Source organism: Peromyscus leucopus, chromosome X (genome assembly GCF_004664715.2).
Source record: "Peromyscus leucopus breed LL Stock chromosome X, UCI_PerLeu_2.1, whole genome shotgun sequence".
Taxonomy (NCBI): Eukaryota; Metazoa; Chordata; class Mammalia; order Rodentia; family Cricetidae; genus Peromyscus; species Peromyscus leucopus.
Window position 1 is genome coordinate 74,068,963 of NC_051083.1, and position 72,089 is coordinate 74,141,051.

Genomic DNA, 72,089 nt, shown 5'->3' on the forward strand with positions numbered 1-72,089 from the left:
ATACGTGTTATGCCAAACTGTGAAGGTACTAGGTAAACCCAAAAGGTGGACAAGAAAGTTGGGAAGAAAATAAAGCAATAAAGAAAGATAGAGAGAAACAAAGAGGAGAAAGAATGAAATGATAAAAAACGAAGGGAAAAAGAAGAGCAGAATGTAAAAAGGGAGAGAGTAATGCTGTATGATCATATGCAAAAGTGTAATGGTTAATATTGATTGTCAACTTGGCAGAATCTAGAATTACTTAGCCAACAAATCTCTGAGCATGGATTTGGGCATGGATAGTTTTTAGTGTGTTGTGATACCAACTACATTGTTTATTTTTATTTTTATTTTTTTTTCAGAATTCTTTTTGTTTTCTGGGGTATTTTGCACATTTATATATATTCAAGGATTTTCATTTTTGTTTTGTTAAGAATTATCATTGATGTTTTGATGAGAATTGTTTAGAATCTGTGTATTTTCAGTTATATGCCCTTTTCTATAAAGTAAGTTCTGTTAATCAATGAACATGAAAGATTTTCATTGCCTGATATCTTTTCTTTCTTCTGTGTTTTATAACTTTTATCATTGGAGACTTCAATATCCTGATATTTTTTCCTATTTTATTTCTTAACATTTCTTTTACTTTACAAAATTAAAGCATAATGACATCACTTTACTGTTTCTCTTTCTTCCTTCAAGCCCTTCCTATGCAACCCCTAGTCCTCACTCAATTTCATGGCCACTATTTCTTTAATTCCTGATACATATTCTTAATATATAAATAAGTATATACAGATATAAAAGTAAGATATAAAATACATTAATAAATATATAAATAAAACCTGCTTAGTCCATACAACATTACTTTTATGTACATGCTGATCAATTGGCTTTGGCTAATCAGAGTTCTTTTCTCAGGGAAGACTACTTCTCTCTCAGTACTCCAGAGTTGTCTGTAGTTCTTTGTCTATGGTTAAGGCGCTATGAGATTTTCCTGTTTCACCTCAGCATGTCAATTCGTGTCATCCTTATTTAGACATTGTTTAGGCAGTCATGCTGTTGAGAGTTCATTTTGGGTGTAACTTCTTTGATCTTTCTAGGAGATGAAATCTCCCAGCAAGCTTCCTGTTCCTCTGGCTCTGAGTCTTTCCTCTACTACTTCTACTATGATCACTGAGCCCTAAGTAGAGTTGTATTGTAGATATTTCAATTGAGGCTGGGCACGACATGGTTAAGAACAATTTTTACCATATAACATGAAAATTCAGAAAAAAAAATCACTAATTAATTTAACGCATACGCAGATAGACACAAAATGTCAAAACCACAAACCCACAGGCTCACAAGTTCTCTCTCTCTGTCTCTGTCTCTGTCTCTCTCTTCTCTCTTGCCATTCTAAACTAGCTTTCTTGATTTGTATATAGAGAAATGCAAGTAAATATTTTTTTTCTTCTCCAAAAATATCTTTGGTCTCTCTTTGTTTGCTAAAAATAAAATGAAGAATGAATTGCTTTAAGACATAATGAGGAGAGACACTGCAGCAGCCGCCATGACCAGCAGCATGTGAAGATGCCGACAGGCCCGGCGGAGACAAGCAGACACAGGTAGGCCTGCGGGCGGCGTACTGCAGAAGTAGACGGGCCCAGTAGCAGCCCGCTGAGGTAGACGTGCCCAGCGGCGACAGCCGACAGGGCTATTCAGGCCCGACGGCAGCCGGCAGAGACATTCAGGCCCAGTGGCAGCCCACAGAGGTAGACAGGCCTGGCGGTGTAGACAAGCAGATGCAGGTAGGCCTGCGGCGGCGGCGGCCCGCAGAGGTAGACGGGCCCAGCAGCAGCCCGCTGAGGAAGACATGCCCAGCGGCAGCAACCGACAGGGCTATTCAGGCCCGGCGGCAGCCGGCAGAGACATTCAGGCCCAGCGGCGGCCCACAGAGGTAGACAGGCCCGGCAGCGGAGACAAGCAGACGCAGGTAGGCCTGTGGCGGCGGCCCGTGGAGGTAGACGGGCCCAGCAGCGGCAGCCGACAGGGATATTCAGACCCGGTGGCAGCCAGCAGAGACATTCAGGCCCAGCGGCAGCCCACAGAGGTAGACGGACCCAGCTGCAGCCTGCTGAGGTAAACGGGCCCTGGCAGCAGCAGCCGCAAGGGACATTCAGTCCCGGCTGCAGCCAGCAGAGACATTCAGGCCCGGTGGCGGCCCCCAGAGGCAGACAGACCCAGCGGCAGTTGACAGGGACATACAGGCCGCAGAAGTAGACAGGCCCAGGGACGGAGACAAGCAGACGCAGCTTGGAACAGGGACGCCCCTAACCCCAACATCTGGGGAAGAAGCTATCTCCGTGGGTCAGGACCAGAACGAATCTGAACACTCCTTCTGAGGACAACCCAGGGCCCAGCTGCTGATCCTGTGAAACCCAACAACTTGGAGGTGTTGGTGAGACTACCATGCTCAGCTGAAACCCATCTGGGAGAGGATTCAGATGCCTACAGTTTAAAGTCTGAAGAAACAAGATCAGCTGAGGAGTTGACAAATGAACAAAACGTGACCTGGGAACACAGAAGAAGGCGCTACCAAGACACCAAACCAGATCACCAGAATCATATGTATATAATTCACCGATCAAAATCAGCTGCCCCTGAAGAAATAGCCCAATAGCACCAATTGAACCAAGATCCACTACTAAACCAAGACTAAAAATTAGAACAAGTGAGGCACTCTCAGACACAGACACCACCTGCACGCACAGAGGAAGAGATGAGTAGACGCCAGTGCAAAAATACAGGCAACAACATAAAGACCTATATGGCAACATCAAAACCTAGTGATTCTACACCTGCAAGACCTAAACATACCATGACAGAAGAAACAGAAGAGATCAACCCTAAAAATAACTTTAAGAAGATGATAGAGGCCCTTAAAGAAGAAATAAAACATTCCCTCAATGAGGAAATAAAAACTTTCCTTAAAGAGGAAATGAAAAACTACCTTAAAGAGGAAATAAAAACTTTCCTTAAAGAGGAAATGAAACACTCTCTTAAAGAGGAAATAAGAACTTCCTTAAAGAGGAAATGAAAAACTCCATTAAAGAGGAAATAAAAAACTCCCTTAAAGAAATGGAAGAAAAAACGAACAAAAAATGGGAAGAAATCAAATCAAGCCAAGAAAAAGCAATTAAACAGATGAAAGAAGCACTCCAAGATCTGAAAAATGAATTTGAGACAATAAAGAAAACACATGCTGAGGGAATGCTGGAAATAGAAATCCTGACAAAACGAACAGGAACTACAGAAACAAGCATAACCAACCGATTGCAAGAGATGGAACAGAGAATCTCTGACGCTGAAGACACGATAGAGAAAATAGATTCGTCAGTCAAAGAAAACAATAAAGACAAAAAAGTCCTAACACAAAACGTCCAGGAAATTTGGGACACCATGAAAAGACCAAACCTAAGAATAATAGGGATAGAAGAAGGAGAAGAATACCAACTCAAAGGCACAGAAAATATATTCAACAAAATCATAGAAGAAAACTTTCCTAACCTAAAGAAAGAAATACCTATGAAGATACAAGAAGCTTACAGAACACCGAATAGGCTGGATCCAAAAAAAAAGTCCCCTCGCCACATAATAATCAAAACACTAAACACACAGAATAAAGAAAAAATATTAAGAGCCGCAAAGGAAAAAGACCAAGTAACATATAAAGGCAAACCCATCAGAATAACACCAGACTACTCAATAGAGACTATGAAAGCTAGAAGATCATGGACAAACCTCATGCAGACACTAAGAGACCACGGATGCCAACCCAGACTATTATACCCAGCAAAACTCTCAATCACCATAGGCGGAGTAAACAAAATATTCCAGGATAAAACCAGATTTAATCAATACCTGTCCACAAACCCAGCCCTACAGAAAGCACTAGAAGGGAAAATTCAACCCAAAGAAGTTAAACACATCCATGAAAAATCAAGCAATAGATAATCCTACACCAACATACACCACAGAAGGACAACACAACACAACCAAAAAAATAACAGGAATTAACAATCACTGGTCATTAATATCCATAAATATCAATGGTCTCAACTCGCCTATAAAAAGACACAGGCTAACAGAATGGATAAGAAAACAGGATCCATCCATATGCTGCATACAAGAAACACACCTTAACTCCAAAGACAGACACTACCTCCGAGTAAAGGGCTGGGAAAAGGTTTTCCAAGCAAATGGACCTAAGAAACAAGCTGGTGTAGCTATCCTAATATCTAATAAAATAGACTTCAAACTAAAATCAATCAAAAGAGACCAGGATGGACATTACATATTCATCATGGGAAAAATCCACCAAGATGAAGTCTCGATTCTAAACATTTATGCTCCAAATACAAAAGCACCCACATTCATAAAAGAAACACTACTAAAGTTTAAAATGCACATCAAACCCCACACATTAGTAGTGGGAGATTTTAACACACCACTCTCACCAAAAGATAGATCTACCAGACTGAAACTTAACAAAGAAATAAAGGACCTAACAGATGTTATGACTCAAATGGACCTAATAGATATCTACAGAATATTCCATCCTAATAAAAAAGAATATACCTTCTTCTCAGCACCCCATGGAACCTTCTCAAAAATTGACCACATGCTTGGACACAAAACAAATCTCAACAGATACAAAAAAATTGGAATAATCTCCTGTATCTTATCAGACCACCATGCCTTAAAGTTAGAACTCAATAACAACAAAAATTATAGAAAACCCACAAACTCATGGAAACTGAATAATGCCCACCTGAAACATCAATGGGTCAAGGAAGAAATAAAAACAGAAATTAAAGAGTTCCTAGAATTCAATGAAAATGAAAGTACAACATACCCAAACTTATGGGACACTATGAAAGCAGTGCTAAGAGGAAAATTCATAGCTCTAAATGCACACATAAAGAAGATGGAGCAATCCCATACCAATGAATTAACAGCACAACTGAAAGCTCTAGAACAAAAAGAAACAAACTCACCCAGGAGAAATAGATGCCAGGAAATAATCAAATTGAGAGCTGAAATCAACGAAATATAAAACAAGAGAACAATACAAAAAATCAATGAAACAAAGAGTTGGTTCTTTGAAAAAATCAACAAGATAGACAAACCACTAGCCAAATTAACCAAAAGGCAAAGAGAGAGCACCCAAATTCACAAAATCAGAAATGAAAAGGGAGACATAACAACAGACAATGAGGAAATCCAGAGAATCATCAGATCATACTTCAAAAACCTGTACTCCACAAAAATGGAAAACCAGGAAGAAATGGACAATTTTCTGGATAAATACCACATACCAAAATTAAATCAAGACCAGATAAACCATTTAAATAGACCAATAACCCTAAAGAAATAGAAACAGTCATCAAAAGTCTCCCAACCAAAAAAAGCCCAGCACCAGATGGTTTCAGTGCAGAATTCTACCAGACTTTCAAAGAAGAACTAATACCAATCCTCTTCAAAGTGTTCCACACAATAGAAACAGAAGGAACCCTACCAAACTCTTTTTATGAGGCTACAATTACCCTGATACCCAAACCACACAAAGATGCAACAAAGAAAGAGAACTACAGACCAATCTCCCTCATGAACATTGATGCAAAAATACTCAACAAAATATTGGCAAACCGAATCCAAGAATACATCAAAACAATCATCCATCACGACCAAGTAGGATTCATCCCAGGGATGCAAGGATGGTTCAACATACGGAAATCAGTCAATGTAATACACCATATAAACAAACTGAAAGAAAAAAACCACATGATCATCTCCTTAGATGCTGAAAAAGCCTTTGACAAAATCCAACACCCCTTCATGATAAAGGTCTTAGAAAGATTAGGAATACAAGGAACATTTCTAAACATAATAAAAGCAATTTATAGCAAGCCAACAGCAAACATTAAATTAAATGGAGAGAAACTCAAAGCGATACCACTAAATTCAGGAACAAGACAAGGCTGTCCACTCTCCCCATATTTATTCAATATAGTACTAGAAGTTCTAGCTAGAGCAATAAGACAACAAAAGGAGATCAAAGGGATACAAATTGGCAAGGAAGAAGTCAAACTTTCACTATTTGCAGATGATATGATAGTATACATAAGTGACCCCAAAAACTCTACCAGGGAACTCCTACAGCTGATAAACTCCTTCAGTAAAGTGGCAGGATACAAGATCAACTTAAAAAAATCAGTAGCCCTCCTATACACAAATGATAAAAGAGCTGAGAAAGAAGTCAGAGAAACATCACCCTTTACAATAGCCACAAATAATATAAAATACCTTGGGATAACACTAACTAAACAAGTGAAAGACCTTTTTGATAAGAACTTTAAATCTCTAAAGAAAGAAATTGAAGAATATATCAAAAAATGGAAGGATCTCCCATGCTCATGGATAGGTAGGATTAACATAGTAAAAATGGCAATCTTACCAAAAGCAATCTACAGATTCACTGCAATCCCCATCAAAATCCCAACACAATTCTTCACAAACTTGGAAAGAAAAATACTCAACTTTATATGGAAAAACAAAAGACCCACGATAGCTAAAAGAATCCTATATGATAAAGCAACCCTTGGAGGCATCACCATCCCGGACCTCAAACTCTACTATAGAGCTATAGTAATAAAAACAGGTTGGTACTTGTATAAAAACCGACATACGGACCAATGGAATCGAATTGAAGACCCTGGCATTAATCCATGCACATATGAACACCTGGTTTTTGACAAAGGAGCCAAACTATACAATGGAACAAAGAAAGTATCTTCAACAAATGGTGCTGGCATAACTGGATGTCAATATGTAAAAGATTACAAATAGATCCATATCTGTCACCATGCATGAAACTCAAGTCCAAGTGGATCAAAGACCTAAACATAAATCCAGTTACACTAAACTTAATAGAAAAGAAAATAGGAAGCACTCTTGAACGCATTGGCACCGGAGACCATTTCCTAAATAAAACACCGACGGCACAGACCCTGAGCACAACCATTAATAAATGGTACCTCTCGAAACTGAGAAGCTTTTGCAGGGCAAAAGACACAGTCAATAAGACAAAAAGACAGCCAACAGATTGGGAAAAGATCTTCACCAACCCCACATCTGACAGAGGATTGATCTCCACAATATATAAAGAACTCAAGAAACTAGACATAAAAGCACTGAACAGTCCAATTAAAAAATGGGCTAAAGAGCTAAACAGAGAATTCACAAAACAAGAACTACAAATGGCTGTAAGACATTTAAAGAAATGCTCAACATCCTTAATCATCAGAGAAATGCAAATCAAAACGACTCTGAGATACCACCTTACACCTGTTAGAATGGCTACGATCCAAAACACCAATGACAACCAATGTTGGAGAGGATGTAGAGCAAAGGGAACACTCCTCCACTGTTGGTGGGAATGTAAACTTGTACAACCACTGTGGAAATCAGTATGGTGGTTTCTCAGAAAATTAGGAATCGAACTACCTCAAGACCCAGCCATCCCACTCTTGGGCATCTACCCAAGGAATGCTGATTTATACCATAAAGATACATGCTCAGCTATGTTCATAGCAGCACTATTTGTAATAGCCAGAACCTGGAAACAACCTAGATGCCCATCAACGGAAGAATGGATGAAAAAAATGTGGTACATATACACAATGGAGTACTACTCAGCAGAGAAAAACAATGAAAGCATGAAATTTGCAGGCAAATGGATGGAACTAGAAAAAATCATCCTGAGTGAGGTAACCCAAACCCAGAAAGACAGTTATGGTATGTACTCACTCATTGGTGCATTCTAGATATAAAATAAAGAACAATCAGACCACAACCCATAGAACCATAGAGGCTATATATATAGCATGGAGGTCCCTAGGACGACTGTGGCATATAATAAATTTCAGTTTTACTCAATTATTGAAAAAAATAGCCAAATGAATGGAAACACATGAACTATGAACCAAAGGCTGAGGGGCTCCCAGCTGGAGCAGGCCCTCTGAATAGGTGAGACAGTTGATTGGCTTGATCAGTTTGGGAGGCATCTAGGCAGTGGGACCAAGTCCTGTGCTCATTGCATGAGTTGGCTGTCTGAAACCTGGAACTTATGCAGGGACACTTGGCTTAGTCTGGGAGGAAGGGACTGGACCTCCCTGGACTGAGTCTACCAAGTTGATCACAGTCCTCTGGGGAGGACTTGTCCTGGAGGAGGTGGGAATGGAGGGTGGGCTGGGGGTAAGGGGAGGGCGTGGGAGGGGGGAGAATAGGGGAACCCGTGGCTGATATGTAGAACTGAATGATATTGTAAAATAAAAAAATATATATCACAAAAAAAGACATAATGAGTTGCACTGTTTCTGATTTTCTCTTTTACTATTTATTCTCTCTACATCTCTACCTCAGTTTCCCCTCCCTGCTCTCCTCCCTGTTCCCCTACTCCCCATCCACTGTTCAATTTCTCTTCAAAAAAGGACAGGACTTCCAGGGACATCAATTACACATGACATCAGGTAGCAATAGGACTAGGTATCTCCCTTCATATTAAGGCTAGATGAGTCAACACAATAGGAGGAAGAGTCCCAAAAGAAGGCAAAAGCATCAGAGACAGAGCTTGCTTCCACTGTTAGAGTTTCACAAGAAGACCATGCTATACAACTATAACATATATGCAAAGGGACTAGGTCAGACCCTGACAGATTCCCCAATTGTCAGTTCATTATCTGTGAGCCACTATGAGCCTAGGTTAGTTGATTCTGTGAGTTATTTGAGGTGTCTTTGACCACTCTGGATCCTACAGTCCTTCCTCCCCTCTTCTCCAGGATCCCGTCCCTAATGTTTGGCTATGTATCTTTGCATCTGTTCCCATCAGTTGCTGGATGGAATTTCTATGATGACAGTTATGCTATGTTCCTCATACACATATAGGAGAATTCATTAGAAATCATTTCTTTTACATTTATTTTTTGGGGGGGGCTGGGTATTGGCTACTCCCACAATTTCAGTAGAGCTACCATTACCCCCAGCATATCTTGCAGGCAGGACAAATTTAGGTCAAAGATTTTTTTGGCTGGGTTGATGTCTCAGTCACAAAACTGATGGCAAACAAAAGCCATCATGAATAATCAGAGATAAAACAGAAGCTTATGGGGAAATTGCTAAATACTGTGGTGATTGAATTTGTATTAAATTAATAGTTTTTTAACTTCTTTTATGATGTAAAGTTTTATCATAGAACATCTTATGTAAAGTTTTATTACAGCAAAATAAATAAAGCTGTTATCCAGATGTAGTTATAGAACATAGATTATGAAACACTTAACCAGACTTAATGCCCATATAGCTAGTTCCTATATCAACACTGTAGTGGCTACTTAATTTCCCAGAAATTCTGTAAACTTGACATATCTGGGTTCCAAAATCTTATAGTTTTTAATCCCCTAGATTTGTAAACCAAGAAAAAATTCAGTGTTTCTGAATATCAGTTTACAAAATACAAATGAAAATAATAATGTATAAGACATCAGAATGTTAAGTAAAGATTGAAATTATAAATCATATGCAAGATCCTAGATCACAGTGTATGAATAAGTATCCAAAATATTGCTATTAATAATGAACAATTCATTGACCGGCTATCATATACCAAGCATTATGATATGTTTACAAAATTTCCTTTATATCTCAGAAAAATTCTAATTGACAAATGATACAAAAACAAAATAGTTTACAGATATAATTATATACAAAATGAGTAAAAGTGTGAGTAAGGGCTATATCTTATTTTCTCATTATTTCCTCACTAATGTATTTAGTATGGGCTATCAAAATAAGAGGGACAAACTTAGATAATATGTAACTCTCTAATAGTTTAAGTGAAAATTAAATGTAGGATTGTTTAAACCAAATTTTATTGTATTTATTATAAACTCTTATATCTTTGCCATTAGTTATGTTAATTATGTAATGACACTTAAAATTTGCTCTGAAACTGGGGGGCGGGCATCACACTGTTATCAAAATCCACTGTGACTGTAACACTGATACTAAAATCTCCTCACAGACATAACTCAAGAAATTAAGTAAAAGAATCAAATGATGCATGAAAAATTTCCTGCAAATGTACTGAGAGGAACAGTTTTGGAAAACATGAAAAATGGGTGTAGTTTGGGATGTTGACAGGAAAAAAAAACATAGGGATATTTGTGTGAAATTATTAAATTGTTTTCATGAGAAAAACTGTATAAATGTTAAATTAAGAGTAATCTAAATTTCTTGAAATGGTACAAATTTACTGCCCAATGGAATTTAAAAATTTTCCTTCAGGCAGGTAAAACTTTTCAACCTAATCTAATTCTGAAGTATACAATTAAAGAAAGTTCACTATTTTTATATTGCATTTTTGTGCTGCTTGGGTTTGAACCAAGGACATTATGTATGTTAGATACATACTGTAACACTAAAGTATACACATAACTCACCACTTATTTTTAATATATTAGTACATCCATTTAAATGAACTTCAGCTATAGGCTAATATATTCATTGTTTATAAAATGTGAACATTAGAGGATGTCACACCCTTCTGAGCTATTTATAATTGAACAGTGCAATTTTGATAAGAGATCTGTTTAAGCCTCTGGACTTAAATTTGGATTTTTACTGTTGGTCTTCACATCTTAATTAAAGGAGCTCTCCTGAAACTATAGGTTTAACAAAAGCTTGGACAATGTCTAATGCCATTGAACCATTTGCTTTATCATGTACAAAGAGACTTTGCAACCTTACTTTCTCCATTTTTAGGAAATGGAAGAAAATAGGCATGCTCTTGTTCCTCGATGGAAACTCACTAGTTCATCACTGGGATCACAAAACTCTTTGACTCTCCACAGGAATCTTGGCACATCCTAATGACAAAAGCACTCTCAGTTCCTACTCAAAAGCCCCTTGCTAGTGTCTGCAGCCAGTAATGGATCACGTCTAATAATTACAAACTGTCTAAAAGTGTTCTCTAAGGAGAAATCAGCACAGGAGCCAACCATGAGAGTGACTTTAATGTCAAAGCTCACATCAGATGCACACAATCATAGAAGTAGTCGATTTTTTCCTGTTCATGTGAGAATTCTTGATGGCTTTTCAAACACTGTCACTCAAGTTTCACAATCCAAATTGTTAGAAAAGTTAGGGTGCTACATCCAATATCCTGTGTACTCAGATGGTTTGCTTTTCTTACCTTTCTTTGTAATACTGTAAGATAGATATTGTCTGACAATAAGAGTCAGATAATAAGCACCCATCAAAGAATGTATGCTGACACTTAGAAATTGAAAAGAACCTTAGCAAAATGTGTGAGTCCTACTTATTTGTTATATAACTAAGAAATAAATAAAAAATACTAAAAGTAAAAAAAGTTAATTGTGAGAAAACCTCTCATAAGTAAAACTACTTTTTTTTTATTATACAGGCACACATATATGTGTAACCACTTGACTATATAACAAAAATAAAAGAGCTGACAAATCACATATGAAATTTAATCAATTTCAGATCTCATTTATTTCAATTTGTGCCTCTTTCAGAATGTAACAATATAATAAAAGGAAGTTAATATTTTAAAAAATGTCTTCTCTGAACAATTTTATTGAGGCATGTTCTCAATGTGAGATATTGAAATATGTCATTTCTGATGCAATATTATACTCTTTCAAAAAGTAATTTTAAAAAAGAGGGGTTTTATTTGACTTATATTTACAGATTATACTCTATTTTTGGTTAGAAGTCAAGGTAGGAACTTACAGCTTCACATCCACATTTAGGAGAAGGGAGAGACTAAATACATGGACTCTTGCAGGCTTGTTTCTTCTTAGCTAGACTTATCTTCTCTTATGTTGTTCAGGACTGCTTGTCTAGAGAATGGTACTTCTCATAATGGACTGAGTCTTCCTACATTAATTAATAATCAAGACAGTCGCCCATAGTTATGATCACAGGCCAATATCATCTAAATAATACACCATTAACACTCTTACAAGGTTCTTACAGCTTATGTCCAGGTGACAATTGAAGCTAACCAACATAATCTATCCTTTGTCCATGCAACATACGAACATGCCACTTTGAGCCATATTTTCCCCATTTTCCATGTCTCATATTAATATTTTGATATAAAATCCAATTCCAAAAAATTCCTCAGTCTTCAAAGTTGAACACTTTTAAAGTTCAAAATTTCTTTACCAGTCCTAAGTCTCTGGTAGTCTGTTAAGACAAACAAATAAATAAAAATTTACATAGAGTAAGTAAAGAAAAATGTGTACTGTTTAAGAATATATATTGATGAGTTTGGACAAATTCAATAGTGTAATAAAATAGAGAATTCTTCCATAACAACCTGAAGTAAAACCTAATGCTGGTTTTGAAATATCAGTTTCTTAAGCAGAATGGACCAAGATGTTATGGAAAAATGACAGATTCTAAAAAAAGACAAGCGAACTATAAGCATACCCTGATATATATAAAGTATTATCAGACTGTAGCAGGAATCTTAAAAGTTCTTATTAATAAAGTCAAACCCGAGGCCAGTTATTGGGGCAAATACTGGAAGGTCAGAGAGACAGAACAAGCCACAGCTATCTCACCTCACCAGTTCCTCAGCTGGTCCTGTTTCCTCAGACTGGAAGCCACTGAGTCCTCATCTAGAATGAATCCCAGCTGAACTGTGCTGCTTCAAAGTCTGAAAGCTTAACCAGCCAAATGCTTAACCAGCCACATGCTTAACCAGCCTTATATACCTTTGTGCTTTCTACCATCACTCCCTAGGATTAAAGACTTGCTTCCTGGGATTAATGGCATGTGTCACCATGCCTGGCTGTTTCCAATGTGGCCTTGAACTCACAGAGATCCCAGATGGATTTCTGACTCTGGAATGCTAGGATTAAAGGTGTGTGCTATCACTGCCTAACTAGTGGTTTTTCTGTTCTCTGACCCCAGATAAGTTTATTAAGGTACACAATATTTTGGGGAACATAATACCACCACATCAGACAGCAAGGAAATACTGAAAATAATAAGGATGGTAGCTTACTAAAACAATACAAAAGTCAAAGTTACAATGTAGTCCATTACATCAATAATGATTTGAGAATTAAGGTGAACATAATGCTATGTTATGATTAAAAATTAAATAAAATTTAATTAAAATAAAATAAATACAGGTAGCTACATATGAATATACCTATAGCATTAAATAAATTAGTTAAATAAATGCTTAACCTAGAAGAAGGCACAAATATTTTTTCTATTATTTACACATTGAGCATTAATCTAGCCTATCTTATTTTTTAATTCTATGACTATATATATATATATATATATATATATATATATATATATATATAATAGATTCTTGTCACACCCATTGCCCTACTATCTTTTGTCCCTTCCCACTAAATCCACACTCTCCTCTCATAACTTTTATTATTTCTATAAATCTTTCTTACAGAAGACTTCTAAATAAGAAATGTATATTCTTCACACCCTTGAATATGGCTTAAATGTGGTTGATTTTCAAAGAAGAGAATAGAGGTAGGAAGATCAGTATCTTTATGGTAGAATAAACAGAACTTATCATGAAGATAATTATCACCAAGAAACAATATTATAATCATGTGTACTGAAATATTATGTGATAAGGGGTAGAGAGATGGCTCATTGGTTAGGAGCACACTCTGCCCTTGAAGAGGTCCTGCATACTGTTCCCAGCACCTACATTAAAGTGACTCATAACTGCCTTTCTACATCTCCATAGGGAGCCATCTCCAGAGCTCCATGAACTCCTGCATTGACATGCACATGTGCATGTACTCCCTTATATATAATTAAAAAATAAAATTAACCTTTAACATAATGAGATAAGAAAGGTACATCAACTTTCTGGAACTTTCCCCAAATGGCCCCTGGTGGAGCACTGGGAGTCTAATTAGTGAGAAAGAAGAGGGTTTATATGAGCGAGAATTGTTGAAGCCAAGGTTGGATAAAGCACCGGGACAAATAACCAAATGAATGGAAGCACAGGATCTATGAACCAAAGGCTGAGGGGCCCCCAACTGGATCCGGCCCCCTGAATGGGTGAGACAGTCATTTGGCTTGATCTGTTTGGGAGGCAGCTGTGCATTGGTGTCGGGTCCTGGGCTCGTTGCATGAGTTGGCTGTTTGAATCCTGGGACTTATGCAGGGACACTTGGCTCGGTCTGGGAGGGGGGGAATGGACCTGCCTGGACTGAGTCTACCAGGTCGACCCTGGTCCTCGGGGGAGACCTTGATCTGGAGGAGGTGGGAATGGGGGGTGGGCTGGGGGGAGGGGGGGCGAGAGGGGGAGAACAGGGGAATCTGTGGCTATTATGTTGAACTGAATGGTGTTGTAAAATAATAATAAAAAAAAGGAATTAAAAAAAACAAAAAAAATAAGTAAATCTTTAAACAATCATAAATTGAGTGTTTCCTTATGAAATGCATAAGTAGCATTTCAAATAGCTCTTAATGACTAAAGCTTAATAAAAAGTGGCAAACCAAAAGAATCTAAAACTTTGTGGTTAATGTAACACAATAGAGTGAGTTTAATCACTACACAGACAAAACAACAACAACAATTAGTAGATTGGGGAGAGAAAACTAGAATAATCCAAGTAAGAGCATGGAGTTTGTGTCTCAGTAATGTCAATTTCTTAATGTTGATATCTTTGCTACATAAGACATTACCATTAATGGAAACTGAGTAAAGGATTTATAGCAATAGTCCTGAACATATTCGCAATATCTTAGTAAATCTAAAAGTAATTCAAATTTAAAAAGATGTTTCTTCATGCTTTTTGGCAGTTTACACAACTACCACTCTAGTATCTAAGTTATGGAAAACTTTCATCTGCTTTCTCTAAATAAGTGTGATTTTTTTCTAGAATTTTTGTCCAAAACATTATTTTATACTTTTCTATTTTACTTAGTTAAATTGTTTTGAGATTCATGCATGGTATTATGTTTGTCATTAGAGTGCTTGCTTCCTTTATGCTAAGTAATATTCTGTCCCGGGGATATGACATGAATTACAGAAGCCATTGTTTACAACTGTAGTTTATGTCCCTTTATGAAGAGCTAATTAGAACCCACCCACAACTAAGGAGCTGTTGGCAGTGATACTTGTTTGTTGAAAGGAGAATCATGTTTCTTTGGGGCTGTGGTCACTGTTTAGTTGCCCATGATCCAGTGGATGATCCCATGCTCATGCACATAAGGATAAAGTGGTTGGTTGTAGGATCCAGGATAGGTGAGGTGCAGTCCAGTAGGGTTCTCTGGAGAACTCTGACTCAGTCTGCTGTCCAGCACCCAGAATCACGAGGAACCAAGAGGGCCAGCAAGTCCAGATCTCAGGTCTTAAGGGCTCCTGTCCCACCCATGCCTTAGGGGCAGGTCCTAGATAGGTGTGGTAGTTATCAGATGCCTCAATGTGGTGGTGCTTCAAGGTCAAAGCTGGAACAGCTATCCACTACATATATTTACAAAACAGTTCTTGAACTTAAGGCTCTAGAGATACTGAAGGTGAGTGAGTAGAAAGATTGATTGTAAGAACCAGAGAATCAGGGAATTTGCCCTGAGATCATGTCTCCTAGTAACATCAGAATCTAGACTCAAATTATCTCACCAACATATCCAACCAAATGTGAACTGAACAAAGAGGACACCTATGAAAATGCTGAACTGGATAGGGAAATGTTCAGAGGGCATCAACCCTACATAGAGAACTACACACAACTGAATAAATCTTGAAGCAGGAGAGGTGGTGCTTCATAGGAAGAACATACTCTAGTGCTAAAGGATAAGCCTTGAAAACATAAACATAGGTAACATTATACAGACTGAGCAAGCTATAATCAGGAATATATATATTTATACACCTATACATATGTGAATGCTGTAACAATTAATGAAAATATGACAAAGAATTTGAAGGAGAGCATGGTGGGGTATATGGGAGATTTTGGGGGGAGTAAAGTAAAGGGAGAAATGTGATTCTCATAAAAAATTATGTGGAAGCTAGGTTCCATTCCAGGGCTTATGAGCTCTCCATCCATGGGAATTTGAATGAGTCTACAATATTAGGTATGATCCTTCCTGTAGAACAGTCCTCAAATCCAATCAGAACGTGGTGTACAGATTGGTGTACCTGACTGGCAAGCTGGTATTATAGTGTGAAGGATACCATGCTGAGCAGTATCACTGAAAATTTTTCTCCTCCAAAACTATGAAAGCACTATCAGGGAAGGAGTTCTCTTGTCTGTTTAAAATAGATTTCTCTAAGTCCTGCACCCAAAGAGTGAGATGTCCTCATTAATATGGTCTTAGTATATACTTATGGTGGTAACCACAACCAATGGCAGTAGCCTGTGTTGTTTGTAGAGATATCTCAGCATTGGCACTTCAATTGCTGTCTACTCATGGAGGCTGTCTCCATTTAAACTCCTTAAGAATATATATTTTGAAATTAGCTTGTTAATTAGTAGATTCAAATAGGCCTTTTCATACATAACTAGATTTGACTTTTCATACATAACTAGATTTGATTAAACCCTCACTTATCCCCTAATTTCCTATACCCCCTTTCCCACTTAAATATTTAATTGCAAGGATTCCCCCCTCTCCTTTCATGAAACATATATTCTAATAACCCTTCTAATTAAATTTTTTAATTACAGGTACTTCTTTCTAGACCTAAAATCCCCATGTGGCAGATGATTAACCATGAACTCTCCTCCCCACCACTCCCAAATGCTGAGAATATGTCCCAAATTTGTGCAATTATGCTTGGGTTATCACATATTATTTAAAATTAATCATTTATCTTTTCTATTCTATAAACCATATGAATTATAGCCATTTTAATTCAAACCACAAATATATGAACACATATATATGCAGGATGGTTTTTATACTACTTCATTAGAGGCTCTATTTCCAGTCTGATGAAGTTTCAGAAGTGGGACGTGTAATCAAACTTTGTGCTAGAACTCTTGCTTTTTTTCCATCAAGACCAATGGGAGAAAGAAATACAGCTGGACACACACAAACTCACCAGCAAATTAAAAGTAAAAGTAAGAGTTCTGAACTCATAGCAAATATTAAAACTATGCCATGAGTTTCATTCCCTTCCTTTTTTTCTTCAAGTTAATAGTTCATTTTCTTGTTTCTGTTTTTTCTTTGAAGAGTGTTTTCTTTCTCAATGTGGATGTGGTGACAGGATTCATTATATGAGAAGAGAACAGGAATTGAAGAAGAATTAAATGTTTAGTAAATATGAATGTAATCTATTTATGTTACCAACTTTGTAGAGTGGACAGAACATGAAGCTGAAAATAGTGTCAGTAAGATATGACACATTTACAAAGCCTAAATGATAATATTGCATAATATGCAGAAAAGAAAGTATAATTATTTGCCCTAATGAATCGTAATGACAATGGGTGTTATCATTGTAGATACTGTTTTATGACAGAACAAAAGAACAACAAAACATCTGTCCCTCCTCGAGGAAAAAATAGTCAGGACAGTTAAGACAAATAACTATTGACATAATCATTGGATGCAAAGGATTAATTGCTGTGAATAGATAAACAAAGTGGCATTACATAGATCTCTAAGAGGTTAGTAGGTTAGTTTGTGTCAAAGTTTGGTGTTATTATTCTGCTGGTGAAAAATGATACATGGTTTGAGCTTTCTAATGTCTTTATAATTATCCAAGGTATCAAAATTAGTGTTATATTTTTACAACTTATGGCTTTAACTTATATTTTATCTGCTTACCTATATCAGACTTTTAGAGACATGCTAATGGTTAAATAAATAAGAATTTTTAGTTTCGCAATGTTGTACATTACAGAATATCAGATATTTAAACAAATATTTAGCAGATATCCACAAAAAGTAAATTAATATTCTCTTGTTCACTTACCATTTATGAAAATGCATTTATATTTAAAATGCATGTAAAATGAAAGAATGCTCTTAGGTAAAAGGAGAAAAGGAAAATTATACATTAAAATTTGTTAGCCCAATAGGATTTTTCCTGATTCGAGGATGTAGATCACACAGTTGAGATGTTCTTCACATTGCATTCTCACCTTTGATAAAGTATAAATAAAACCTAATATGAACTATCTTCTCCAGATGTAATTAAATTTAAAAGAAATATATCTTTTAGAATTTTATGGACAGTAATCTCAATTAGAGATCATTTATGTGCACACTCTCTTTTGTACAAGCCTTAGAAAATTTTGCCCTGTACTAAGAATTTACTTGAAGGAAGAACTTTCATATTAAATAAAAATGAAGAAATGCAATGTAATAACAAGAAGAACAAGAAAAGAAAGGTTAAGAATCTCTAATTTAAAGCTGGGTGATGGTAGCACCTGCCTTTAATCCCTGCACTTGGAAGACAGAGGCAGGAGGATCTTTGTCGGTTTGAGGTCAGGTTGGGCTACAGAGTGAGTTACAGGAAAGGCTCCAAATCTTCACAGAGAAACCCTGTCTCAAAAAATAAATAAATAAATAAAAATAAAGAATCTCTGATCTAGTTCAGTAACTACCCTCATTTTTATGGACAAAGCAAATGATGTTCATTGAGGTTAAGTGATTCTGAATCACAGGGCTAGTTTAATTTCAGAAAGAAAATTAAGATTCACAGGCCATACATTTTTCCATTAGCCCTCAGTGATGCTCAGTTTAAAGAGGCCTAGAGGAAGAGAAACTTAAACAAATTTAATTAATTTAATAAAAGAACACATCTATTTCACTGAAGCATAATTAGAATTTTTTCAAAATCTTTACTACATAAGAGAATAATTTTCTGACAATTCCTAGAATATTATTTTATCATAGATATTAAAATGTGATAACAAATAGATGTATTATTTTTATCACTTCAATAAAGATTGTGATTAAAAATTTTTCATTTTTCCTAAGGCATATTTCTTAGATGATTGACTCCTCTTGGATATTATCTGGAATTGACTTGAATAAATTAATTAGCACTCAGGAATAATGGTGTTTATATTTCTTAATCTCAGTAGACACTTTATTTGCATTCTTGAATTCATGCTTATTGAAGATATTATTTAAGATCTTTAAGACAGATGAGATCAATCAATATGATACAAACTTTAAAGTAACAATATGACATTATCTTTCTTTACTTTGATATATAAATACAAATCTTTGACTTGGAAATTAGATTAGGATCAAAATATAATCAAATATGGCATGTATCTTTTAATATAAGAGACTCAGAGTACTCACAATTCTTAATAGTATTTGACTAATTTGAATTAAATATATCATAGAATGAGCTATAATTTCATATAAAAATACAGCATCCCTATAATTTCCTATCATTTATGTTCTAAATACACTAACACTGATATATTTCCTAAGATATTAAAATTATTAGTATCAGTTGATTTAATGCCAATGAAGTATTAAACAACAAATGTGTAATTAATTAGTTTTAACTGTGTATTGAACTCATCAATGCAAACAAAGCATTAAAATTTTGTGACTAGGCCGGGCAGTGGTGGTGCATGCCTTTAATCCCAGTACTCAGGAGGCAGAGGCAGGCTGATCTCTGTGAGTTCGAGGCCAGCCTGGGATACCAAGTGAGTTCCAGGAAAGGTGCAAAGCTACACAGAGAAACCCTGTCTCGAAAAACCAAAAATAATAATAATAATAATAATTCTGTCACTAACTTCATGGTTTATTAAATAAATTATTTGCATTTTATTTCATAAATTTCCTTACAGTGTTGTTAATGATAAATGAATAATTTTTTAGAATAGCTATGGTGATATTTTATTTGTACTGAAATGTGCTTTTATTAGTATGTTAATAAATAAAGTTGCCTAGGGGTCAGAGCTAATAGCAAGCCATAGCAGTAGTCTGGCAGTGGTAGCACATGCACTTATTCCCGATCACATGACAGGCAGATTTCTGTGTGTTCAAGGATACCACCAGCATAGAGACACATGCCTTTAATCTCAATACCAACCATAGAAGACCTGGAGGTCTGTATAGATGGGCAGTGATGAGGAGGTCATGTGGTTGGGTTTACAACCAATGAGAAGGCAGAACAGAAAGTCTATATAAAGATAGATACACAGGAAGTAGCGCACTTGCTGAGGAGGACAGCAGTTGCAGTGAAGGGTAAGGTTTTTAGTTCTTAGCTATTGCTTTGACCTCTTGGGCTTTTAACTCTGCAATCAGCCCTGTGTTTCTTATTTAACAAGACAGTTACATCTACAAATAGCTTTTTCATGTTTTGAAACTCAAAATGTTTTATTAAATAAATCATTTACATTTTATTTATTATACTTCCTTATAATGTTATTCATAACAATGAATAACATTTTAGAAGAACTTTTGAATATTTTAAATTTAAGTACAAAAAATGAATATATACAAAGTATCTTTTATTCTAAATCATGCAGAGCTATACAAACACACATGCACAATCAAATACATTTTGGAAGTACACATGACAACATAAACTATTGCGGAATGAATTCAAGAAAGAGCTACATAAATTAATCTGATCTTGGAACCAAAAACATGTGGTTTCAGTGAAGTTCTTAAGACTTGGCAAGAGATTTATGTTACCAATTATTTTCCAACTTCTAATTTTGAAATTTGACATACAGTTATACCACCAGCCATCTTAGTTATTATAGCTCAAGTACTGACTACCAACACATAATGCTATGTGTCATACTGAATAGCAAAGACTAGATTTATGCCCCCAATATAGCTGTTGTCATTTATAATGAATCAATTTGCAACTATAAATATGCAATCTTATCATTATCCTTATCTAAGATGAAAGTATAGTCTCCTTTCAAACCTAGACTAAATTCTGCCATACTTCCATTGACAGTTAAGGAGTTTCATTTCATAGCAGAATAGGGTATTTTCTTTACCTCTTAAAGTCTCCAGGTGGACCAAAGATTTAAACCACATTAGACAAATATGTAGGACAAAATAATAAATATCTATTAAGTATGCAATTTATATTACATAAAAAAATGGAAACATAGAAGAAATGAACCCCCCAAAATAAGGAGTTAGAAGACAATGAAATGTCTCTGGGTAAAAGCACTTGTTACCAAGCCTGAGAAGCTCTGTTTGACCCAAGAACCCATTTTAGAATGAGAGTACCAACTCCTGCAAGTTTTCCTCAGACCTACTATAGTATGTTGTTTTGTTAGTTTTCCAATGTCCTCACAGACACATGACCCTTTCTTTACTTCCTGAGGCTATGACACTCCTGAATCACTAATGAATGGAGTGTTTCAATTCAGAATGTTGAGGAAAGTACCATACAACACATGTGTATATACTTGTTGTGTATACACATGCATTAAATAAATAAAGATAAAGAGAATTTTTAATTTAAAATGAAAATAAAGTCTGATACATAGATACTAATTTTTTTCCTTTTATTTCATTTTACAATACCGTTCATCTCTACATATCAGCCACAGATTCTTTTCCTCCTTCCTGCGCCCCTCCCCTTCCCCCCAGACCACCCTCCATTCTCACCTCCTCCAGGACAAATCCTTCCCCAAGAACTGAGATTGACCTGATAGACTCAAATAAATAGTGAGAAATTGTGAAAATATACTGTGTTTTCAGCTAGTGTCATGTTGTGCAAAACTAATTAGGAAGGTAATGGTTTAAGAAGTATTAGATTCTTCCACCTTCTGAGTATATGTGTTTATTTACTTTAGCTCTGTGAGAATTCAATTTGAACTTACCATTCATCAAGTTCTATCATATTAAATATTCAACATGTCAAATATCTTATTTGGAGTTAACATGTTCTGAACCATGGCACTTTCTACTTACTAACAATTTGAGCTTGATCCATGAGAAGATTCACAATTTTACTAAATAAAAGAAAACTTTTGGGTAAAATGGTTTGGAAAGTCTATCTCATAATCAACGTCACAGTAGAGTATTTACAAATTGACTGGTATATTAGAGTGGCTCAAATGTAGTCTTCCAGATTGAGTCTAGAGAGTCAAATCTACTATTTACCAAAAAAGATTTTTAAAAAGATAAGCCCTATTGAATAATTATGGGAAGAAATAGGTAGTTGGCAGCTCATTATCTAAATGAACATCAACTGTATAATCTTCTTGTGTAAGTACAAAATGCTACTTTAAAAAAATCTCAAAAGTATCAGAAATTGAAAGTGGTAATAATTGAGGTGCTATCTTTATAATATTCATGTTTGTTATACACAATTGAATCAAAGTGAATGGTAGGTATTTGTCACAGATGTATGTATCACATTTGTGTATATACTAACAGTATTCTCAATGGTTTTTTAAGAAATGAGGGCCTTGTTAGCTTCTTTCTGCTTAACAAATTACATTATTTGCTTGAGAGATAAATATGTAGTGTTTAGATTGTGAGAGCATCCTGTGTCCTTTATGTGAAACTTCTCTCTAGTCAATCTTCAAATAGTTATGCTGAAAGCAGTTTTGAAATAATATAGCCTGAGTTGGGTGCACATTGTTAGTAAAGAGTGATTCCTTGCTAATTAAAATGCACTGGGCTATGTCTGGATCTCTGTCACAGACAATTACTATAGGTCTCTTGTGTTGGATGTCATTTCAGTTATTAGCAGACAATCCTTCAAAGTCTTTTACATTCATTGTTTGGATAATTTACATTTGGTGGTGCACATAATTTTGAATTTACTATATTTGGTTAAGATAATTTATGTTCTCAGCTTTTCATACAGGACTTGATACATCACAACACAAATAGGCAATTTAGTTATCATATTTGGAATATTTTACCTGGTAGATAAAAAAACCAATGACATCACTCATATCAATAATAGCAGTAGGTCAACAATGACAAAACAAGTGTCACTTAATTGATTACCTTATTATGGGACATTTGGTTTCCAATGCATATTTCTTTGTTTTTTGGTATTCATCAAGTGAAGTAGAAAGAAATTTACATTGGTATTTCTTTCAGTGTAATTTTTACATAGTGGGATGGCTTTATTTCCACCTTTGTCAGCCACATGGTAAGTGAAAACAGGTCCCATATAATTTCAGTTTTTTAAAAGTAGTTAGAATATGAAACAATGTTAATCATCTATCCATTATTACTTGAATAGTATGGAAAGCTTTGAAGTGGAAATTTATGTTCCTATGTCTCATAATAAAAATGGGCAGATAATAGTCTTGTAGGGTAGTTGATCATCAATAGGTCCTAAGATAATACTTGCTCTAAATCTGGCCTCCAGTTGTTAGGGGCAATATCAAAATTTCATATTCATCTATGAGTATGCATTATTAAAGAATTTCATGAATAAAAATCTACATAAAATGAGACACATACCCATTAAAACATAGAAAAGTTTAGTGGGAAAGTTTATTTAAAATTATTAATGGTGTAAGTCTGTCCAAAGGTCTTGAATTAAGAGTAATTCAGTCTTAGTACAAAAGTGAATCTCATTGAGAGGGCTTTCAATTAAACTATCACATGCTGCGATATGCTAACTAGATATTCCAATGCCCATCTTGCTTCTGAAACCAGTGTTGCATATACTGTATTGCATAATTGGAGCCCTAATGTCAAGCAAGAATATAGGGAGACCTCGAGGCAACCAGTTTGATTTTAGCAAAGGTGGTAATGTAAGTTCAGCCTTGACATGGCTGATGGTAAAAGACAAAATGAGATCTGTATGGATATTTATCATACTGCAATTCATGGCCATTTTTGAAGCAATAAAAGACTTAATATAGTCTTTTTGTTATCAACTGTAGAGAATACTTCTCAAAGGGAAATTACAGTAAATCCCATTAAGTAATGTCACATCTGATTGCATAATGAATATTATAAACAGCAATTTTTCTGTGAGTTGTTTTAAAAGTCTGCCCTTTAGTTTTGGCCTTTAGCACTGCCCCACTCTATCAGGTAAAAGATTAAGAAGTCTTATGCACATATAGTGATAACTGAAAGGGGCACCAAGATGGACTGAATAAGGAAAATCTGGGCTATATTTTATCTTACTTATTGCAGAGCCTCAGGGCCATTAACCCTTGTCTGAACAGCATTTTGAAAGATGCAAAATCCAGGGGTTATATTCACCAGCTCTTGTCAAACAGATCATTTCAATAAATCTATGTACTAAATAATGGAATTATCTTTTGTCATTGGGTTAAGCAAAGGAAGACTGCTCAAATACATCTGGTAAACACATAAAAATATATGAGAACTTTACATTGGGCATCCAAATGAACTCATAAACACTGATGGCATCTTGTTCAGAATGAATGTGGCCTCCCTTCACCAAGCTGTGTCACATGTGATGTTAGTATTGCCATCAATATTATATACAGTTTCCATTTCTTCCTCAATTTGTCCTGAAATAGTTAGTGCATTGTAATATTGCCAAATCTAAAGAAGCCTTCAGGTAGAAAGGGGCTGAGAAAAGAAGAAGCCACATCTTTCCAGAATTTGGTGTCAAGAGTACAACTATTTTGGAAGGTACAATTTATTTGTAATAGCGTGGTAATTACTTTTCATTGTCTGCTTAACACAATGTAGAATCACCTGGGAAGGATATTTCAAAGGGGCATTATCTAGATTAGTTTGCCCTGTGGGCATGCTTGCGAGGGATTTCCTAAATTGGTTTAAGTCTGTTAGGTAGATAAATCATGAATTTGTTGTGTCAGAGTTTCATCTGTTCGGTCTTGGATTGAAAGTAAAGAGAGAACTAACTGAACACAGGAAAGTATGTATTGGTTCATTACTCTCTGTTCTTGACTATGAATGCAGTGTGACTAGGTTCTTCAGGTTTCTATTCCCTTGACTTCTACATAATGATGGACTTTAACCTGGAATTGTGAACAAAATAAACTCTTTCTCCCTTATGTAGCCTCTGTTGGGATATTTTATTAAAATTTAATAAAATAAGTTTTATTTTATTAATTAGAAAACAAACAGACAAAGGATAAAGATTATGTGACTATGTAAAGCTGCTAAGGTGATTAGTTCTTCAGTATATCATAGTGGTCACCACTGCATGCAGAGAGATGAGAGGAATCCTTGTGATGGGTTTTGTTCCCTTTAGTAACTAGTATGCAACAAAGACATGTTGCTCTAGGACTGTGCAGCAGACAATATAAAGATTTTCTCCATCATTGTGGATAATCAAGATGGCAGGATTTTGAAATGGCTAGTAATATTAAATAAAGAGACGATAACAGAGAGCATTGAATTAATGTGTGATCCTGAGGTATAGTGTATTTCAATTATGGGCCATTTTAGTTTAAGAGATGAGACAGCTGCCAGATGTTTTCTCAAATCTTATCTGATAACTTAGCTAGAACTGTTTTTTAACAAAATACCTCTTATTAATTTGAAGCAACTGCCTTATTTTCAGAATGATCTCTGGCCAGCACTTCAATTTGTCTTTCAATATCTAAAATATCCAGAAAAATGAAGAGAGTGTATTGATTCTGATGTATGTAATAGGAAATATAGAAGCAACTGCCCTTCACTGATGCCTGGGGTTCAGGAAAATATTGAATTTGTGGTAGCTAACATAGAAGCCATTGGAACTACTCATAACAGATAAAATGGTCTTTTAACACTATTGTTAGTAAAGAATAGGATAGAAATTAGAATATCTTATACTTACAGGATGACTTTTTTAAAAAATTAAATCTATGTGGTACCTTCGTTTCTAATACAAATCATCACAGATGCATTAAGACTGTGATGTAAGGAGTAAGGTGGGAGCTGAGGAACCTGGAGCATATTAAACTGCTTGAAAATGTTCAAAAGTTAAATCATGGGGAATTTGGCAGACATCTCCTTTGTGATCTGCAAACATCTCTATACAATGAGATCTTTGTACAATAGTGGAATAGGTGTCACTTAGGACTAAAGCTATCGAATAATAAAGGTGCCAATAAAAATCAATTCTTTTATCTAAAACAACTGCTTCACATTCAATAATAACCTTCTCTTCCTCAAGATGTTATGTGAAACTCTATACTCATTGTGGCATTCTAATTTTATGTAGCAAGGTATAAGCCTCCTTCACAATTTCCCAAGGGGCATTATCTTTTGTGGCTATTACAGCAATATCAGAGTCAACAGCTCCTTATTTCCTAAAGGCTTGAGGAAAATAGGGATACAGAATTCTGAAGTAGTGCCTTTTTAGGGGGAGTGGGTGTTCTATCTGGGAATTGTCTCTCTTTTTAACGCGAGTAGAAATAAAAATACATTGTTGCCCTTTACAACTATGGTATCTCAAGACATTAGAATTGTTTATAGCTATAGACAAACTAGTTTTGTCATTACAATCAGTAGTAGTATTTCTGATACCATGTTAAAGTTTCTTGTTCCATTTATCATTAACTTTCTGAATAAAAGTACCTTAATATGTGCTGCATTTTATTCTAATATGAAAGAGTTTCAGATCTTTTTTTTTTTCTACTAATTGCTGTTTACACCTGAGTTCTTTTTGAGAAATTTCCTTTTTTACAAACCTACCAATTCTCCTCTGAGGAACTCACATTTTGTAGACCAATCGTTGCTTCTTCTATTACCAGGAAATTTACTTTCCTTACTATGAATTAAATTTTTCACATGTTTATACAGGGTAGCCCAGACTTATTGGATATAGGCATTACATTGAATATTTGGATCCCTTTTCTATTGCAGTAGCTACTACTAGGAGATTTTCATTCCCTTATTCTCAATGAATTACACATTGAGCCAGGTGTTGATGAACCATCTGTAGAATCTCACTGTTTATAGAATCCAGACTGAGAACAGTGAATAAAATGAATGGAGTGTCCAATAGCATAAATCCAAGAAGCTAAAGTCCATTTTCTTTACGGTGAGAAAACCCACAGCAATATTGCCCTCCACACAGGATTATTTGCAGCACATAAACCAGAATTCTACCTCAAATAATTACAAGCCATAACTAACACTGATGATAAAATGGGCCTGTCTTAGTTAGGGTTACTATTGTGGTAAACACCATGACCAAAGAAACTTGGAAAGGAAAGGGCTTATTTGGTTTACACTTCCAAAAACTCTTCATCATTGAAGGAAGTCAGGGCAGAAACTAAAACAGGGCAGGAACATGGAGGCAGGAGCTGAGGCAGCAGTCATGGAAGATTTATGCTTAATGGCTTGCTCATCATGGCTTTCTCAGCTTGCTTTCTTACAGAAGCTAGAACCACAAGCCAAAGGATGTCACTACCCCAAACTGGCCGGGCCCTCCCCCATTAATCCCTAATTAAGGAAGTGTACTCTAGCCAGATCTTCAGGAGGCATTTTCTCCATTGAGATTCACTTCTCTCATACAAGTATACCTTGTGTCAAGGTGACATAAAACTAACCGGCATAGTTCCCTAGAACAGGCTTTTATAAATGACATCTGTTGCCGGAAATGCTACAACACTATCCCGTGGATATTGAGTATTAGGTTCATTTCAAGTCTTTCATGAGTCACCTCTCTAGCTTCCCCCTGTATCTCTTGACAGTCATAGGATGTTTATGCTTTATCTTTATTATGTGATAGTCTTAGTTTATTTGGGTGTGTTCAATCAGCCTTGTATCACAGGGATAAACCTCTCTTCATACTAGTACACAGATCTTATGATAATTGCCAGTAGTTTAGTTTGCTAGTATGTAGGGAGCAAACTAAACTACTATTAGAACAAGTTGACATCCTTTGGCAGCTGGCCCAATTGGGCTGTGAGTGGAGAATGCCTGGTTTGTGTGTCACTAGCGTGCAGTTCCAGAATGGTTCCTGAGCAGCGAATTTGTCTAAACGATTGTCCAGTTATCTTATAGGAAATTGGTCCGGAGAATTTGAAGAGACGCTGGAAAAACTGAGAGTAGCGGTGGTGACCATCAACTCCACCCGAGTGGATCTCAGCATGGCAGAGGGACTGTCCTCCTGGATTGCTTCTACCTTTTCCCTGTTTAGAATGGGTGGGGGTAGGGTATATTTTTGGCATGCTGCCTTGGAGGATGCGTGTTTTGTCTGTGGTTGGTCTGCCGTTTGCGAGCACGTATAAAAAGGACAAGGGCATTATCACTCAAGCATTGGCCGTTTGGAGTGTGGCTCCTCCCCCCAGATACCTAATATCCACACAGCCTTTGCACCCCCAGGACTGGTTAGTCCATTGCACTCCGGAAGGTGTGTGGACAATTGAGCACAGGATGCCAGGCTCGTGCACTGCACTTGAAGTGTAGGACATTTTCCTTCCTTCAAGGAGAGCAAGTCTAACTGCATATGGAGTCACATAGCCTTTGCACCCTTAGGACTGGTTAGTCCATTGCACATGGGAAGGTATGTGGACAATTGTTACATGCATAGCCTTTGCACCCCAGGGACTGGTTAGTCCATTGCACTCGGGAAGGTATGCAGGCAATTATGCACAGTTAACTCATCCTCGATCGGTCAACACATCATGAGGTGGGGATCTGATCGGATGAAATACTTGTGCTGCAGAAATCAGACCTATACTCTCTCCTGCGGCTTAATTAATAAAGAGGGGGGAGATGTAGGGAGCCGCCATTCTAAGATGGCGCTGGCTTCCTGGTAGCCTAGCTCTAAACAACTCCATATTTGGCTATGATGCACGAGTATGGTAATCGGCCTTATGTCCTCAGCCTATCCCGTGGCTCCCCGTGCTAGCATTCTGGCGGGACCCAATCACAGTACGGCACGTTTGCCTGATTCCCTATATAAGCAGCTGCAGTTTAGTCCTCGGGGCCCCTCACCTCCTGCTCTCCCTTAATCAAGAGGCGCTCCAATAAAGTGTGTTCTGAGACGGATCCTCGCATGGTGGTCGTTCTTCCTCGCTGGCCGAGGAGCTCGCCGCACTAGTATTTTTGTCATAAAATTTTGCATTCGTTCATACCACAAATAGCAAATAGCTATTTTGCTCTTTGGGTGTATCTGGCTTTGCTATCATGTTCGTGTAAATGTCATTAAATTACCCTTTCCATTTTCTACATTTTGAAAAGCATTGGCATTTTTTCTTTTCCTTTTTCTTATTACTAAGGAGTCTGTTTACTGCTGTTTAAGTAAGATTATGCAATTACACAGAACACGAGAATGATGTTATTACAGATGCTAAAAGAAGAACCACTTTCTCAAATGACCTTGAAACTGTAAAAATGGTAATAACAAATTTTCAAAATGGGCAAAATAAAAATGAGGGTATACAATGACAAAAGGAATTAAAGAATATCAAAAATTGCTAATTATTTCTCTCCCAAACATATAAATAGTAGAATAAAACGTTTATAGTAGTAAGAGAGTTTTCTATTTCCCACTGATATATTTTCTATTTTTCTATGTAAGTAAATTTATTTTTATTGAAAATAGTTTCTTCTCTTAATTTTTTTTTCCATCACAGGCAATTTATTTTGTTCTATTCATTCACAGTTAATACAGAAAATACTTGGAAACATTTCCATATAATGTTTGACACAGAAATCATCAAATAGAAGTATACAATGTTGACAGGAGACAGTACATTTATAATTTATAACCCCAAATGTATTTATAAATTAGAAATGGAAAGATCTACAAATGAAATTATGAAGGTTCACCAAAGTCATTTAATCTGTCAGTTTCTCATTCATTTTTATGTCTTAATAATATTCTATTGTATGAATAAGCCACATTTTATTTCTCTCCAGTATTTGATAGCTATTTGAGTTGTTTTAACTTTTTTACTATTAGCAACACACTGCTATAAACCTTCATGTACATGTTTCATAGGTGCACATTTTCAGTAGTTTGAGGATATATTCCTAAGGGTAGAATTGTTGAGTAACAGAGTAACAATGTTTTGCATTTTGACCAACCACCAAACTGTTTTGCCAAAGTGGCACACCATTTTACAATCTCACCAAATCCTTGTTTTTAAGGCTCTGATTTTTGTACAAAAGCATTCAATCATTCTGTCAGACCAAACCAGGAAAAGTAAGCTATAGTTCAGAGCTGTTCTATTCCATTTACTATGCAAAGCCATTCTTGGCGTTTGCAACTCTCAGCCCTTTTGAGTATTCTTGCAGTGTTCACCTTTTCCTACATCACTTTTTTTTCTTCTTTTTTCCTGCTTTATTCCTATCTATTACAAATGTATAAAAAATCCTCCATCAACGCTGCTGATCACAGCAGAACCTTGAGAAATATACCTTTGGTTTGCCTCAGAAAAGGAACACATATTGTACTGTAAAGTTTATAAAATTGGCGCAAAACATTGCGATAATGTTACAATACCAGTTTTAAGAATTCAGTGACTAATGGGGAGTCGATGGGATACATGCAGAACTGTGAAAGCGATCTCACTTAGCCAGCTGTACACGTAGACTGTAAATCTACATTCAGATCATTTCTGATCTAAGACTATCATCTCAGTTTATCTGTTGAGGTCAACCAGGAAACCCTAGAATGTACCTTGATTTTTGCAAAAAACAAAATAGGGGGAGGGTTTTTTTCAGCATTTCAGTCCACGAGTAACAGTATCCTAACAGGCAAAGTGTTCTCTCACTGTCAACATAGAATGAACTGCTGCTGGAGGTCAACTTGGGCTTTAATTTGCATTAGCGCTTACATGCATAGTAGTCCAAGTTGTTGACCTCATGACTTTAAAAAGTAACTCTAAAAAAGTAAAATGGCCCTTCATGGAAGACTAAAGAAAGATATCCAGCCATAGTTGTAAAAAGTCTCATCAAAACAATATACCCTTTTATGAATTACGCCCCAATTAAAAAAAAAAAGTAGCCCCAAATAAGCAGCTCTGAAAAAGAAAATATAACAAGATATTTGAAAAAAACAAGGTGAATACAGGTTCAAAAATAATTAAGATACATTTTCTTAAGGCTACCTAGAATTAGGCTTTAAAGAATTCTACCATTTCAAGTTTACCACTAGTTACTAGATACCTATTTACAAACAAGATGTTCACCTTTTTTGTTCCTTTATCAAGAGAAAAATCTACCTTCAGATTATGAGGGTGGTGATGGGGAGGGACTAGAAAACAAGATTCAAACAATCCCATGTAAATATCACATTTTTCAAATGGAAGAACTCCAAACTGCACTGGAAGATCCAATCACTAAGACACTTTCCATTGAAATGATTTAGGTACAACTACATGGCACCAAGGTTTAGGCCTAATGTAGGCCTGACAACCAAGTCCTTGTTTTCTGGAAGAAAGGCCTCAAAAGTTCCACTCAATTCCACATAACAATACTTCAAAGATCAATTAAGTTTTCCTTTCCTTAATATTTTTGTTTTTGACTTCTAATCTTAAAGACTAGATTAAAACTTAGCTCATTTCCCAGAAGGCATTGCTTCCCTTTGCTCTATGAAAGAGTCCACCAAGACCTCTTCCTCAAAACCATCTAGCCCCCAGCCTCCAGCCTGTGCTTTCTCAACATCCTGAAAAAGTAATGTAGGTAAAATATGCTCATGAACATTAAAACTAGTTGTTAGAAAGACGTAACTAGCTTTATAATTTAAGTTTTAGAACATAAATACTTGCAGCTTAATCTGCACTGACAATGATTGTCGAAGCCTAGAATTCAACATTTACAAATTCTCATTCACACACACAAACCACACTATTATCACACAACTTATGTCTTGAGAGAATCTTCTGCTTTTTAAATCTTTGGCCTCCCAGTCAATCCCAAGTTCAACCAACTTTTCCGAGTTCTGGTAGTTACCTGGACCACTGAGGCATTGCCACAAGACTTCTTCTCTTTTGAAACATCCTTTTTCTCTAGATATTAGGATAGCTACGCCAGCTTGTTTCTTCTGTGGTGTATGTTGGTGTGGGACTATCTATTGCTTGATTTTTCATGGATGTGTTTAGCTTCTTTGGGTTGAATTTTCCCTTCTAGTGCTTTCTGTAGGGCTGGGTTTGTAGACAGGTATTGATTAAATCTGGTTTTATCCTGGAATATTTTGTTTATTCCGCCTATGGTGATTAAGAGTTTTGCTGGGTATAATAGTCTGGGTTGGCATCCGTGGTCTCTTAGTGTCTGCATGAGGTTTGTCCATGATCTTCTTGCTTTCATAGTCTCTATTGAGTAGTCTGGTGTTATTCTGATGGGTTTACCTTTATATGTTACTTGGTCTTTTTCCTTTGCGGCTCTTAATATTTTTTCTTTATTCTGTGTGTTTAGTGTTTTGATTATTATGTGGCAAGGGGACTTTTTTTTTGGATCCAGCCTATTCGGTGTTCTGTAAGCTTCTTGTATCTTCATATGTATTTCTTTCTTTAGGTTAGGAAAGTTTTCTTCTATGATTTTGTTGAATATATTTTCTGTGCCTTTGAGTTGGTGGTATTCTCCTTCTTCTATCCCTATTATTCTTAGGTTTGGTCTTTTCATGGTGTCCCAAATTTCCTGGACGTTTTGTGTTACGACTTTTTTGTCTTTAGTATTTTCTTTGACTGACGAATCTATTTTCTCTATCGTGTCTTCAGTGTCAGAGATTCTCTGTTCCATCTCTTGCAATCGGTTGGTTATGCTTGTTTCTGTAGTTCCTGTTCGTTTTGTCAGGATTTCTATTTCCAGCATTCCCTCAGCATGTGTTTTCTTTATTGTCTCAAATTCATTTTTCAGATCCTGGAATGTTTCTTTCATCTGTTTAATTGCTTTTTCTTGGCTTGATTTGATTTCTTCCCATTTTTTGTTCGTTTTTTCTTCCATTTCTTTAAGGGAGTTTTTTATTTCCTCTTTAATGGAGTTTTTCATTTCCTCTTTAAGGGAAGTTCTTATTTCCTCTTTAAGAGAGTGTTTCATTTCCTCTTTAAGGAAAGTTTTTATTTCCTCTTTAAGGTAGTTTTTCATTTCCTCTTTAAGGAAAGTTTTTATTTCCTCATTGAGGGAATGTTTTATTTCTTCTTTAAGGGCCTCTATCATCTTCTTAAAGTCATTTTTAGGGTTGATCTCTTCTGTTTCTTCTGTCATGGTATGTTTAGGTCTTGCAGGTGTAGAATCACTAGGTTCTGATGTTGCCATATAGGTCTTTATGTTGTTGCCTGTATTTTTGCACTGGCGTCTACTCATCTTTTCCTCTGTGCGGTGCAGGTGGTGTCTGTGTCTGAGAGTGCCTCTCTTGTTCTAATTTTTAGTCTTGGTTTAGTAGGGGTTCTTGGTTAAATTGGTGCTATTGGGCTGTTTCTTCAGGGACAGCTGATTTCAGTCGGTGAATTATATACTTATGATTCTGGTGATCTGGTTTAGTGGCTGGGCAGCGCCTTCTTCTGTGTTCCCAGGTCACGTTTTGTTCATTTGTCAACTCCTCAGCTGATCTTGTTTCTTCAGACTTCAAACTGTAGGCATCTGAATCCTCTCCCAGATGGGTTTCAGCTGAGCATGGTAGTCTCACCAACACCTCCAAGTTGTTGGGTTTCACAGGATCAGCAGTTGGGCCCTGGGTTGTCCCCAAACGGAGTGCCCAGACTCGCCCTGGTTCTGACCCACGGAGATAACCTCTTCTCCAGGTGTTGGGGTTAGGGGCGTCCCCGTTCCAAGCTGTGTCCGCCTCTCTCCATCCCCGGGCCTGTCCACACCTGGGGCCCGCCGCCACAGGCCCACCTGTGTCCACTTGTCTCCGCCGCTGCTGGGCCTGTATGTCCCTGTCAGCTGCCGCTGGGTCTGTCTGCCTCTGCGGGTGGCCAACGGGCCTGTATGTCTCTGCCGGCTGCCACTGCGGGCCTACCTACCCCTGCCTGTCACTGCTGCCGGGCCCATCCACCTCTGCGAACTGCCACCAGGCGTGTATGTCTCTGCCGGTTGCCGCTGGGCCTGTATGTCCCTGTCGGCCGCTGCCACCGGGCCCTTCCACCTTCGCGAGTCGCCACCGAGGACCCACCTGCATCCGCCCGTTTCTGCCCAGTGGCCTGTCTACTTCTGTGGGCCGCCGCCGCCGCCGCCGGGCCTGAATGTCTCTGTCGGCTGCCACCGCCGGGCCCATCCACCTCTGTGTGCTTATCTCCACCGCAGGGCCTGTCCACCTCTGTGGGCCACCGCTGGGCCTAAATGTCCCTGTCGGCCGCTGCCGCCGGACCCATCTACCTCCGCGGGCCGCTGCCACAGGCCTACCTGCGTCTGCTTGTCTCCGCCTAATTTTTTTTCTTTCTTAGATATGCAATAAACTCATCAGTGAAATCATCTTGATCTGGTCCTAAGGTTCTTACCCTGATTTTTAATCACTGAATAATCTATCACTTGTTGTATACCTCTTCAGACTTAGTTTTCCTTTAACTTAAAATTTATTTTTTGCTTGTCAGCACATTCATTGAGTATATAATGGATTCAATGTAGTGGGTAGCCATTCCAGCTTGGATCTGGAAGTTCCAACCCCCATTGAGACTCTGGCAACTGTCACGCCTACGAGGCGGGGCCAGGGGAGGCGCCGGGGGACCCGAGAGCTGGATGGGCTAGCGCTCTCTCTGTGCCCAGCTAGCTCAGTCGGTAGAGCATGAGACTCTTAATCTCAGGGTCCTGGGTTCATGCCCCACGTTGGGCGCCAGATATTGGAGAAATTATTTTGGCCACTCCACGTAGTTATGGCGTAACTCACAAATTAAGTAATGGGTAGGTCGCAGGGTCTGGGGAAGGTGTAACGCAGTCCAGCGGTGTTCTCCGGAGCTCTGCACAGTCAATCTCCACCGTTCATCTTCCTGGCACCGAGAGAGCACACAGAGAGAGCACTCGCCCATCCAGCTCTCGGGTCCCCCGGCGCCTCCCCTAACCCCGCCTCGTAGGCATGACAGTTGCCAGAGTCTCAATGGGGGTTGGAACTTCCAGTTCCAAACTGGAATGGCTACCCACTACAATTCAACACCAAGGACTTTTTGTCAAGAATATTGACAGATGTAATCAGTCAGTATTTGTAAACTTTTGTTTTTCCAACAAAAACCCTGACATAATACAAAGATAGTCTTACTTTTGATGCCTAGATGAGAGAGAGTAAGAGAGAGGTCAGAAGGTCTGGTCAGTATATCTGCTTTATTCTGACAGTGTCATACATGAATACAGTACTTACATTTCTACCTCACTCTCTCCCTCCAGCTGCTCACATATCCCCCATCTTGATTCCCTCCTCCCTCAAATTCATGACCTCTTCTTTTTTTTTTATTTATTTTACAACACCATTCAGTTCAACATAATAGCCACAGATTCCCCTGTTCTCCCCCTCTCGCCTCCCTCCCCCTCCCCCCAGCCCACCTCTCATTCCCACCTCCTCCAGATCAAGGTCTCCCCCGAGGACCGGGGTCGACCTGGTAGACTCAGTCCAGGCAGGTCCAGACCCCCCTTCCCAGACCGAGCCAAGTGTCCCTGCGTAAGTCCCAGGATTCAAACAGCCAACTCATGCAACGAGCCCAGGACCCGGCACCAATGCACAGCTGCCTCCCAAACAGATCAAGCCAAATGACTGTCTCACCCATTCAGGGGGCCGGATCCAGTTGGGGGCCACTCAGCCTTTGGTTCATTGATCCTGTGCTTCCATTCATTTGGTTATTTGTCCCTGTGCTTTATCCAACCTTGGCTTCAACAATTCTTGCTCATATAAACCCTCTTCTTTCTCACTAATTAGACTCCCAGTGCTCTACCAGGGGCCCAGTCGTGGATGTCTGCATCCAGATTCCTCAGTCCTTGGATGGGGTTTATGGCACAACTATCAGGGTGTCTGGCCTTCCCATCACCAGAGTAGGTCAGTTCCTGCCGTCTCTCGACCATTGCCAGCAGTCTTTTGCGGGGGTATTTTGTGGATCTCCGTGGGCCTCCCTAGCTCTCTGCTTCCTCCCCTTCTCATTTACCATGGTCATGACCTCTTCTTAATTGTTATACACAAATGCACACTCATATGTATGTATGTGTACATATACATAGGTATGCACATGCATGTATACATGTGTATGTATGTATGTGGGTATGTATGTAGGCATATGCATATATAAGTACAACCTGCTGAGATCATTTAGGTGAAGTTCCTTGCATATGTGTATGTGTCTAGGGCAGAACACTTGTATTTATTTATTTTTTTTGCATTTAAGGACTTTATTATTTTATTTATTTGATTTTTATTTTATAATTTAATTTAATTTTACATATCAGTCACAGATTCCCCTGTCTTCCCTCCTCCAGCCCCCCCAACCTCCCCCCATACCACCCCCCAATCCCATCTCCTCTAGGGCAAGGACTCCCCTGGGGATTCAGCTCAGCCTGGTAGATTCAGTCTAGGCAGGTCCAGTCCCCTCCTCCCTACACGGAGGCTGAACAAAATGTCCCTTCATAGGCCCCAAGCTCCAAACAGCCAGCTCATGCACTAAGGACAGGTCCCTGTCGCACTGCCTGGGTACCTCCCAAACAGTTCAAGCTAATCAACTGTCTCACTTATCCAGAGGGCCTGATCCAGTTTGGGGCTCCTCAGCTATTGGTTCATAGTTCATGTGTTTTCACTAGTTTGGCTATTTGTCCCTGTGCTTTTTCCAATCATGGTCTCAACAGTTCTTGCTCATACAATCCCTCCTTTTTCTCGCCAATTGGACTCCACCTGGGGCCTGGTCGTGGATCTCTGCATCTGCTTCCATCAGTCATTGGATGAGTATTCTACCACAACAGTAAGGGTGTTTGGCCATCTGATTGCCAGAGTAGGTCAGTTCGGGGTTGCTCTCGACCATTGCCAGTAGTTTATTGTGGAGGTATCTTTATGGATTTCTGGGGACCTCTCTTGCACTTTGCTTCTTCCTATGTCCATGGGGTCTTCATTTATCATGCTCTCTTTTCCTTGTTCACCCTCTCTGTTCTTGATCCAGCTGGGCAGACCACTTGTGAAAAAGAAGCCCACACAGAATGGGAGAGAATCTATTTCTTTATGATTCTGGCTTTATTGTTTGTGTATTTTAGGAATTTGTCCATTTCTTCTAGTTAAATGATATCTTACTATTTAAATGTTCATATTTTTCAGAGATTTGTTATTTTTGTTACTGAGACAGTATCTTACATTTTATCCAGGGTTGACTAGAAGTCACCATATAAACCAGACTGGCCTTAAACTCATTTCAAATTGCTTGACTCAGCAACCTGAGTGCTGGGATTAAAGGAGTAAGCTGACATGCCAAATCCTTCTCTTAATGACCCTTTTTTCTCTGGAATCAGATATAATGTCTCTTTTTTCATTTACAAGTTTATTTAATCCTTTAAAATATTATTCAATCTGGAATTTCTTTCAAAATATTTAATTATTTGTCTTGATTTTCCTATTGAATTTTACTTTCTATTTTGTTTATTTTAATTTCTAATGCTTATTATCTCCTAATTTCTGCTAACTTTGACTTAGTTTACTCTTTTCTAGTTTCTCTTATTGTAGATATATATTCCTTTGAGTAAAATGTCACCATAAGTTACCATCTTTTTATCCACTTGGTAAATTTGTTGTTTTAATTTTTCTTAGAATATTCTGAAACTTTTTAGATTTCTTTCATTGACTTAGCAAATGTTTATAGACCTATATTTGTGAATTCCTCAGCTTCTCTGCTCTCAATGTTCTTTAATTTCAGTTAAATATGTTCTGTTATAGGATTCTAGTTTCAGTTAAATATGTTCAGAAGATATTTGGAAAGACTTTTTTCTTATTAAATTTATCGATAAATCTTCTTGGAAATTTACATGTAGTCTCTTCTGGAGAATTTTCCAAATGTGCCTGAAAAATTGTTAAATTCAAAATATAAGTCCACTTGTTCAGAATGATGTTGAAGATTATTGTTTATTTGTTAATATTCTAGTTATTCCACATGTTATTAAAAGAGGTTGAAATCTCATAGTAGTCCTGTATTTCTTTTTTATTTTGAGTTCAGCCAGTGTTTGCTTTGTATATTTCAGTGTTTTGATGTGTTATGAATACATCATAGTGTGTGTGTGTGTGTGTGTGTGTGTGTGTGTGTGTGTGCGCACTTTCTTCATATTCCTTGTGAATTGATTCCTTTTTCATAATTAAAGTTCTTTTTGTCTTGTGGTTTTTGACTTGAAGTTTATATAGTGCAATACATGGCTGATTTTCCTTGAAATTTATTGATATTATTAAGAATATGGACTCTATTTTTTAAAAAAGAATATGGACTCTTAAGTAACATGTTCTATTGCCTTTTCCAAGAATTCTTTTGAGATTTTATTGAGAATATAGACTCTGGCATTACAAAAGGCTGAATTAGAATGAAGTTGGGTTTTTCACATTATTCAGGTTGTTTAAGCCCTGTGTTCCTTCTGCTATTCATATAATACTTCATTTTGAACATAATAAATGAGATAATTTAAGAAACAATAAATGTGGAGTTCAGTACAGAAGAAATGTTCAAAAATGTAAATAGAAGAAAAATGTGTCCAGGTAATCATATCTCTATTTTTCTCCATGTTTATGACTAGTCCCTGTAAAACATTGAAAAGAAATATGTAGACAAATAGTGAAGGGTGATGTGACCTTGATGAGAAAATCATTTTTCTGTAAAATTATTGGAGGAACTATAGTTCCAAATTAGAAATGATAAGAGAATCATTACTTGTGAAAGAATATCTTGTAAATTATTAGAGGGACCAGCCTTAATATTATACATCCCAGGGGCTCAGGAGAGAGAACTACTAACAGCAAGGACTATTTTGAGGAAATAGAATCTCAGCACACCAAGCTCTATAGTCCACTTGCTTTAATTCCTCTGGATAACATCCTATTTACACAGCTTCAGTTCTGTTCTCATGCCTAGCTCCTGTCTTGACTGGTTTTTCTCTATATTTATGTACTACTCCCTCTAAGTTCTGTCTTAATTCTCTCATCTTAATTCTGACTCATCTAGGTCCTTTTCATCTTGTTCTTACCTAGCTAGTACTTCCCCATCTGGCTCTTCCTCATCTTCCATCTTGTTCCTTTAGCATTCTCTTCTAGCTCTTCAATCTAGTTCTTCCCCATTTCAGTTTGTTTCTCTCAAGTTCTTAACCATCTAGTTCTTCTATTCTCTTTTCTCTTCTCTGCCCCATGCCCTGGAAGTCCCGGTATATATACACTTACAAGCAGTAATCCCTTGTCAGTGTAAAGCCAGGCTTCTAGAGGCAAATGGAGGGGTGATAAGAATCACATAGAGAGGCAGTAATAGTTAATTATCATTTGGAACCCAAAAAGGAAGTGACTAATGGGGAAAGGAATTAACTAAAGGCTAAATTCAGGTAATATCTAAGAAGAGGAATCTTATGTGCTCCACTATAGTCTTAAACATGATTGGTAGAAAATGTTAAGACTCTGTAATTTGCTAGGTCAATGGGAGAAAATCAAACTGCCTTCTTTTTTCCTGTAGCTCATATCTGTCCAAGCTATCTGCTGTTTTTCTGCAGGGTAGGAGAAAGTATACTCGGTTGCTAGGCAACCTGTGTACAGCAAGATGCCTCTGGTAATAGTTAAAGGGAGATCTGAAACTAGAGGTAAGAATTGGGAAAGGAGGAAGGTAAGCTTAATTGGCACATCTGCCAGGCCTTATCAAACAGGTAGTCTGGATGCTTAAGTATGTTCTTAGAGAGTACAGAGGTATCTCTGATTAGGTAGTTTCTTCCAACTGAGTATGGACCTGGCCAGATGCTGCCAATGATGATAATTACAGGGAGACTTGAACTGGGGTTCTGGCTGAGCATAGCTGTCAGCACAAAAAGTTATCTAAATATTCCTAGAAGTTGTTAGGTAAGGAATTAGAGGTCTATAAAGTTAGTAAGGCTGTAAGAAAAGAGGGTCTGAGATAAATTTTGTAAAGCTATTACTTAACATCCATCTTACCTAGGTGGTGTCTCTTTGTGGAACTTACCTTAAATCAGGAGACTTGCATGTGGACTGTTATTACTGCTAGTCCTTGAAAGTGGCTAAGGGAGATATCTGATTCCAAAGGAAGCCTTTCCTGAGGCTGCTCTCCAAATACCTTGAATGAGTATGTCCAGAGAGTAATCTGTCCACACTGTTAGCCCTTCTTAGGGAAAAATCAATTGGGAAAACTAAGAAGGCACACATGATTTTTATAACAGAATACAGCTGATATATAACAAGCCAAATAACACCAAAAACTCCTTGGAATTTGGCTTCTTCTGGAGGAATTCTTTGATCCCTCTAGGTAGTGACTTTGCCATAACCAGCTGAGTTCTTATGAGTTCCGTATGAGTCCCTGTGGCCCACAACAAGAACAGATCAAGTTAAACAATGGAAATTATCAAAGTAAGTTTTTAGAGGATGCTTTTACATACGAAGTGTGATTTTTTTTATAATTTTTACTTCTTTGTAATTCTGTAATGGAGCCTACCACTCTTGTGAACTGAAACTACACTTACACAGATTGACATAAATAAAACCAGAGCATGACTGATCTACCAGGTGGCATACTCTTAAAGAAAACTGAGTCTCTCTTTTCCATCAGTAATTAGTTTCCAGCCACTCCATGGCTAGGGATGGGACTGTGTGCCCATCTCCATTCTCCAGGCTGTTATTTGTTCCATTTTAGACTTCTGTCAATCATATATATATATATATTCTCTCACAACCACTGTAAATTCATATATACAGCTGCCTTGCTGTGTTCAAATAAGACTCTTTCCTTGATGTCATTCACCATCTCTGCTTTTACTAGCATTCTTACTTCTCTTCTGCAATGATCCTTAAGCTTTTGGAGGTGAGTTTGTGATATAAATATTCATTTAGAGCATTTCATGATCTTATTCTCTCCATCTAGATCAGTTGTGGGCCTCTGGGTTAATTATCATTTATTGTAATAGAAGATTCTTTGATGAAGTTTGAGACATTTCCTAATTTTTGAATAAATGAAGTCAGCTTAATTTTTTCCCTTTAGCAGAATGATAGTTGTAAGCTCCCCTGTGGGGTCTATAATTTGTGAAGGAACAGGTTCTTAGTCATGCATGGTATGGCTGTCAGAGGTTTCATCTTGTGGAGGAGGATTTTAATCCAATCAGAAAGTGGTTGGTTATTTTTAAGATGTTCATGTTACTAGTGCACTAATGGACATGTCTTGCATGGCCAATCATTGTTATAAGTACCAGAGTTTACATCTGAGTCAGCTTGATGTCTTTTGATGGTTAGGTTCAATCCTTTTCCATTTAAATTAATCACTAACATGGAAAGATTTACTATTACTGCTATTTTTCTTTTATCATTACACTTTTATTATTTTTAATTTATTTTTCATTTTTGATGGCCTCTCTGGGTGTTCTCATATATTCTTAGGCTTCAATTCTATTTTTTCTATTTCCCTTTGCATTTTCTTCATAGATACAACAAATCTTTTATAAAATTACTTTAAATTTTAGTAGTCTATTTTGTGTCTCTCTCTGTGTGTTGTGTTTGTGCATGTGTGTGCCAGTGTTCACACAACTGTGAATATCCAAAGACCAGAGAAGGACTTCAGTGGTCCTGTTCTACCATTATCTGCCTTATTCCTCTGAGACAGAATCTGTCATTGGGCCTGTTGTTGAGTTGGCAGCAACAACCACCAGCAATCCTGTGCTCCACAGTGAAGGGGTTGCAGGAGCATGTGTCTTTTTAAAGGACAAATATCCTGAGAATTCTGTATATACATACAATATATTTTGGTCACTTTGACTCACAGCTCCTCCCCAACTCCTATATATACGTTCATTTCCCCTACCTCTCTCTATTCCCTCCCAAGTTCACACCAGCCTCCTCTTTTTCTTCTTCTCTTTAGTAACATGCAAAATCAAATTTGAGCTACCCTGACTGATTTTGGTTGACCTGACAGGAGTCAAAGTCTTAAAAATAATAATTTGAGCTCTATTAATAGGCATCAAATGCCCATAGCTCCTCAATTAAAGATAGGAGTTCACGAGTCTCCTTCCAATTCCATGGTATAATATTGACTGGGTTGATTTTGTACAAGTCTTTTGTAGGCACACACAGTTTTATATTCCTTCTATTTAACAAAATTATAGTAGTACATTCATATTTAATGCCTATGAGTTCGCCAACCATAGCTTCTTGGCCACAGTTATAGAACCAGGCATGTGTTCCCTCCTGTGGAGTTGGCCTTCAAGCCAATCGGAAGGCAGTGGTCACTCCAATAACATTTCTGTAACTATTGTACCCATCGACATATATTGTTATATTGCCCAGTAACATTTACTTGTATAGTATGGATGTAAACTCAAGTCCTTATGTTTGCTGAGCAAGGGTTCTTATTTGGTGAGCCATTCCCCAGTCTCTCAAATAGTATATGCTATGACCTACAATACCTTTAAATTATTTTATGCTTTCATAATTTATGTTATTGATACCATGTTTTATATTCTTATTTTGCATCCATTAAAAGTTTAGCATATCAGCTTCTACACTTAAGTCGAATGATTTATTTGATATCTTCAGAGAAATATAACATTTAATATTCATGCCTATATTTAATTTTGCTAGGAGGTTTATATTATGTATTCTGCTACAATGAAAATATTTAACAATCTTACTTCAAGATGAAGGACTCCATTTAGTATTCCTGTAAGGCAGTTTTGCTGGTTATATGTTACAGCAACATTTGATTTTCTGTGAAAAGTTTCATCCATTTTTTTTTTTACTTTTGAAAAACAGTTTTACTACGTGTACTGTGCTTATTTTATTAAAATAAATATACTCTGTGCTGTAGAGAAGATTCATCAGTTAAGAACACTTGTTGCTATTGGAGAGAAACCAGGTTCATATCCTCTCACAGACATGGTGGTTCACAAGTATTGATCACTCCAGTACCAAGGCATTTGACACTCTCTTCTGATGTCCATGAATATCACGTATGTAAGTGCTGAACATACATATATGTAAACAAAACTCTCATGCTGTACACATTAAAATAAATAAATCTAAAAAGTGAAAAGACTTCCAACATTTTGAATACATCATCTTTTCCTCTCCTGATCTGTAACCTTTTTGTTAACTGTTTATGAACTTTCACTTCTATACTAAAAGCTGTGCTTCTTCTGCTTACAAAATTCTCTTTATCTTTGAATTTTGAAAATTTGAGTATTAAAATATCTCTCATTGCAAATTTATTGGAATTATTTATATTGAGGTCCTGTAGATGCTCTGGAACATGATGATATTGCTTTCTTTCCCAAGGTGTCAGAAGTTTTCACTCATTATTTTTTGAGTAATCACTCTAATCTCTGTTTTCCTTTTGAGGATTCTATAAAACATATATTGAATTTATTGATGGTGTTCTAATTGTCTTTTAAGTTTACTCCCTCTTTGCTCTATTCTTTTTACTGAATAATAGCCAATGGAAAATGTTCAGTTAACATAAAATTGTTTAAATTGGATTTTGAACTTTAGTAAAATGCTCAAACTATATTATGATTTGCTTTTTTTAAATTTAACTACTTTTCGATTCTTACTTTGTGTATTCATTTTTTTCCTGACCTTGGTGATCACTTTTAAGAAGATCATTTTTATTCTTCTATCAGGTAAATTCTACAACTACATACAAATAGAGTTTATTCAGAGTATTAATGCTATTCCTTTATTTAGAACTCAGTTCCCTGTTTCTTCATCTTTTCCATGCCTCTTTTAGAGTCTGTACATTGGTAACAACAACTATCCCTCTCAATTGACATATAATAGTGTTGTCTTGAGGAAAATCCTTACTAATTAGATTTTTCTGGGATTCTTGTAGCCTTTTTATCACATTGATGATTCATCACAATTTTTGTTCCATGTTTTCCACCACCAAGTATTTAAAGTGAGTCATACTTTTAGATAAGCAAGACTGACAGTGATGATTCATGGTAGTATCATGAAAAATGTATCATTTAATTCTATGCCAAACTAATTCCTTTCCTAGAAAAAAATCAGTTTCTATACTCCTCCCACCTACATGCAGAATTTAGGGGAGAGATTTCTGTCATTAACTTGCATGCTGAGTATAACTATCATCCCTTTTTTCCATAGCCCTAGTTGCTGAAATTTCTTCATCTGTCTGAACTTTCAGACAAGATATATAAGAGTCAGTCTTCTGTACTTTTGCTAGAAAATGAGGGACAGTGACCAGGATTATTTCCAAACTGGTAAAACTGATTCCGGAAGATATGCTTAACGTATATTTATCTATAAATTAAATTTAAATGACAGTTTAAAATATTCTTTTAAGAATATTTCAACATCAGATTATTTTATTTCCAAACACTTAATGAAGAAATCCAAATTATATTAATGACTTTTCTTTTTGCTGTGATGAAATATTTGAAAAATGAAACTTAAGCGGGAAGGATTAATTCTGGCTCATAATTTTAGATGTTACAGTAATTTAATCAATGTAGGGAGTTCATGATAGTTGTGGCAGTTCAGTGATAGGGCAGCCAGAGTAGAATCTGGTTATATCATGATGACAATTAAGACATAAAGTTCTTGGCAGAAACAAGGATCAGACAATAACTCTTAAGCCACACTTTAACAATCCTATATCTTCAAGCTAGCCAACATATCCACAAGATTCCCAAAACATCATCACCAGCTGGGGATCATGTTTTCAGACACATGAGATTATGGGATGCATTTCACACTGAAACCATAACAACATTCATTTATAAGTTTTAACAAGTATGATCATTAATTTTATGAGAACAATATTTTCTTATTTACAGAACTAAATTATATTACTAAAATAAATTAAAACTATTGACTATGATCAGAAATATTAGAAAATTAAATATAACTTTAAAAGTATTAAATAAATTCATGTTTGACATGTTAAATGTTTCCATTATTCAAAATAAATAATTGTAATTTTTCTATATTCACTAAGATGTTAAATAACATCATGTGATCAGCCCAGTGGATGCATAAAATCTTTGAAAGAAATGTATCAACCAAAACAATTATTGACCAAATCTCTTCAACAAAATAAAACATCCAATAGATATTCTTCAAATTAGTGAAGACTGTCCATACAACATACAAGTAGTTGTTTTAACAATGTAAGAAAAAATGCTTTCTTGGTGTATGCTTTGGCAAGATAAGGAAATTTCCCTTCTTCCTATTATTCACCATCAAATAGTGATTCTGTCCATAATAAATAAAAACAAAGAAAATTTAAGAGGTGTAAAATGAAAAAAGAAGACATAGGATCCTCCATGTACAGACACAGAAATAAAGTTGCAGATTCCATATTCATGGCATTATTTTTCAAGATAGATGAAACACTGGAAAATAATTAGATAGTTATCAACTGATGAATATGTAAGAATGACCATAAATATAGTAGACAACTACTCAGTCATAAAAATAGAAAAAGTATTTTTTTTTTTCATTTGCAGGTGGTTATTAATTGGAGATAGTTTCTGGATTATGGATGGGGCATGCGTCTAGTCTCCTTTCATTTCTATGACTCCTTCTGGTCAACCTCTGCATTCATGGTGCATTCTGCATCAGTCTCTGTGAGTTCAAATGTGCATCTATCATGTTGATTTAGCAGGCCTTATTTTTTGCTCTCCTTAGCCCCTTTGGCCCTTATATTCTTTCTGCTTCTTCTTCTGTGGGGTTCCCTGAGCCACAAGGGAGCAGGGCTTTGATGGAGAAATTCCATTTAGCCCCCAGTGTTCCAAAGAGAACAATGTTTTGATGGTGTGTCTTAAACCTAAAGATGAAAACTTTATGTAAACACTGTAGAGTGATTGGTAAGGTGATTTCATGTTAGTGATTTTAAAATTACCTTTGGATTTATATTTACTGTATATTGGGTTTAAAAAATCAGTTAGGAATATGATGAGACTCAAGTATCTAACTGTCAAAGAATGTTGCTAATAAGAACCTTGTTCAATTATAGCAGGAGATATAAATAGGGATTACTTATTTGAATATATGAGCAGATATATAAATACATCAAGATAGATATGTGAACATACCTAAGTTAGTGTGTATGTATAGGATACCACTTTTAACAAAAAGAACCAAGTCTTTATGCTGAATTGGCTCATCCTAGGAATGGGACATGAACAAATTTAGCCTGTAAATTCTTTAATATTAATGCAAACATGTATATCTTGACACCCTATGATGAGAAAGAGACATTTTACTTTTTTGATTTATCCCAAATTCTTGGAATCTAAGCATGGTCATGATAAAACATAATATAAATCAGTGTGTGGTCAAGTCACAAAATATCTAATCAGTATTCTTCAAAAGATTCACAGTTCTGTAAAACAAGGAAAAAACTAAGAAGCTGACACAGACCATAATAAATGAAGGAAAATTGACAAGTAAATGTGATGCTGTATCCTGAATAGTTCTAAGACCAAAAAAAAATGTGCATTGAAATGCTAGAGCTATCTGAATAAAATCTGGCATTTTGTATACGTCATGGGCAACACTACTGAAGTATGTATGACAATAATCTACCAGATGCCAGTGTTTAGAGTATCAGGTGTGTGAGTATGCACAACTTTCCTATAATATTATTTCAATGTGTTTATTAGCTTAACTTGTTCTTAGATACAACACTGAAAAGAAAAATAACAAGAAAAATAAACATTTTAATATAACTAAATTTCAGAATAAACCATATGCGATATGTAGTGGCAATACACTGTGGGCATTTGTCTCAAATTCACAAGACCAACTGTGAAAATTCAAGAAAATATGGGAGCTTTAGCTGTCTGTATTTCTTAAGCAAGCTAGAGAAATCTCTGAGGTATAATTCATGTGCATGGAAATCATAGGTACAGACAGCTGAAAGAAGTTCGAGACAGGCAAAATGAAAATGTTTTATTTGTGATCAGAGTTTTAATTTATGTTCCCTCTGATATACAGTAGAGTTTTCAATTGTTATTGAAACTGAAAGATTATTGAGAGTATAGAAGTTCCCTGTTTTGTACAATGTGAAGAAAGGGATCATTTAGCACCAGTTACAGAGGTAATTTGAGAGAAACAGGGAGATAAAAAAGATATGAAGAGTCAGTAACAAAAACTGAAAAAGTCAGCAGCACTGTTGATTCTCTACACACTTTTACTCCTCCAAACCTAAGAATAAACAGAAGAGAAAGAGATAAGAAAAACAGAACCTAAAGTACCATACATGATTTTATGGAAGTAAGAATTTCTTGGTGGGAGCATGGCAAACACGAATTATTCATGGCAAGAATCAATATCTAGATCACAGAAAAAGAGTAGTTCCCAGTGATTATTCCTTGTATTAAGGTAAGGTGACTGATAAAGACACACAAATGTGGAGATCCCATAAAAGTTAAATAAAACTACAATCCAGAGAAATTGGTCTCAGACATTTGTGCACATGAGAAATACTCTGAAACACACACACACACACACACACACACACACACACACACACACACACACTGTAATGTTCTTTGATCAAAACCTTCTCATTATTTTTTTCTTATCCCTTTCCCCCTCTGGCCAAATATTTCTTTTTGCCAGCATATGACTACCACAACATTCAGCCCTTGCTTCTCAAAATACATGTTTTTCTCAAAAGTAACATATATCCACACCATCTCAAAAGTCCCCAAATATTAACTATTTCTAATATCATTTCAAAAATCTGAACTTCACACTCTCATCTAAATATCACTTAAATCAAATATAGATGAAATTTAACGTAGAATTTATTGTAAGCAAAGATTCCTCCTATTGCTACCTACAAAATAAAAGAAGTTATGATTTGAAAATACACCAATGAATATAGCAGAGTATGAATATTCCTATTCAAAATGCAAGAAATACAAAAAATAGGATAGTAAGTTTTGGAATGAACTCTAAAACTCAACAGGGAAGCAATATTAAATTTTTAGGCTGGACAGTAATCCTGTTTCAGTGTTCTCCCTTTTGGATGTGTGAAAGTTAAAGTTGTGTTCTCAAGATTACAGGTAGTATCAACTCAAATGTTTTGATCAGTAATGCAAGCATGAGAGTTTTCAGAGGTTGGAATTGCTTCCTCTAGATTTTCTTGTATGGTTTGCATTTTGGTAGCTTTAGTAGACCTGAGTCTGAGGGACATCAGGCTTGGCTGGCTTTGCTTGGAAAATCCCTGGTGAGGGCTCTGTACAATGAATCTAACCCTTATCTCTTATACTCTTCAGGATCTATATAGAAGCCAGTACATGGATACAGAATTTAATACTTGATCCTTGTTGTGGGTTGTCTACAGCATCCTGAACCACAGGAAAGCCCAATAAAGATACAACTGAGTAGATCTGTATCAGGGCTAAAATATAGGAGGCAGAGTCTTACAGGGAGCTTCTTGGACCTCTCCTTTAAAACTACTCTATAAGTTGAGAAATACAAAATAAAAGTGCCCAAAATGTGTCAGATGATTTTCCCCACATTTTAAACATAGTTCCTTGTACATGTATCTCTAGTAACTTAAATAATGTTAAATATACAAATGCATAGAAGCAGAGCCTACAATGACATTTGTCAAAGGGAAAAGGGGTACAGAAGAGGTGTGATGTTTGCTGTTGATACTGTAATTGCTAAACTTAGAAAGCATTCTAAACCTGTGAGAACCACTGAAGAAAGTGCTTTGGTTGCTACAATTTATGCCAATGGAAACAAAATAAAACAAAAAAGAAAAAAAAACAACCAAAGAAAACATCATTTCTAATGCAATGAAAAAGATTTGAAGATAGGGCATCATCAGAGTGAAGGACAGGAAAACCCTGAACAATGAATTAAAAGTCATTGAAGGCATGAACTTGATAAAGACTCTGATACTATGATCATTTGTGAATATAGTAGAAAAGGGAAACATTGATCTGACAAAGTTTGTAAGAACTGCTTTACTGGATGCTGTCATGGGTGACCTCTCTGCTAACCACCAGAAGCTGTACTGATAGAAATCCTAAAGAACAGAAAGATGCTGGAATGAGCCCAATGAGTAGGATTATGGGGTGGTGGCATATAGTAAGTGGTACAGCAGTGTTTTGTTCTTATCAATGATCTTATCAGTGAATGGAATCAGGAAGCTCAAAGCAATAAATTCAGTGATGTCACCTGAGGAAAGTAACTAACAGCTACTAGTTTCAGTTGAGAATATATAATGGCTTACTGCTATCATTATCCATGCCTATGGATAATTTATTTTGTGTATTTGAGGAGACTCATTTTTTACATTCCCGACACTGCAAGAGACATATATCTGTATCAGTGTACTGATTTCAACTTAAATAACTGAAGTACTTCTGCTATACTGTTATACTCAGGCCTGTAGTGCTTCCATCACCAGATGAAAAGTTCAGAAGCAGTTTTTTTTTGTGAGGAGTAGAAATAATTGTATACAAAATAGAACTACCTGATTATGACATATTTGTGTAATAAAATTTTGCTTAATATTTAAAAAATTATGCAGTATAAATAATTAATAATAAATGGCTAGTTACTGTGGGATGGTCTATATGTCAAATTACTCTGATTGGACAATAAATAAAACACTGATTGACCAGTGGCCAGGCAGGAAGTAGTCGGGACAAGGAGAGAGGAGAATTCTGGGAAGCAGGGAGACACTGCCAGCCATCACCATGACAAGCAGCATGTAAAGATGCAGTTAAGCCTCGAGCCACGTGGCAAGGTATAGATTTATGGAAATAGATTAATTTAAGCTATAAAAACAGTTAGCAAGAAGCCTGCCACGGCCATGCAGTTTGTAAGCAATATAAGTCTTTGTGTTTACTTGTTTGGGTCTGAGCGGCTGTGGGACTGGCAAGTGACAGAGATTTGTCCTGACTGTGGGCAAGGCAGGAAAACTCTAGCTACAAATGGCACCCAACGTGTTGGCAAGAGTTTCCACCTAAAAGCTGAGTAAAAAGATTCTAAAATGGAGCAAAAAACAGTTCCTAGTTGTCTCTTTCAAATAGTGGCAGCCTGCATGTTTGAGCTACTATGGCTGGTTCCTGGCATGTGCCCTCGACCTGCAGTTTGGCAGGAATGAGGCCTCTGCAAGTGGCACATTAAGCTGTGTGGTAGATTTAGCCTTTGTTAGTACAAAACAAAAAAAAAGAGGTTTCTGGGCTACATGCTGCTTTGAGAAAAGCATAGACCCAAGATGGCCCCCAGAACTGGTGGAAAACATACCAACGCATGTTGGGAAGCTGAAGTGGGTGAAGCCAGCAGCCACACTGCCGTTTCAGGCTTAGAATGCTGCAGTTTAAAGCAATAGGCTCAAGGTAATATAAAAAATAAGCCACGTAAAGATGGCTACCACACAGAGAACCTGGATTATGTTCTCTTTGATATTCGTAACTGAAGAAACACATTTGATTGCAAAAGCTGTTGAGTTATGCCAAAATGTATATTTTAAAGGTACCTTGACTTCAAAATTTGGATGTAAGGATATGTTGCTTTGGAAAGGAGGCTCTGCTTTTGTCTCCACAGAAAGCCAGAGGCTATGGATTTGTTCCAGATTAAGATACATAAGGTTTGACCAGCCAAGACCCTGTGAAAGGTCTCCAGTGACACCAAGGCCCAGATGATCGAACATCCAGAACCATTTCAAGGCAACTGACTCAGATGGTATACCCTCATGGACTACTCCATGATCCTAAAATTTACTTTATGTCCCTATAAGATACAGTGCCCCCTCCAGCAGGTAGTAGTAAGAGAAACTACACCCAAATTCCCAAATATACCAAGCTGGCTTTGGAGATGTGTAAAAGTTAAAACCTTCCTCTTTAAAAAAAAAAAAAAAAGAAAAAAAAAGAAAGAAAGAAAAAAAAAGAAAAGGGGAAGTGCTGTGGGATGGTCTGTATGTCAAATTGCTCTGATTGGTCAATAAATAAAACACTGATTGGCCAGTGGCCAGGCCGGAAGTATAGGCAGGACTAACAGAGAGGAGAATTGAGGAAACAGGAAGGGAAGAGAGACACCTGCCAACTGTCGGCATGACAAGCAGCATATGAAGATGCTGGTAAGCCACGAGTCACGTGGCAAGATATAGATTTATGGAAATGGATTAATTTAACCTATAAGAAGAGTTAACAAGAAGCCTGCCACAGCCATACAGTTTGAAGCAATATACATCTCTGTGTTTACTTGGTTTTGTCTGAGCGGCTGTGGGACTGGCAGGTGACAAAGATTTGTCCTGACTGTGGGAAAGGCAGGAAAACTCTAGCAACAGCTAGTAGTCTAATCTGAGTTTGTCCTTGTGAATTCCTAGGAATTTCCCAAGCACGAGGTTTCTCCCTATCCTTATAACATCTCCCTCTATCAAGATATCTCTTTCATTGCTCTCCCACTCCATCCCTCTCCCAGTTCGACCATTCCATTCACTCATGTTCTCATCTCCCATCCCCTACCTCAATTGTCCCCCAACAAACCCCCAGTTTAATTGTGTATATCTCCTCTGTTTCTCCTTTCCAAGGTGATTCCATGTGTCCATCTTAGGGTACTCCTTGTTTCCTAGTTTCTCTGGAGCTATGGGTTGTAGTCTGATTATCCTTTGCTTTACATCTGTACTTATGAGTGAGTACTTTATGAGTCTGGGTTACCACACTCAGGATGATATTTTATAGTTCCATCCATTCGCCTGTAAAATTCATGATGGCGTTGTTTTTACAGCTAGGTAATAGTCCATTGTGTAAATGTACCACATTTTCTTTATCCATTCTTTGGTTGAGTGTCATCTAGGTTGTTTCCAGGTTCTGTCTATTACTAATAATGCTTCTATGAACATAGTTGAGTAAGTGTCCTTGTGATATGACTTGAGCATGCCTTGCATATAGGCCCAAGAGTGGTATCATTGGGTCTTGTGGTAGACTGATTCTCAATTTTCTGAGAGACGGCTATATTGATTTCTAAAGTGGCTGTACCAATTTGCATTCCCACCAACAGTGTAGGAATGTTCCCCTTGATTCACATCCTCTCCAACATAAGCTGTCATCAGTGTTTTTGATCTTATTCTGATAGGTATAAGATGGTATCTCTGAGTCATTTTGATTTGCATTTTCCTGATGACTAAGAATGTTAAGTAATTCCTTAAATGTGGCCATTAAGATTCTTCTTTTGAGAATTCTCTGTTTAGATCTGTAGCCTATTACCCTGGTAATCAGACTGGTGAATATGGTAATTGTCATCATAGAGACTTCATTCAGTAACTGTTAGAAGCAGATGCAGAGATCCATAGCCAAGCACCAGGCCAAGCTTTGGGAGTCCAGTCAAAGAGAAGAAAGAGGGATTAGATGAGCAAGGGGGGTGGTCAAGATCATAATGGGAAAATCTATAGAGACAACTGAAGCAGGCTCCTATGAATCACAAAATTTAGAAAGACAGCTGTGAAACCTTCATGGGATCAAACTAGGCCCTCTGCATAAGAAATACTGTTGTGTAGCTTGGTCTGTTTGAGTGGCCCCTGGCAGTGGAATCAGTATCTATCTATCCCTGGTGCATAAGCAGGATTTCTGGAGACCATTACCTAAGGTGGGATGCCTTGCTCAACCTTGATGCCGGTGGAAAGGACTTGGTCCAAACTCAACTGAACGTACCAGGCTTTGCTGACTCCCTATGAGAGGCCTTACTCCTTTGGAGGAGGGGATAGGGAATGGATGGTGGGAGCTGGAGGGAGTGGGATGAGGGATAAGAGGAGGATCTGTGGTTGGTATGTAAAATGAATATTTTTTAAATATAAAAACAATAACAACTTGGAGAACTTGAATATGTAATATATAATTGTTCAGCTACACAGTTAAGTGGGTTGTTTGAATTACATAATAGATACAGCAGAATCTTGGGTTAAGTTGGAAATCCACAGATGAAGTGATAAAGAGAGGAAATACAGTCAAATAAATGATGAGCACTATTTTCATATGGGTAATTTTACAAGAATAATACATTTGACAGAATGCCCAGTGGGATGCATGAGGCTCAAAGCTAGATTTTTGCTTTTTTTTTTCCCAGAGATATCCTGGAAAAAGTGTTTTAAAAGAATGACATTTTGACACTTTCAGATTTGTAAATAAAACTATAGAAACATATATTATATTGACGTCTATGCTGATATTTGAACATATCAAGTGTATACAGTAAATTTTTGCAGAATAGAAGTATCTAGCATGGAAGGTACAAATAATTATTAGCGTCTTCTCTCAAAAAGTTTCCTTCACTTCCAGTATCCATCAAGGGTTCCAGTATCCACCAAGGGTTACAGTATTCACCAACATACCAGATACATGATATATTTTCCAGTTTCTTCACTAACACACACACACACACACACACACACACACACACACATACACACACAAACACACAATATTTAAAGGTAAGTTTAGAAATGTAATCAGTCTATGTATCCATTATAAATGAATAGATTATAGCAGAATAGCTTGAACCAGATACAGAAAAGTGAACCAGACTTAGAAATATCAATATCATATGTATTCTTTCAATGTAGAATTTTTATCTTTTTTAACATATAAAATCAGAGAAATGATCTAGCGAGAAGGCATGAACTGGGAAGAGGAGGGAAAAGTGTCAAGAGACAACAATGTTGGGGATGAATATTATCAAACTATACCACTATATTCACTTATGAAAAATCACATTGAAGACTATTATATTTTGCAACTATTATACATTGCAATTTTTTTCTTATCAGTGCTCAAAATTTTGCAGTAGCTCTCATGTTTACTAAGAGCAGAGATGCATATCTCTGTAATGGCCCAAGATTATACATGAACTCCTCCTTAACTGACTTTAGCTTCTACTCTTGTCCATTTTATACTTCCTGGTACATTGATTGATTCAATGCTTTGAATATGTTAAACTTATAACAAGTGATATTGAACAGCTAGATATCCCCACAGTAACACAATCAGCTTGTAGAAATTGCTCAAATATCATGTTGCTAATAAAATGTGTTCTAAATCTCTTTTTAATCCTAGAACCTATGTGTAGCTGAAAGTTTTCCTGTGCCCCACCTGGCCTGTGGTCAGGACAAATCTCTCTCACCTGCCAGTCCCATAGCTACTTAAACCAAATAAATACAATCAGGCTAATATTATTTTTAAACTATGGTCATAGCAGGCTTCTTGTTATCTAGTTCTTATATCTTAAAGGAAATTATTTCTATACATCTATACTTTGCCTCATGGCCATAGCTTACCAGTCTGCTGGCATGTTACTCCTTTGGTGGTGGCTGGCATCTTCTGACTCAGCTTTCCTTTCCCACCTATACTGCCTGCCTGGATACTGGCCAATCAGCATTTTATTTAACAACCAATCAGAGCAACACATTCACAGCATACAGACTGACATCCCGTAGCACCTCTCTTTTTTCTGTCTAATCAAAAAGGAAGGTTTTAACTTTAAGATAGTAAAATTACATACATATACTAGAACAGTTATAAAACAAGAATTTGTGTTTTATAAAATTAAAGAAAATATTCTATCATCTGTCCTATATTTGTGAGTCTAACGTTTCATATCTATCTTTCATCATAACTAAGGAAAAGTGTAATTATAACTATCTAGTCTTCAACTACATCAAAGACCTCAAAAGGATATAATATTATCTAAGTAGATAGGAAATGCACTGTAAGCAACTTTCAAAAATCTAGAATGGTAGGGACAGCTGGCTGTCTAGACGGTTACCCAAAGTTCTTCTGCAAAGTTGGGGCATCCATCTTCAGCCCATAGGCTTAGAGTCTCTCAGTCACTTTGTGTGTGTGTGTGTGTGTGTGTGTGTGTGTGTGTGTGTGTGTGTGTGTCCCCGTCCTGTAGACTGTCTGGCAGTTTATTCTGCAAAGCAGGAACCTGAGGGAGCATATCGCCTTGCAAAGTTCAGTAGTCACTTTCCTATGAGTCCTGCATATCCAGTTGATTTAATTAAAAAGGAAGTTTTTAACTTTAATATAGTAAAATTATATATAAATAAAATGGAAAATAATAAAACATCATTTAGTCAAATACAAAGATCAGGAGTCTCACCCATAATTGGATCAAGTAGAAGAAAGAAGAAAGAACATCGGTCTCCAAAACACAAAGAAATAGGATCTCTCATTTAAAGAATATGTTAAAAACAGAAAATAATGAATAAAATGTGCAAGATGTCTGGGATGATATAAAAGGCACACAAAATATTTTTAGCTAAGTTTGAAAAGGAGAATGTAAGGAAAGAGATACCTTCTTAGGGGCAAGAGACATATAGACACTAAATACACAGGACCAAAAAAGAAGCTCCCCATATCATATAATAGTCAAAATACTAAATGTACAGAGCAAAGAAAGGAATCCATGATATTGAAAGTTGAAAGTCAGAAGGATCATATCTTTTTAAAAGCAGGCTCACAAAAATAACAACTAATTCTTTCAATGGGGGACTTTGAAAGCTCCAAATTCTTAAACCAATGTTAACAAAGTTACAAAACATCAGAGATGCCAGCCCTAACTACTATACCCAGAAAAACTACCAAGCATAAGTGAAGGGCAAAAGAAAAAAATCCATGACAAAAACAGATTTAAGAAAATTTTGAATAATAAGTCAGTTCTACAAAGGATACTGGAAAATGTACCTATGGCTAAAGAGACGAATAAGCATCCCAAAGGATGCACAGGGAATAAATAATCAATGTCAAACAATTTAATCAAAATATGTCCAAGTAAATATCACAAAAGCAAAAAAAATGATAGGACTTGACACACTTGTTTCAAAAACAATATAGATTTTTCAATTTCTCAATAAAGAACTACAAACTAAAACTGGACTGGAAAAAAAAAGGATATATGTTTGCTGCCTCCAAGAAACACATCTGATGATAAATGATAGATACTACCTTAGGGTAAGAGGGTGGAAAAAGTTGCTCGAAGCAAATGGAAATAAGTAACATCAGATATAGCAATTTTAATGTCTGACAAAAACATCAAACCAAAACTAGACAAGAGATAATAGGGATACTTCATGTTCATTAAAGGAACAATCCACAAATAAGGTATTACAATTCTTAATATATGCACTAAACAGAGGGACAACCAGAGAAATGTTAAGTATAAAACCACAGATTAAATCTGAATAATTATATTGGATGACTTCAATATCCCACTTTCACCAAAAGAAATGTCACATGGGAGAAAATATAACTAAAGTTAGAAAATTCTGAAGTTTAATTTCATCATAAATCAAATGGATCTAATAGATAGTTACAACATTTTACCTAAACACTAAAGAATATGAATTCTTCTCAATGGACCATGGAATTTTGGTTAATAATTGATCACATATTAGGACATAAAGGAAGTATCAAAAACATATATACATCTATATTCTATCTGACATAAATAAAGCTGGGTATTTTTTCCTTTTATTATTTATTTATTTATTCATTCATTCATTCGTTTGTGTTTGTTTTATTCATTTTATCATCCTGACCTCAATTTCTCCTCCTTCCTCTCTTCCCATTCCCTTCCCTACCTCCCCCAGTCTCCCCTGCCATCCACTCCTCCTCTTTTTCTGTTCAGAAAGAAGCAGGCCTCTGATGAATATCAATAAAACATGCTATATATGGTTTTGGTAAGAATAGGCACTGTCCCTTACACTTAGGCTGAGTAAGGCAATCCAGTATGAGGAAAAGGTTCCCAAGAGTCAGCCAAAGTGTTAGGTACAGGCCCTGCTCCCATTGTTAGGATTATCCCAAACAGACCAAACTAAACAACTGTCACATATCTGTAGAGGGCATAGGGAGGTCCCATACAGACTCCCTGGTTGTTGGTTCAGACTTCTTGAGTTCCTATGAGCCAGGTTAGTTGTTTCTATATGTTTTCTTGTGATGTCCTTGATACCTCTGATCCTACAATCCTTCCTCCTCTCTTTAGCAGAACTCCTGCAGCACGCCCTAATGTTTGGCTGTGGGTCTCTGCATCTGTTTCCATCAGTTATTGGATGAAGGCTTTCTGATGACAACTGGGGTAGTCACCAATCTGATCACAATAGATGGCGAGTTCAGGCTAAGTATCCATCACTGCTAGGAGTCTCAGCTGGGGTCACCCTTGTAGATTTGTGGAGTTTCCCTTCCATCAGGTTTTTACCTGTCCCTAAAAAGTCACTCCTTTTGAGTTCTCTCTTTCAGTATTCTATCCTTCCACCCAAACTCCAACCCAATTTTTAAAATTCCCATCTTTATCCCCCCCTTCAGTATTCTACTCTTCCATCCAAATCCCAACTCAGTCCCTCAAATTTCTTCATCCTCCCCCACTCTACCCAGGAGATCGCTTTTATTTCCCCTTTCTAGGGAGAACCATGCACCCCCACTTGAACACTCCTTGTTACATAGCTTCTCTGAGTTTGTGGATTGCAACATGGTTAAAATATTAACTTAATAATACAAATGAAATCCTTTAAAATATTAATGCAAAATACCACCAAAAGTAGGTAATAAAGAAATAAAGAGATAATAAATTCAAGACTAAAATTATCGAGATAGAAACAATAACAAACAATAATGAAATCAATGAAATGAAGAGTTGTGAAAAGATTTACAATCAACAAAATTGTCTCACAAAACCTTAGTTAAATTAACTAAAAGGGAGAGAGATAATCTAAATAAAATTAGAGAGGGAAAGGGACAAAAATACAACAGACAGAAAATTCAGAGAATCATGTGGACATAATTTTAAAATCTACAGTATACCTCCAGCAGACCCTCCCAGTGACTTATATAAGTATTTACTAACAAAATAAGTAATATTGTATGGGTGATGCATTTTCCTTACCATATAAATTGGACATGCAGCAAATGTTGTCATTCTCCAACCACATCCACACAGAATACCTTTCTTCCTTGCCAACAGAAAAAGCTATTTAAGAAATACACAATCATCTCTATAGTGTCTTTCCCCACCACCAGAGAACAAATCATTATTTTCTAAATGATCACTTATTAACAAAAGTATTTTAAATGTTGGTAGATGACCTAGTTCTTACTAATGAGATGAAAGGAGGGTTCTACCAGGAAGAACACTTCTTTGCAACGATGAACCTTACATTATGTGATGAGAAAGCCTTTCCCATCATTTTTCTTCTACACTGAATGCAAATGTAATGGTCAGTTTTAACTGTCAACATGATACAATCTAGAATTACCTTGAAAAGATGTATCAATAATCAAATTCTTCTGTAGGTGTGCCTTTCCTCTCTCTTCTCTCTCTCTCTCTCTCTCTCTCTCTCTCTCGTTCTCCTGTCTGTCTGTCTGTATTTTTGTGGGGTTTTTTTTTTGAGAAAGGGTTTCTCTGTGGAACAGCTTTGCCTGTCCTGTAACTAGCTTTGTAGCCTCGAACTGACAAAGATCTGCCTGCCTCTGCTTCCGGAGTGCTGGAAGTAAAGGTATGTGCCACCTTATTATATATTCTTATTTGTGTTATTTGAGTTGGAGAGACACACCCTGAATGAGAATGACACCATTTCATTGGCTGCATCCTAAATTTAAGCAAAAGGTGCAGGTTAACACGAGTGTGTATTTAATTCATTGTTCTTGGTTTTGGATTGTGGATGTAATATGACTACATGCTTCAGGTTAGTGCTGTAGTTAGTATAATCTACAATGGAGACCCAGATGAATGGTTTATCCTTTAATTTATCCTTTTTAATTGAAAAGTTTTCAACAGGGAGTACTGGTGCACATCTTTAATCCTAGGACTTTGAAGGCAGGGGCAGGTAGATCTCTAAATTTGAGGCCAGCCTTATTTACAGAGTGAGGGCAAGGATAGCTTGTTTTCCCATCCTCTAACTCCTTGCCCTTTCTCTCTCTCTTTACCACATAAAATTATCAAAGTGAGAGGTGAAATCAATAAAATAGAAACAAAGAGAACAATACAAAAATTAATGAAACAACGAGTTGGTTCTTTGAGAAAATTAACAAGATAGACAAGCCCTTATCCAAACTAACCAAAAGACAGAGAGAATCCAAATCAACAAACTCAGAAATGAAAAGGGGGACATAACAACAGACATTGAGGAAACCCAGAGAATCATCAGGTCATATTTCAAAGACCTCTACTCCACAAAACTGAAAAAATAAAAGAAATGGATAATTTTCTGGATAGGTATCACACACCTAAGTTAAATCAAGACCAGATAAACTATTTAAATAGTCCAATAACCCCTAAAGAAATAGAAACAGTCATTAAAAGTCTCCCGACCAAAAAGAGTGCAGGACCAGATGGTTTCAGCATAGAATTCTACCAGATCTTCAAAGAAGAGTTAATAACCAATACTTTCTAAATTGTTCAACACAATAGAAAAGAAGGAACATTACCAAACTCCTTCTATGAGGCTACAATTACCCTGATTGCTAAACCAAACAAGGATACAACAAAGAAAGAGAACTACAGACCAATCTCCATCATGAACATTGATGCAAAAATACTCAATAAAATACTGGCAAACAGACTCCAAGAACACATCAAAACAATTATCCACCATGATCAAGTAGGCTTCATGCCAGGGATGCAAGGGTGGTACAACATACGAAAGTCCGTCAATGTAATACACCATATAAACAAATTCAAAGAAAAAAAATAAAACACATGATCATCTCACCAGCTGCAGAAATGCATTTGACAAAATACAACACCCCTTCATGATAAAGGTCTTGGAGAGATCAGGAATACAGGGAACATACCTAAACATAATAAAGGCAATTTGCAGCAAGCCAACAGCCAATATCAAATTAAATAGAGAGAAACTCAAAGCAATTCCATTAAAATAAGGAACAAGGCAAGGCTGTCCACTCTCCCCATACTTATTCAATATAGTACTTGAAGTTCTAGCCAGAGCAATAAGACAACATAAGGAAATTAAGGGGATAGAAATTTGAAAGGAAGAAGTCAAGCTTTCCCTATTTGCAGATGACATGATAGAATACTTGAGTGACCCCAAAGATTCAACCAAGGAACTGATACAGCTTATAAACACCTTCAGCAACATAGCAGGATACAAGATCAACTCAAAAAATCAGTAGCCCTCCTATATACAATTGACAAAGAGGCTGAGAAGGAAATAAGAGATACATCACCCTTTACAATAGCCACAAATGATATAAAATACCTTGGGGTTACTCTAACCAGGCAAGTGAAGAACTTATATGACAAGAACTTTAAGTCCCTGAAAAAAGAAATTGAAGAGGATGTCAGAAAATGGAAAGATCTCCCATGCTCATTGATAGGCAGGATTAACATAGTAAAAATGGCAATCTTACCAAAAGCAATCTACAGATTCAATGCAATCCCCATCAGAATACCAACACAATTCTTCACAGACCTGGAAAGAATAATACTCAACTTCATATGGAAAAACAAAAAACCCAGGATAGCCAAAAGAATCCTGTACAATAAAACAACCTCTGGAGGGATCACGATCCCTGACTTCAAGCTCTACTATAGAGCAACAGTAATAAAAACAGCTTGGTACTGGCATAAAAACTGACATTTGGACCAATGGAATCGAATTGAAGACTCTGACATTAACCCGCACACCTATGAACATACAATTTTTGATAAAGAAGCCAAAAGTGTACAATGGAAAAAAGAAAGCATCTTCAACAAATGGTGCTGGCATAACTGGATATCAATGTGTAGAAGGCTGCAAATAGATCCATATCTATCACCCTGCACAAAACTTAGGTTAAAGTGGATCAAAGACCTCAACATAAATCTAGCTACTCTGAACCTGCTAGAAGAGAAAGTAGGAAGTAGTCTTGAATGTATTGGCATAGGAGATCACTTCCTAAATATAACACCAGTAGCACAGACACTGAAAGAAATAATCATTCAATGGGACCTCTTGAAACTGAGAAGCTTTTGTAGAGCAAAGGATATTGTCAACAAGGCAAAGCAACAGCTTACAGAATGGGAAAAGGTCTTCACCAATCCCACATATGACAGAGGACTGATATCCAGAATATATAAAGAACTCAAGAAATTAAACATCAAAATGCCCAACAGTCCAATTAGGAAATGGGCTTTAGAACTAAACAGAGAATTATCAACAGAGGAAACTCAAATGGCTGAAGACATTTAAGGAATTGCTCAACATGCATAATTATCAGGATAACACACTGGAAACAGAGACAGGCATGGTGGCACATGCCTTTAATCCCAGGACTAAGGAAGAAGTAAGAAATATAAGGTGTGAGTTAACAGGAATCTCTCTTTTTTGGTAGAGGATTTTGTAGGGTTAAGAACTTGTGGCTGGCTTGATCTGCTTCTCTGATCTTTCAGTTTTCACCCCAATATCTGGCTGTTTTTTTTTTTTATTAATAAGATCGTTAGCAATTTTTGTTACACAGGGTAGCAAATAAAAACCTGTGGTGATATATTGTGTACTCTAATAAAATTTGCCTGAAGATCAAAGGATATAACAAGCCACTAGATTAAACACAGATGCCAGGCAGAGGTGGCACACACCTTTATTCCTAGCACTCAGGAGCCTGAGGCAGAGATCCATCTGGACCTCTGTGAGTTCAAGACCACCCCAGATTACATGAGATTGATTTAGTATAGAAGAGAAACAGAGCCAGGCAGTGGTGGTTGCACACCTTTAATCACAGAACTTGAGATCTCACACCTTTAATCCCAGTATTTGGGAAGCACATATGCCATTAATCCTAGCACTAGAAAGGAGGTGATGGCGGGGAGAAGAAAGGTATATAAGGCATGAGGAGACAGGAAATGAAGCCTTTTAAGCCTGAGGAGTCCTAGAGGCAAGATGTGACAGTGGCTTGTTACTTTGTCTCTCTCTTTGAGCATTTCCTCCAATATCTGACTCTGTTTTTTTTTTTTTTTATTAAAAGACCATTTTAGCAATTTGTGTTACAAAACCCTAGTACTAGAAATCAGTTAACTTCTTTAGAAGTTGGTGGCCATTGAAGTTCAATAAAGCCCAGTGGTGGTTTGAATGTAAATATTCCCTAAAGGTTCATTTCTGAATACTTGGTCCCTAGTTCCCTGCACTGTTTGGGTAGATTTAAAAGGTGTGACCTTGGTGGAGGAAGATTATCACTGAGGGATGGCTTTATGGCATCGAAAACTAATGCCGCTCCGTGTGTGCTCTCCCTACTTCCATCTCACAGTTTGAGAAGTGAGATCTCAGCTCTTCCTGTCCCCATAGCTGCTTCTTGCTCCCTTGGTTCTCTGCCATGATGTATTCTTATTCATCTTGAGCCATAAGTTCAAATGAATCATTTTTCTATGCATTGCCTTGTTCATGACGTTTTATGACTTATTGTTAAACTTATAGATTAATATTTCAAGCCTCATCAGAGATGTTTCATTTTATAGTAGATTGCTATTAATACAGAGATTCACAACTTGCCAAGATACAAAGAACAAGAGACTAGAGCGATCTGTCCTTGTGGGGATATCTATATACCATCCTTTCATTCCCAGTAACAAGGGTCATTGTGGAATAAGTCCAAAGATTCTATGATCCAACATTGGTGGATGACTTCAAGGAGACATTTTCCCCCCCAAAAAAGTTCAGTTGCATATGTGAACTCTCTTAGCAGCTGTGACTGCATGCACAACACCTCTGTAAACTCAAGCCATACAGAATCTCACCATGGCATGTGGAGTTGGGTACAAAGTACCACTCCCATTTGAGGACCTATTGGTATTTATTATCTACTTGGAGAAGGATAGTTAAGTTTGTTTTGGCTATGTAGTGCCTGATATGTTGACCATATGCCAGTAGATGGCCACATACCCAATAGTTCATGGGCAGGGCAAATCAAACTTAATATGTTTAAAATGAAAATGAGGACACAAAGTTGGCAGAATGTGGAAGAGTGCTGGATCTGGGAGTAGTTGAAAAAGGAAGATGAATATGGTCAAAATACATTATATGAAATACCAAAATAAAGAAAAATATGATCATTAAAATAGATCTTTTTTTAATTTGGAAATAGGGTTTATTATTCAATTTCTCCTGTTTTCCACTATGCTTCAAAGAAAGTTTATTTACAATCTGTTCAATGTTTCATCTAATCTTATTTGAGCATCATTGAGACAGCTCTGTTGGAAATGATTTTGTTGGGCAAGGCTATAACCTCATCTTGATCACCATGGAAAGTTGGACAAAAGTAGACCCCTAAAAGAGGTCTTATTGTCTCCACATATCTGTCATGGCCTAAAACCCATAGTCACATTGTGTGTGTATCCAAAGAAACATTTTCATCTATCTGGAAGAAATGCAATGAAGGAGCATGATTAGCAATCAACTGTGTATTTCACAATATAACTTGTACTATAGATATGTATATATTATTTGAAGTTCTCTACATCTTCACGTCCTCATCATTTATCCATTTGCCATAATATTTTGAAGTATTGCCTCCTAGGCTAATTATCCAGAGATGCCAGATAATGTAATACCATGATACTTATTTTTTTAAAAAAAATTCTGTTGTGTGTTTGTGTAATGTGACTACAATAATTCTTATTTACTTCTTCCCACAGTAGAACCCCTATGTGTCCTGATGTTAGGAATCTTGATATATTATTGGAGCTTAGTGAAATTAGTTGCAAATATTTGTTGATGAATTTGAAGAATTCATTCATTTTAGTTTTGAAAACTAGCCATTTTTCTATAAGAAGTGTACATAGAAGATAGATACTTATTTACTTCTTAATGTATTTAGTGAGCTGTTATTTTTTTTTCCATACACTTGACTGGTTGGGATTATCTGAAGATCTCTGATATCTTTATAAATAACACTAAGAATTTAGCTTCTTTTTGTTGTTGTTGTTGTTGTTTTTGGAGACAAGGTCTCTTTGTGTAGTTTTGGTGCCTGTCCTGGATCTCACTCTGTGGCCTGGAACCCACAGAGATCTGCCTGGTTCTGTCTCCCAAATGCTGAGATTAAAGGCTTGTGCCACCACTGCCTGGCTAGAATTTAGCTTTTTATATTACTGGGATGTGGCTGAAAGTTTTCCTGTGTCCCACCCAGCTGCGTGGTCCCTCAGCTGCTTATAAAATAAGCAGAGCAACACACATTCACAGCACACAGAACAACATTCCACAGCCTTGGGAAACACAAAGTCTTACCAAAATGATTGCCTAAACATGAAGTGAACAAGGATGACACCAATAGACACACCAGAGTGTATGAGAGAAAGTCCATGAGGCCTCAACCCTACACCAAGAAGTACAGGCAAATAAGGAATGCTGAAAATGGAAGAAATAGTCTTTTCCAGGGAAGAGCACACTAACTACTTATCCAATACCAAAAGTTCATTCATGAAAACATACATAGAGAAACATTATACAGAATGAGGAGGTTATAATTAGACATATAACAAGGAAAAAGAGGCCATGGGTATGGAAGAAAACAAGGAGGTATATATGGGAGTGTTTGAAACAAAGAAAGGCAAGGTAAAATGATGTAATTACATGATCTCCAAAATAAAACGGCCATTTTGTTGTATAGACACACAATCACACACATGTATCCATGTATTTATGATTCATGGTTCTATAGAGTAGCAGAAATTGTAGAATGAATCTATCTATCTATCTATCTATCTATCTATCTATCTATCTATCTATCTATTTAATCTATCTGTCTGTCTACATATATGTGTGTGTATATTTATATATCCAAACACATGCATGTGTCCATATACTATTTAGGATTCTCTAGAGTACAGAAATTGTAGAATGAATATCTATCAATCTATCTATCTATCTATCTATCTATCTATCTATCTATCTATCTAATCTCTCTATATACATATGTGTGTATTTATATATATTATAATGTTTTAAATATTATATAATGTATGTTTTATATAATATAATTTATAAGGATGCATATTTAAATAACATATTGTTATATAAATATGTATATACTATATATACATATATATGTGTATATATATACATACACACATATATATGATTTATTAGAATGACTACAGTCTGTAGATCAGCTAATCCAACAATGAGTGACTATGAATGAAAAGTCCAATAATCCCATAATTGCTCAGCCACAAGATTATGTTTTACCTGATGTTCAGAAGAAGTAGGCTTTAATGACAGTGAAGGAATAGATATGCTAGCTAGGTGAGGCAAGCAGGCAAAGAGTAACAGCTTCCTTCTTCCATGTCCTTATACTGGCTTCCCATAGATGGTGTGGCTCAGATTAAAGATGTTTTTTCCAGCCTCAAATTCCAGATTAAAAGCACATGTCTCTTGCAACATGATATGGATTAAAGGAATGTGTCTTTCTAACTAAAAGTGGGTCATCCTACTTCAAATTAAGCAAATTCATCCCTAACAGGCTTGAAAGCCAGTGGGCCCAAACAAGTAAAAAAGATACTTTCTGAGAGCCAAACTGGGTCTGCTTAAGGGTCTTAGTAACAGCAGCTAAAATATGATCTGGAGATGACCTGGACCAATGAGAGGCAGCAATGTCATATCAGCAGATGCATATTCATCAGACCTCCCCCCAGGGTGGGGTGGAGGGTATATAAGGCTTGCCTCTTCCTGAATAAAATGAGCTTGTTGTTTTGACATTCTCCTGGAGTCTGTGTGGTTTGACTGTGCCTACTTGGTCCTGTCCCCCAAAGGGAACAACAGCAGAGGACCCTGCTACACATGTGTGCTCCTCATTTTTAAGTTTTAGTTCTAGATGTAGTCAAGTTGACAGCCAACAATAACCATCCTGTTCCATAATTAAAAATAAAAATAAATATTTAAAAATAATTTATAAAATTATAATGAAATATGTAGGTGACTATGAAGGTTAGGATTTCAGAGAAGGGATTGCATTATAGATTTTCTGCCATGTCTAGTATAAAGAATATAATTTTTGTATTATAGATAAAGCATGAAATCAAAGGTCTATGGAAACACTGATAGAGACCTTGGTAATATCATTTTGGTAGAGGTGGGTAAATAGGTATTTGTAGTGGGTAGATGTTCCAGCTTTGATCTTAAAACACTGCACCTAAAGTGATAGCAGGTAACTGCCACACCTGCCTATGACCTGCCCCTGGGGTGTGGCTGAGAGTGAGCCCCTTAAGAGTCAAGGTGTTTACGTGCTGACCCCTTCTGGATACCTCGTGGTCCTGGAACCTGGATGAGAAACCAAGCCAGAGTTCTCTGCTGGATGGTACCACATCTCGTCCAGATCCTGTAACTGACCCCTATTGGCCATAAGTTACCCCAGAAATAAACCTCTCTTGATTACCAGATAAATTATGTGAAATTGCCTCATTAATTACAGTTATAGGTATTGACTTGAAAAAGGGACAGAAGGCATAATCACTTTTAATCATTGGATTTAAGAAATCCAGTATATGGTGATGTGATATTTGCACTTGAGTTCATAAAATAGAAAAAAAAAAACATTTTAATCTTATGTCTGTTTTACATATATAATGAGGAAATATAAACATTTTCCAAACAGTAAAATATTTAAACGCAATTGAATATGCTGACAGAGTTAAGATTTTGAAGCCAGAAGCTTTTATTTGAATTCTAATCCTTGTGAAAGAATGACTTTTGACAACTTTATTACTTGTACAGTAAGTTTCCTTGTGTTGATAACATGAAGATTAAATTATCAAAATTGTGATGTCTTTGTAAAAGTTAATATGACAATGAATGAAAAAAGTTTGTACAGTGTCAAAGACATATTATCTCATATGATGTTTTTATGAATACTTTCAAACACTGAATATATTCACAATCTTCCATATGCAATCTGTATAAGAAATATAAACTTAAATTTTTGGTTGTGAGCCTAGCCTTTAACGGCTGAGCCATCTCAAAGGCTGAGGGGCCTTCAACTGGATCAGGCCCTCTGAATAGGTGAGACAGTTGATTGGCTTGATCTGTTTGGGAGGCATCTAGGCAGTGGTACCAGGTCCTGGGCTCATTGCATAAGTTAGCTGTTTGAAACCTAGGACTTATGCAGGGACACTTGGCTCAATCTGGTAGGAGGGGAATGGACCTGCTTGACTGAGTCTATCAGGTCAATCTCAGTCCTCAGGGGAGGCTTTGCCCTGGAGGAGGTGGGAATGGAGGGGGGGGCTGGGGGGAAGGGGAGGGGGCAGGAAGGGGGAGAACAAGGGAATCTGTGGCTGTTATGTAGAACTGAATGGTATTGTAAAATAAAAAAAAATAAAAAATAAATGCCAAGGCAAGAGAGAGAAAAAAAGAAATATAAACTTACATTAAAACAGAAACCATTTATTGTATATCTATCTTGATTGGATGCAGTTTTTTAGAGGACACATGAACAATGATTCAACAGACTATATTGATCACGATATTTACCTTATACAGCTAAACATCATTTCAAATAGCACTGCAGTTTTATATCGAACAAAGAAAAGTTGTGCTGTAATATATGGAGACAGAAGGACAGATTTAATCTAAGTTATATTACTGAGATAAATGTTGACAGTAAAATGTATGAAGTATATGATGAAACAGTCTATGCATTCTCTTAACAATACCAGAAACCAATCTACATCATGTAGTTTGTAAAAGTTGTTTTAAGGTTTACATAAAAGCACCAACTGTCTATGTTGATTAAATAGATAACATTCAGAGTGTTCATGGATACAAAGAACATTCTGAAACTATAGAAATGTTTTAACTGCTGTAATTTTCAGATAAAACAATTGCAGTGTTCCTATAATCAGTGAGTGGTACTCTAAACCTATCTTAGTATAGTCTCCAGAATCCGTTTGGAAACAGAAGATATGGCACAAGTGTAAACTCAAATGATTTTAAATGGTAACTTGTCTGAAGGTTTCCATACCATGCCAGTTTGTTTTTGTCAATTTGACACATATTTAGGAAGAGGAAATCTCACCTGAGGAATACATCTAATGCATCCGTTAGATTTTCCCATGGGCATATCTGTGGAGTACTTTCTTGATTAATGATTAATGTAAGAGGTGTTGGCCTACAGTGGGTGGTGCCATTCCTGGGCAAGTGGTCCTAGGTGGAATTAAAAAGCAAACTGAATGACACATACAGCAACAAAATAAACCTTTTCTTTCCTCAAATTGCAATTGGTAAGAATGCTGTACCTTAGCACTACAAAAGAAAATTAAGACACATTAAGCTTCTCATACATGAGACATACTAGTAAATAGTAACTGTTTCATAAATAAACATAATTGCATGAGTCAGGGAAGATGTTAGGTTGCATTCTTGTTCATAGGACCAAATAAAGTTCTAATATGCTAAGAATCTGAGTGCACTAATTTAACTTTCTTTTTGTGTTGGAACATAGCCACAATATTTGACAGAAACATCTTAAAGTAAAATAATAATAGTAATAATAATAATAATAATAATAATAATAATAAAACAAATCATTCTTATACAAGGTTTCAAAATTTCAGCATATAGTTCTAAGCTATGCTGATTCCAGGTCTTCAGTAACAAACCATCATGGTAGAAGGATCAAGTGCTAGAATAGGCTGTTCACCTTAATGCATATAGGAAACAGATGGTAGGAATATAGAAAGGGGCCAGGGTAAAATATATCACCCAAACACATAATCTCAGTGACGTACATTATCTAACCAGAAACATCATCAAAAACTCCATAAGGTGTGTTTCAATAATCTTCCAGGCATTTCAAAATCCAAACAACTTGGCAATTAATACCAACTATCATAGGGTTTGAGAGATGGCTCACAGGATAAGCGTGTTGACTGTACGATTTAAAGAACTGGAGTGTAGATCCCCAAACCCAAATAAAATCCAGGTATCTACTGCTTGCCTATAACCTCAGCTTAAAGGGATTCAGAGATGGAAGAATCATTGGGGATTTCTGACTTCCAGTTTAGCTGAGAAAAATGAGAACCAAGGTTCAAGGAGAGACCCTGCCTTAGAGGAATAGTCAAAGACTAAGAAGAACTAATAGCATTTTCTTGCCTCAGCACATGTATACCCATGCATAATCACAAATCTGCACATGTGCTCACACAGAGACAGGAACACATAAATGAATATATATATATATATATATATATATATAAAATCATGCGAAGATGTATTTTAATACATTGTAGTTTCTCACTTTGCAACACAATAATCTTTTTTTTCTATGATTCCTGTTCTGTTAACATCCTTAAGTCTACATATAAACAAATGAAAGCAAAAGATACCTGGTTTATGTTAAGCAACTGTGTGACATACTAAACATTTCACATATTTCATGTACCTTTTGAAAATATTAAAGAAAATTAAACATTGATAACATATTCTTAGGAAATGTCATAGTAAAAATGATTTTGTTACAAGGTAATGTTTTGCGTTTTTGGTTTTTTTTCCTCATTATACGTAAATGTAATGCTAAACTCAAACTTTTTCCTATATACTAACCACTTCCAAAATATGGTATAATTGTCATTTACATTCAGTAAATGTCTGTTAACTCTATATGCAACTAGAGCTTTCCTGTCAAATTAATTAATATGCAAATTTAGTTGGCTTTTACTAATTCTCATTAATGACTGTGAAACCTATTAAAAATGGCCAGATGTTGATAAATGATTACGTGAATAAATATTGTAATTGTCAATACTCCTTGTACTGCATGAAAATAAGATGACTTAGAATTACTTTTAAAATTCAAGGACATTGCAAAGTTATATAAAGGGAAAAATCAATTAAGTTGTTGCATATCAGTTTCATTTCTAAGTGTAGGATAGAAAAAGAGACATCCATTATAAGATGTTTCTATTTAGCTAGGTAAAATATATTAAAATAAGCAGTATCTCGGGATAAATTTTGGAGAAATCTGGTAGAACTCTGTAAGGAGTGACTATGGTTTTCTATTTGCTAAAGTGAATAAAGTAATCATTGAAGACGTGAGATAAGAGAACTGATTTACAATGGGATTAAGACTGATATTGAGTCATAAGACCTTTAAAGCTCCTCTTTTTGTACTGTTCCCTAGAGTGAAGCTTTCAGTTTCTTTTAACTAGTAAATTTATATAACCATCAGATAATTTACTACAGAAACAACATGCTGTATATAGCACCCTGCTGAATATAGGATTTTTCTGAGAAGTTGAAAGTTTCCTGAGGTTTTAAGTAGAAAATAAATAACTAGTAGCAATTATCTCAATTCTCTCTCTCTCTCTCTCTCTCTCTCTCTCTCTCTCTCTCTCTCTCTCTCTCTCTCTCTCTCTCTCTCTCTCTGTGTGTGTGTGTTGGAGTGTAAAGTATACTAAAAATTGATGTTAACCATTTTTCTGTTTTTATTTTGCATTATTCTTGCCTTCTAAAATGTTTTATTCTTTCTATTTCCATGATTCACTCGAAAACTTCTATGATAACACTGAACCAACAATGTTTTCTTTATCTTATATTCATTATAAACTCTGAGCAACATTTTTCTGTTGGATCTACCTCTAGTTAGTTCATGTTTCCGTGCCCTGTTATCTAACCTATAAATATATCTTTAAAATAGCAAGTATTTAATCTATTAAGTTAATATAAAATACAATATAAATCTTCATCTGGGGTACTTAATTTATGCTTTAGTACCTACAAAAGATATCAATATTACCAGAATAAGTCTGATGTTTTCAGAAAAATGTGATGTTAAGTATCACATTTAATATTTTAAAACAACCTTATAGAAAAATAATCCCTGACTCACACATGTGTACACACTCTCAGCTCTCTCAATCAACTAATTTCTAGACTTCTTACTGGCTAAGCCAAAGGGAAAGTTATATTTAAAAAATTCAACTTATTTCTGTAATGTTTCCATATTTGAAGAACTGTTATCCAGACTGCACATGTATGTATCTGAATCATTAAATATCTTATATACTCATAGAAAAATACTTCTGAATTGTCCTAATGAGATGATTTTTATTACCTAACAAAGACAGATTATACTACTATTTTAAAGTAAGTAGACTACCCATTTTCACCCATTTTAAAAGAACATCATGTCACTATTGAGGCTAGCTCAGTGCAAGAGTGTTTGCCTGGCATGCTCAAGGCCATGTATTTCCATGTATTTAATCTCTAGTATTGTAAAGATCACATGCATTCTCATAGATTATAAAAAGAAAGATGATCTATAAAAATATAAAATTAATTTTAGTGTGTGTGTGTGTGTGTGTGTGTGTGTGTGTGTGTGTGTGTGATCAAACAAATTCCATGTTCAGGAAGTCACAGGCCAACTCAACTTGTAGACATTGACTCCTTCTGCCATATGGATACTGAGGAAAAAAATCTCAGGTTGTGATATTTGGCAGCCAAATCTTTTGGCTACTGATCGGCTGTGACATTAACTATATGGACAATGGGACAAAGTGCTGTTGCTATCTTGAGATGTAACCCAATCTTCTTAGATCACAGCTGCAGTGGCCCAGTGTCTTTACACAAAAATCTAGAAAAGCATTTCCACCAAAGGCCAGTTGCTAAACAGGAGCACCTGCAGAGGGCCCCTACATTTAGCAAATCTATTTAAGGTAATGTCCTTTCAAATGAATGCTGTGTCAATGGATTTTCAATTTTACACTTTGAAGCCTTCAGCCTTACCATGATCCTATTGTTCTATAATGAAGTGCACATGTTTCTTCTTAACATCACTAATCTTTTTAACAAATGCAGGTAGTTGGTCTCCACAGTGTGGAGTAGTCCGTAACTTTAACTGTTCATGCCCTCTCCCAACCAAACTGAATTTTAAACATTTTTCTCTCTTTCTCTTTCAATCTAGCTATATACACTGAGCAGCAAATATGCCACAGCCTGACTAATATTATGTTATTGGCATATCCCCTGTCAAAAAAAAAAAAAAAAAAAAAAAAAAAACAACTCATGGTTTTAAATTCAGCTACTCTCAAATTTGAGAATGTGAGCAGAAGGGTCACATTCTTTAGCAGAATATGAAAATGGCATCTCTTA